Source organism: Vigna unguiculata, chromosome 6 (assembly GCF_004118075.2).
Source record: "Vigna unguiculata cultivar IT97K-499-35 chromosome 6, ASM411807v1, whole genome shotgun sequence".
In the NCBI taxonomy this organism is placed as follows: domain Eukaryota; kingdom Viridiplantae; phylum Streptophyta; class Magnoliopsida; order Fabales; family Fabaceae; genus Vigna; species Vigna unguiculata.
The window spans coordinates 21,761,176-21,832,772 of record NC_040284.1 but is presented as its reverse complement, the minus strand read 5'-3'; the positions used below and the strand labels follow the sequence as shown (position 1 = coordinate 21,832,772).

Below are 71,597 nucleotides of genomic sequence, written 5' to 3'. Positions count from 1 at the left end.
GTAATTCCTTCGTGGGTAATTATTTCCTACAAAATTATAAAATTCGCAAGTATTTCTTACAAAATTTGTTGCGAAAAATGTTTTATACAAAATATTTTGCAAAAAAGTTGACAGCAATTTCTTATCTCATATATTGGGGTTCTTTCTGTTGTTTATTTAAAGTGCCCACTGAATTTGTGATCTACCTTGTTAGTGAGGAAAATAATGCTCTGTGTTGATTCTTGAAATCTCAAAGAAAACTTGTGTGTATTCATTAATTATAATTAAATTATTATTAATTAAACATGATTTTACTGCACTAGGTATGTGAATTTGTCCTCAATATTGAGGTCGGTCCACCTTAAAAGTTTTGGTTTCTACTGGTTATCTTTTTGTAATTTAATAGTAATAAAGAATCATAAATCTAAATACATAAATTAGAATATGATACTAATCTTGAATCATGAGATATATTGTGATAATATTTTATTCAATGTGTTTGTTCTCCCATCTCCATTCTACAATCCGTCTATTTACATTTTTTTCTACTCTCATATTTATTTCATATCTTATTGTGAAAAAAATCTTTAAGACCTGAGAGAGAATCCTAACTCATTTTATTACCCAATGCCTATTAGAATAATTTTTATTTTATTTTTAAAAAAATAAAAAAATATAAAAAAATAATATAGATGATGAAAAAATTAATATAAATAAATTAAATATAATTAAAATTAATATAAATAATATATAAATATAATTTATATATATTGAAAAACGTAGGTTTTATTTTATAAATATTAATAAAATTATTTATCATTATCCTTTCGATCATGTGTGTAAGAAGTAATTCAATATACAGTCTTCATTATTGGCTATGGTTAATGAGAAAAAAATATTAGTTAAAGTTGTAGATGGACAGATACAAAAGTAACAAAAATATTAATTATATTTTTTAATTTGTATGTTATCCTCTTAAATGTACAGCTAAAAAAAAGATGATATCAACTTGAACAATCAACCTATACAACTCATATCTTCCCTTTTTCTTCCCCAAGTGGTAAGTTATTTAAACAATATTTTATGGTAAACTCTCTCTAATTATTCAATGTTGATGAAATTAATTACCAAGTTTTATGCAAAGGAAACAACTCAGATGACCCAGATTTGGTATTCAGAAATACTTTCCCTATAATCAATCTGGTTACTTCTTCAATTTTTTTATATAAACAGCACACATCAAGAATGGGAAACCCACACAAACATAACATATTCAGAATCCCTCTTCTTCTTTTCTGCTCACTCTGATCATGGCCAGAAAGAAGGTCGACCTTACTTTCATAACCAAAACCTCAAAGAGGAAGGCAACCTTCAAGAAAAGGAAAAATGGTTCAAATCATTTCTTTCTCTTTCTTTCTTCCTTCTTAACCTTGCTTTTATAATTACCCTTCTATCATCCTTGTTTTTCCTTTTACTATCAAATCTACTTTTCTAACCATTCCTTTCTCTTATATATATATACGTTTAATTCTGAACACAGGTTTGATCAAAAAGATCGGTGAAATCAGCATCCTGTGTGGGATTCAAGCATGTGCTATAATCTACTCACCAGATGAACCTGATCAGCCAGAGGTTTGGCCCTCTGAGGAGGGAGTGGAAAGTGCTATCACCAGGTTCAGGAGTGTTTCTGAACTGGAGCAAAGCAAGAAAATGTTCTGTCAGGAAAGCTTCTTGAGGCAAAGAATCGTGAAGGTTCAAGAACAGTTGAAGAAGGTGAGGAACGAGAACAGGAAGAAGGAGATCAACCATCTCATTTCTCAGTACCTCACTGTTGGGAACAAACTTGAGAGTGCCAACATCATTGATCTCAACGATATCTCGTTCTTGGCTGATCAATGCTTGGAGGATATCACCAAGAAAATCGCTGCTCGCAAAGCCCAGATGGGGACACCAGTTACTGAAAACAATGGAGGACAAACTGTGATTCGTCATGGAGAACCAGCACGTGTGAATCATCATGTGCAAGTTCAAGGGCCTTACACTACTGATGTTGAGGCCATGCAGAATCTGAATTGGTCTGCTGAAATCATCAATGGTGGTGCTGCCAATGAGATGTTAGCATTGGACGATGTTAATGTCCCCAGTGGTTGGCTTAACCAATACATCCCTTGAAAAAAGTAGTATCTGTTGTTTCTGGCAGGGTTTCTAGGGTTTCTCTTGTTTCAACTGTTCCATGTTTGCTTTTCGTTTTATTCTAGGTTTTCATCTTTTTGTTGTCGTTTTCAGAACTCAATTATCTATCAAATTATGCAGTGATTCTCAGTGTTTTTTTTAATTAGAACTCAATTATCTATCAAATTATCAGTGATTCTCAGTGGTTTAATTTAATTATCAGGCTTTGAAGGATTAACGTTCACATCTATATGTTTACAAATGAGAGGCGGCTTTATTTATTTCATTAATACAGTTTTTTTTTCCTTGTTTAAACGCGTTTTTTTTTTTCAGTTAATTTGCTAATTGCTTTAAATTAATTAAAATCTGTTCAACATCCGTCAATAGGGTCACACTTGCTCAAGAGTCCAATGTAAATAATTAATAGAAATAATGTTACAATTGCGTGATCCATCTCACAGAACAGAAATGAATTATTTCAACTTTTACAATAACTTCTTAAATTAATGATAATCATGTCACTTGATGGTGTTCAATGACATGTGGCTAAGTAGAATGAGAGTTCACAAGGGCAATATAGACTATATACTATTGATATTTTAAGACTTACTCGTGGATTATAAAATCGTAGTACACGAGACTGTAGGGTAAAATAAGCTTTTTATACTAAGGGTTAAAATCATAATCTATTATCACTTATAAACTACACTTCTTTCATTAATGACAATTTATTACTACAGTTCTCACAATAACCATAGTTTATTATTACTTATGGTTAAATAACATGTCTTAAAAAGTCTTACATCGTCTAAGATAATCCAGAGGGTAGATGTTAGTAACTATATAATGGACTCGAAGTTTATGATATTTTTTGCTCCAAGTCTAAGACACTTTGAGTTAGTATTTGATTTTTCTTATCGTCTCTTGTAGTAGAGTGTTAGTGTTGCGAGATGTAGTTAAATTCTTGTTCTGGAGAGTGTAGGTGCACTTGAGATCAAAGGGTTGAAAGTGTTTTCTGTGTATTGTATAAATTTACATATAGTGATTATTCTCTGATGACTGTGATTTTTCTCTGATTTTTTAGGTTTTCACGTTATATGCTTATGTTCCTTGTTTATTTTATTTCTCTATTAATAGGATGATTTTCGAGGATTTTTTTCAACATTTATAGATTACTATTCTTCTAATAATCATAGTTTATTACCTTTTTTATTTTTTTATTATTTGATTTGTTTTAGTTTCTTTAGTCCTAATTAAGCAATCCGGACAAAAGCAAAACTATAACCAGCACCAGTAGATCTTGGAACCAGAAACATTGAACAATTACATATATCATTGGGTACGTTGAAGGATAATTACAATTGTCATGAATGTGTATGTAAATAACAAAAGGAAATTTACAAAGTCATCTAGTTCAACATGTTATACAATTCTAAAAAATAGGTTGTCCAAATATTCCTAATGTAGTTCATTGATTCATAATCCAATTGTTGAGCATCATTAAAATAGTGCCAAAACACAATAACTTCAATTAGTACACAAAATAGACCAAAATTCTTTTTTAAACACATTAAATTAGGTGAAGAGAGGAATGTAAACCTTAAAGCATGCTTGGACAAGATTGTGAGTAACACTAACGTGGGTAGCTACAATGTGGGTAGTCATTGAGATGAATAACCAAACATGAACAAAAGTTTAGGCTTAGATGAAAGAAAAAAATGGAGAGAAAGAAATTTAGAAGGAATTAGACGCAAACTTGAAACATTAGTAATTTCAAAAGTGTCACCACTTCAATATAAATTTTTTTTTGGATAATTCATATTTTATTTATGTAGTAATTTTACATATTTACACCAGTGATTGATTACTTATAATTACTCAATCATATCTATTTCCAACTTTGTTTAAATTTTATTTTTAGAAAGATCAAAAGAATACAATAAGCTTAATAAACTGATAAATATCATCTTTCTTTTATAAAATTCAATCAATATATAATACATTTGAAGTAAATAATATATAGACGAGATTCCTACTAAATTATGGTACTACAAGAGCCTATAGGAGTAAAGTGGTCATAATAACATTTTGTAAATTATATCTTTATTAAGTATCAATAAGTATGATTTTAATTATTATATATGCTCTATGAATTATATTTATTCAAAACTTGTTCTTTAAAAATAAAACTTAATGTCGACGAGTTCTAATTTGTAGTGTTATATGGACTATACTATTTATTATCACAACTAAAATTGGAATATTATACTCTATTTACGTTAAGTGAGAGCATGCATCATTTTATCTTTTTTAAGTATTGCATCACACATTTTTTGTTATTTTCCAATATTGCATCTAGGATTGCTCAAGTATGTAGCAAAATTCTTATGAAAGATGTTAGGACGAATATACATTTAAGTGTACAATTATTTGCATCTTAATTTGTTAAGATTATTATTAGAGCATTTTTTTTGAGCCTAAATTTGTACTACATTAGAGAAGTTTACAACAACAAAAATTATAAATGTGTACTAAATTTAGGAGTAATAGTCATAATATTGGGTATCTTATAATATTATCCTTCATGAATTTTTTCTGTCATTTTCTTTAAGAATTTTAATTGGCAGATAATTTTTTCGTGAGTAATCATTTCCTACAAAATTATAAAATTTGCAAGTATTTTTTACAAAATTTGTTGCGAAAAGTGTTTTATACAAAACATTTTGCAAGAAAATTGGTAGCAATTTCTTGCAATTTTTTTTCATAATAAAATTTGTAAGTATTTTCTACAAAAAAAAAAAGTTTCAAAACAAAATTGAGAGGAAATATGAACTTTTTTAATAATGAGAAAAGTTTAAAAAAAATAAAAAATTTATGTATACTTTTGAGTTTGATCACCTTGTTCAAGAATATTTAACATAATAGACGACATATCTAACAAGAAGTCGATTCATTCATAACAAGTAGCTGAATTATATGGTCTAACATTCTTTTACGTGAGTGTGTTTGCATTTCAAGCTAGAACAAACAATCTTCAAATTTTGATATAAAGACAAACTTTCCTAAAGGATGATATAACAAAACTTTTGAATAAAACCAAATAAATCATAGTCTTCAACTTCAACTCCAACATAAAAATTCCAGTTGCCTCTACTGCAACCCTTTAATCATCATCCATACTAATAAATCTTTCATAATCACTTGACAATCATTTTTAAGACAACCCTGAATGATATTTTTAAGTGAGTAATAGAATCTACTTATCAAGTATCAGATGCAAAAGATAAATTAACTTTAGAATAAACTAAAGAAAAATAAAGTGTGTTGAAAGTAAAATTAAAACTAAGTAACTTAAGTTTTGACACAAGATTAGAGATTTTCATAATGAAAACAATTTTTTCACTTCTTGGAAAAATACTACTTAATTTCCTTAAAATACTTTTTTGTAGTCTTCCCTTGAAAAATAGATTTTGAAATTCCATGGTTGAATCGATTTCACTTTTCAAAATTTTCCTCATTTGAGATTTCTAAAGTGGAAATGGATCATTCTAACCTTAGTGCCAAGTCCAAATATATTCCAAAACAATATTTACAGCTTCCTTCCAAACCTTGAAATTTGTCTCATTTAATACTATAATAGATTTCACTTAAACAACAATATTAACTAAATAGTAAGGAAGATTAATAACATGTTCAAATGGAACAAACAAGTACTACAAGACATTCTTTAAATATCAATGAAATTTTACCAACAGAAATAAATTCAGTAGTAAAATAGGATTTATTGATGAATTTTACTTATAGAAATAAAATAGTCTGTAAAATCTGTTAAAAAATTAGAATTTGAATTATCGATTAAAATATCCATTAATAAATATCTGTTATCGATAAAATCCATAAATAACCTATAATTAATATTATCGATGATTTTTTTCGTCGATAAAATGGTGTTACATTTTCCACTTTGAGCTTTACCATTTTCATGGTAAAAAATATCGGTAAAGTAGAATTTTGATTACCAACAAAAAAGTTTGTTGGTAAATTGAATACAAATTTCCTACTCAATACAATGGAATGTGTTTATAAATTAATTAGAGATGTGTGAGAGAGCAAAAAAAAAAAAGGAAAGAGTAGTAGAAGAAGATGGAGCACTACTACAAATTCTCATATTACATGAGAATTTTCTTGCAAATTTGTTAAAAAAATTGCAAGAAAAGACTTTTTTCTACTATTTTTTCTAAGAATTTTAATTGGCAAGTAATTCCTTCGTGGGTAATTATTTCCTACAAAATTATAAAATTCGCAAGTATTTCTTACAAAATTTGTTGCGAAAAATGTTTTATACAAAATATTTTGCAAAAAAGTTGACAGCAATTTCCTGCAATTTTTTTTTTCATAATAAAATTTATAAGTATTTCCTACAAAAAAATTTCAAAACAAAATTGGCAGGAAATATAAATTTTTTTAGTAGTGGAGAGGAGGAGAAGGAAAGGAGATGGAGGCGGTGCAACAATGCAATGATGGAAAGTAGAACAACGATAGTGGTGGAAGTGGTGGTGGTAGCGAAGGAGAAAAAGGATGAGTGGGAGAAGGAGTAGAAGGAGGAGTCAACGACGACAATGGAGTCGAAGGAGTTGATGACGACAATGGAATAGGAGGAGCCAATGGCGATGGCAATAACTTTGGTCGTGGAAGAAGAGTAGAAGAGGAGGAAGAAAAAGAAGAAGAAAAGGAAAAATAAAAGGAAGAAAAAGAAGGGAGGAGGATGAAGAACCAAATCGTGATATTTACCACACAAAAAAATCTATCGGTAATAAACGATGATTATTTATCGACAGATATTTATGGATTATTTTTTTTGTCAGTAATTATTGACATAAAATTACCGATGAGTTTTTGGTCATCAGTAATTATTGACAAATTTTCTGATTTATTGACAAATATTTTACTGACAAATTTTTAGTCATCTAGAATATCAATTTCTCTTGTAGTAAAGTCCCATGATACTTATATAAGAAATTTTTTTCTCGATGGACTTATTACAATATACATCATACAATATTAGTTCACACTTTCTTTTGACAAATGTAAGACCCGAGAAATTTAAATAACTAAATAAATAATTAATTAATAAATGCGAGCAATGGGAGCCTTTATGGCATTAAATATTGATTGATGTGATGTGGAAAAGTATTAGCTCAAATGGTTGAGAGTACTTTGATTGTGTGAGAAGACTTGGGTTCAAGTCCTGTGTATGTTAATTATGTGTTGTTTTATTTATTATTAATTTTTAATAATAATATGCATGATCATGTTGAGTGATAACATGATTATAGAATTAGGTGAATTATGACAAAATATAAATTGCTCGAGTAGTTAGGCATTGATTTAATGATGAGCATGGTATGGGTTCAAACCTTGATGAACTCATATTTAATTTTCTTTTTGTTAAAAAATTAGTTGTGGCTTGAATATGAAAGGGTAGAGAAAACCCTAACAGAAGGGGAAGCCAAGAGGGGCTGAAAATAATGGGCTTTGAATAGCAACTAACCTTACCCTAAAGCCAATTTCGTTTTTTTTTGCATTTACCAACATTAAGGCAACCTTTAAAAGGCAAATTCAGGTGAGAAGAGGGGTTTTTGGCATCTGTTATTGTGGCATAGGCATAGGGATACGAAAATTTAGAGTGAATTGTGAGGATTGAGAGCTGATTTGGGAAAGAATCAAAGAGAGGGCATTGGTGCTCAAGGGAAGACGCATAATTCAAATTCTAAGCAAAGGAAAGTCCCAGGTAAGGGGAGCTGACTAGTTTAATCTCTTCCTTTGAAAGAAGATTTTAAGTTTTGTTTGATTGAATTATTGTTTACAATAAAAAAAATGTGATGCATTTGTTTTATATTTTAGAAATTTTGATTGTAATGGTGATATAGTATCATCAAATTTTTGTTTGAATGTTAAGTATGTGATTGGTGAATTTTAGTGATACGAAATCTAATATAGCATGAATGAATTGAGGTTTTCTTGATTTGTGGGTGAATGATGCAAAGGAAAGGTTAGGGTTTATGTTTTTCTTCTACAGTGGCATGACTTGGGGTTGCACTTTAAAGCTTTCATTTTTTTTAGTTATATGAAAAAGTAGATAAATGTGGTGTTATGGTATGCTATAATATTTTAGGAGGATATTTTACGACATTCATCATATATAGTAATCTATATAATATTAAAGAAAAAAAAAAGGAAACAAATTATCTACTTTTGGTGTAGAGCATCGATTACACTAAATAGTTTTTTTTAATATAAATATATATTTAAAGAAGGTTAGAAGTGTGACTGACTTTCTTTCTTTTCTTTTTTTCTTGTTGTATTTGATATTATATATGACTTGCAACTTTTGGGTATTAAGTTTTGGTAGTGACTAAACTTTTGGTACGCTGCAGTTAAGGTTTTAGAATAATTAGTAATTTTCTTTGCTAGTGTTTTCTTATAGAAATTATGATATGGTATAATTAGTAATTTTTAATATATTATATAAGAGGGGAATGGAATAGTTATAGAAAATGGTTTATAAATGGGATTCCAGAGGTGATTTTATTAATTTAGGTTGGTATTTCTAGGGTGTGTGTTTAGAGTTATTCTTCTAAACACAACACATTTATTATTATTATTATTATTATTATTTATTTTTATTATTATTTATATTATTATTATTATTATTATTATTCTATTTTACTACTATTATTGTTATTATTATTCTTCTTCTTATTATTTCTATTATTATTATTACTTTTATTATTGTCCTTAATATTATTATTATTATTAATTTATTTTACTATTATTATTATTATTACTATTATCATTATAATTATTATTCTTATTATTATTATTATTTATTTTATTTTATTTTAATATTATTATTATTTTATTATTAATATTATTTTTATCATCATCATTATTATTATTATTTTATTATTTTATTATTATTATTATTATTATAATTATTGTTATTTATATTATAATTATTTTTATTTTTATTTTAGTTTTAGTTTTATTATTATTTTTATTTTATTTTACTAGTATTATTTTTTTTATTATTACTATTATTATTATTATTATTTTATTATTATTATTATGATTATTATTATATTATTTTATTATCATTATTAACTTTATCATTGTTTTATTTTATTTATGGTTTTATTATCATTATTATTGTTTCATTATTAATGCTTTATTTAATTATTATTATTATTATTTTATTTTATTTTATTTTATTTTATTTTATTAGTATTGTTGTTTTATTATTATTGTTTATTTTATTTTATTATTATTTTCATTATTTTATTTTTATTTTTATTGTTTCATTTTATTATTATTATCATTATCGTTATTATTGTTGTTGTTGTTATTTTTATTTTTATCCTTATTACTATTTTATTGTCCGTGCGATATTTTGGGACAATGATTATGTGTTCTTCTTGGTTTATATATTGTTTGGTTGTCCATGATTGTGTGTTGGGTATAACACTTTTGTTTTGATGTTTTATATGAATTTAGAAAGGGATAGATGTGTGTTTATAATTGAATGATGCATATGAATTGTGATGTTGTAAATTTAAGTATATGAAGTATATGAATGCGTATTTTGGGTTCTGGATGTTTGAGAATTGAATTGTTTGATACTAGGAACTTAATTAGAGTACCTAAAACCAGTAGTGTCACATTACTGGTGTAACCCCTGACGATGAAGAGTGAAGTGCTAAGCAATAACCAAAAATAGGGAAGCTTTGTGTGTCGTGATACCTGACGGTGTTGTGGAACCGTCAAGCAGTCTGCACTTCCATTTCGCCTGGTGGCGCTTTGGCAGCGCCACGCGATAGTGCAGGAGTAAGGGTCCATTGTAGATGAATTTGCATGGATGGGTTTGTGAGCTTGGTTAGGGATATGCTGGATTAGTTACGAGCGGGGAGGTTCGTAACGGAGATTTGAGATGCGTGATTGATGCGGGCGGGGAGGTCCGCATCTATTGTACTCTTGTGTGGGGATACGAGCGGGGAGGTTCGTATATTTCGTGCTCACACTTGAGGCTACTATGAGCGGGGAGGTTCATAGTAGGTGTTCACGCATGTTGGACTACGAGCGGGGAGGTTCGTAGAGTTGGACCACGAGCGGGCAGGCTCGTGGAAGCATTGGAATCCCTAAGACCAACTTGAGCATGTATCTTGTATAGGGCAGTGTGTTTTTCTTAATTTTGTTTTGATGTGTTGCGATATGGACTTGGACCAAGAGGTGCTTGACTGTGTCATGAGCGGGTAGGTTCATGACTAGTGGTGAACACGTGATAATATGAGCGGGGAGGTTCATATTATGATGCTCTTGTGTGAGGATACGAGCGGGGAGGTTCGTATGTTCTGTGCTCACACTTGAAGGCTGCTGCTACGAGCGGGGAGGTTCGTAACTGTTGGATCACGTGTGTTGGACTACAGGCGGGGAGGTCCGTAGAGTTGGACTACGAGCGGGGAGGTTCGTAGAGGTAGGACCACGAGCGGGCAAGTTCGTGGAAGCATATATATCCCGGGTCCATGGTCATGAAATTGTGGATTGGAAACCTTAGGGCAATAAGGTTTCTTGGTTAAGCATTGGCTGAAATAAATTAATTTGGGGGTGAAATTCTATGTATTAAATTATATGTTTATATTGTTACATGAGCTCACCCTTTCTGTGTGTGTTTGGCGATGATTGTGTAATTCGTTATACGGGAGCAGACATTGTTTCAGGTGGAGCTGGTGACACTTAAAGCTGGAGAGGGGTTAGCTTGGGAAGTTTTATAGACTACATTTGACTATTTTGTAAACATTTAGTTGATCATTTTTGAACTATGTAAACATGAAGTTTACTTTATGGTTTTAAATTTTGATACATTTTAGTAAGGTTTTAATTTTCCCACGTTTTGGGAAGAACTTTGAATAATAATGACATATTTGATATTATTTTACTTTATTTTATTTAAATTAGTAATATCCGGTCAGAATGTTACAACAAAAAATAACTTATAAAAGAAATTTTAACTCAATGATCAAAATTTATTATGATGACTATCATTACTATTTTTATATATATAGAAATATAAAGATTTAGAATATTAGATAATATTCCATTTTTAAAAACAAGAAATCAAGATTCACCCAATGTAATATTACATAAGGAAACACACTCAATTTCTTCTACCTAAAAAGGTTAAGGACAATAATATAATCATCAAGATTGATATAATCAAGACTTTTGATAGCATCAATTGACATTTTTTAATTCAAGTGTCGCATGACTTTGTTTTAATGGAGGTTTGCTTAGTTACTTCACTTATGGTAGATGTCTTTTGATAGACGTTTCAAGATTTTTCTCTCATGTAATCAAGATCTCTTACTTCTACTTATTTGTGTGTCAATTTTTATGGAGATTCCTAAGGTACAAATTTTTTAGTCTTTGGATGATAAGTTTCTTAATAATTTTGTTTTTTACAAAGGAAAGTTATTTAGTATGGAGAATTCAGTTAGTAAACTCAATGATTGTTGGTTTGTTGTCTTATAACTTACATGTTTATAAATGATTTACATTAAAAAATTATAAAAAATATAGTCAACCTTTTTTAACACCATCCACTAAATAACTAACAAAAATACATGTATGTATGTGTGTTAATTTTTTTTTATATAATAACAAATAATTTTATAGTTTTACTGTAAATATTTTTTATTTATTTTTTAGGTAATTTTATAATTAAAAATTATTAAGTTAAGAAAAAGTCAAATAAAAAAATATTAAACTTAAAAATGAAACAGTTACTTAAAAAATAAAATTAATAAAATAATTATTTTAGTTTAATTTTTTTTGTTTAAATAATAAATTTGGAAAGATGAAAAAAGAGGAACTATATATAAGTATTAATACACAAGTATAAATTATAATAATGAAAAATGATTTTTATAATTTTATTGTAAATACAAATATTTTTTATAATTTTATTACAAATAATTTTTATTTATTTTGTATAAAATTTTAAAAAAATAGCTAAATAAAAAACTTTGTTAAATTAAAAAAATAATAACTTTTTAAAAAATAAAATTAATAAAATAATTATTTTATTTTAAAAAAATATTTTAAAGATAAAATAAAAAATAAATGTGGATATAGAGGAATCCTTTGTATACATATAAATAATAACATATTTTAAAAAAAATAGTTGATTTTAAGATACTTAAATGAAATATTAAAAATTTCCATTGAATTTTTTTTCTTTTTCAGTTTCGAAGATTGATAACATGAGACTTGACACACAATTTTAGAGACTAAAATTTCCATTTATTCTTGTATGTGTTGGTTTTTACACAATAACACAAAATAGGTTTTTTCAAGGTTCGTAAATGAAAATCCAAACATAGTCTAAGGAGATTTTTGTATGTTCAAACAAATGTTCATGAAATCAAGTGGATATTTTTGTTTTCCGTGAAGAGGTGGCCCAATTGATTTAGAAGCAGTTTGTGTGAATGGGGGTGTGAAGATGAGATGAGCAAAGACTCAAGGTTGCTCCTTTATCTTCACCAACCTACAACAACACTGGGCTTACTACCTCCACACCCCTTCTTCCTTCCACCTCCAATCAAGACTACGCTTTCCCTCTCGCATCTCACACTTACAAATCACGCTCACACTACATTCTTTGCTGCTACACCACGCTCACTCACACTTCATTCCCACTTTCTCTACAATCAGAAGAGGAAGAAGCAACCTTTGATAATGGGAATGAAGGGTGCTTCAGACCACGACGACAACGTCGTTCTCAAGTCCCCAAATGACCGTCGTTTGTACCGCCTCCTCCATCTCCCCAATGGCCTCCGCGCTCTGCTCGTTCATGATCCCGAGATTTACCCAGAGGGGCCTCCCAAGCATGCTCCAGAGGAGGATGAGGTTGAGGAAGAAGAGGAAGATGAGGATGATGAAGAAGAAGAATATGATGATGATGAAGAGGAGGAGGAAGATGATGATGATGATGATGATGATGAGGGTGATGGGGAAACGGATGGGGTCAAGGGTGGTGGTGGGGCTGCTGCCCAGAGCAAAAAGGTTGGTTTTTTATTTGTTTTCTTTTGTGTTCTGCTTATTTTGGGAATGCCCATTTCGATTTTAGCTTCGGTTTACAGTGTGCTGCTATTGTGGCTTTGTGGGTTGGTTGTTCTGGTGTAGATGGGATCTGGGTTCTCTGTGGAAATGTGAGGATGTGAGCGGGGATTGGGGAACGGTTGTGCTGTATGTGATTTGGTTTGCTGCTTTGGTGTTTTTGAATGTGAATGAATGAATGAATTGATGTATTTTTGGTTTTTGCAGGCTGCAGCAGCTATGTGTGTAGGAATGGGGAGCTTCTCCGACCCGAATGAAGCTCAGGGACTGGCACACTTTTTAGGTTTGGATATTTTCCTCATTTAGGTACTGTTTGGATAAACTTGTTCCTAAGTGCTTATATGAGAAGGAACTGGGAAGGTACAATGAATTAAAATGTTCTCATAAGTTAGAAACAACTAATGTATCGAGGCTTTTTATAAAAACTCTCTCATCCATCAGCTATGCAAGCTAAAGTGTATAAGTTGGCTTTTACTTAAGTTTAATTCATTTTACTTGTCTTCTTTTGTAAGTGTTTATTGGGAAGTTTATTCAATAGGACCTTAATTTGTTTTCCTATCTTGATTTATACTTGTGTGGCCCTTTTTAGATATCCTGGATTAAAATTGAGAATTTGATGTATTTGATTTGCAGAACACATGCTCTTCATGGGGAGTGAAGAATTTCCAGATGAAAATGAGGTCTGTTTGGCTATGTGATGTCCATATTATTCATGTCTGTTTGAAAATGATTGAATTCTTATGTATTATTGAGAAAACAATTTATCTATAACATGTTTGTTTTGGTTTAGAAGCATGGTGTAAACAAGTGAAAACCTGAACCTGAAGATGTGCTGTTATGACATGATAGTAGTTAGCATGCCTCTTATTGCTTTTTCCTGTCATATGTGTGCCTGAATTCAACTTCAGGAATATTACCTGTCTTCAGTAAAGAAAATTTTCGCTATGTGAAGCCTTTGATGGAAATGTATTACATGTTTCCCAACTTCATGTTATCTTGGATTTTGTAGTTATGTAAGCATTCTTGCATTCTTTCATTGAATGCCACATTGCCACCGGAATGTCTTTCTTAAATTTTCAACTTTTGGTATAGCCACTGATAGGTTAAATGATAAATTTCTGTATCCTTTTACTATTATTAACTATCATAGTTGTAATCTAAGTGGCTCTTCATTTCTTCTGTCGGATTCCACATTGTGGCTTTATTCGCAGTTTAGCTAAGTCGTAATCCCAACTGATTCCCCATCCTATTCTCTGATGAAACTTCAAATTAATTAAGATGGATTAGATTAATTTCTTTGTATCCATGGTATGAATTCTCACTTTTCTGAGGTTGATTGTACTCCTACTAGAAGCGTAACATAAATTAATTGGCATAGGGTTTGACACTCTTTTTATTGTTAGTATGATAGCTATTTGTCCAAGCATGGTGGCTCATCAAATGCATACACAGAAACGGAATACACCTGCTACCATTTTGAAGTGAAGCGAGAGTTTCTGAAGGGTGCCTTGAAAAGGTAAACTCTTCTGTTAGGTGGTTTTACACATTACTTATTACAGATAGGTTCTGCTTTCTACTTTTGCATCTACATTGCATTTAACTTCAGACTTGTCTTTTTTCACTGGTTACCAATATCAATCTGTATAGTGTGTGATGATCATGCATATGTTGGAGCATTTTAGCTTCTGCAGTTGAGTAGAAGTAATTTTTTCCTTTTAAATATTTGGCTGTTCATTAGATTACTGGTCAGTAGCCATGTGTTGTATTGTAAAACGTAAAACATAATTAGTATATGTTGTACAGCATACAACACTTAAAATCAGGAGTTCTAGATCGTTAATCCAGCAAAATTAGTTCCATCCTATGTCTTTGTTATTTTAGTTATCTTAGTGTTTGTTGAAATACAAGACCAATAGATCATTAATTCAGTGTATTTGATGTAAGTATTAATTATTTAATAATCTCAGTATCCGTTGGGGAATCACGTATCATAAATTATCTGTTGGTAATATTTTAATTATCAGAGTTTGTTGTTGGCTATATTTCATTATTGTGCTATATTTGAGCCTTTTTATTGGTTTCTTTCATCATCAGATTTTCTCAGTTCTTTATTTCACCTCTTGTAAAGATGGAGGCAATGGAGCGAGAAGTACTTGCAGTAGATTCAGGTAGATTTTTTTTTTTTTTATTTAAAAAAACAACTTTAGAAAGTGCTCCAACTTTCTTATCTTCTAGTTTGCTGATGAAATGTGCTTTTGGCTTACAATCATATACCATAATGGTGTGTTCATAGAATTCAACCAGGTTTTACAAAGTGATGCATGTCGTCTTCAACAACTTCAGTGCCATACTTCTGCTCATAACCATCCTTTAAATAGATTCTTTTGGGGTAAGTTGGATTATGTCAATCCATTTGTTGGTTAGCTATTTGACAATAATAAACAATATTTATTTCCTTTTCACATGCATGAAGGGAATAAAAAGAGCTTGGTTGATGCAATGGAGAAGGGTATTAATTTGAGGGAGCAAATATTGAAATTATATGGGGATTATTACCACGGTGGATTGATGAAGCTTGTAGTTATTGGTGGAGGTGAGGTTCTATTTCACTATTTTTGTGTATTATTATTCTATTTAGAACCAAGAAATTTTACAAAGTTTATGATAGTAATATTTAGGTCCAAGCAATAGTGTGTCTACTGTTTCCTAAGGTAGCTTAACATGGGATATCGATCTCTATCTTTTGTCACACATGTGGCTAATTGGAAAATTGAGCAAATTAACCAAAGGTTGTATTTAGGGCAGGGAGAAAAAGGCACCCAGGACTTGTTCTAGTGTTGCAAATACTAATATGTGGGAAAAACATTCGGAGAATAGCTAGTCAAGTTGCATACTGTTAATGTTGATAATATTTTCTTTTATTTTCTGCTTTTTGATATTGAATAGTTCCACCTGTAACCATTGTCAAATTAGTATTTAGAATGTAAATAATTTTTTTTATGCACTATTTGTAACAGATTATTGATTATAATGACTCTAGTCAAGGCTCAAGAGTAGGTCCAAAATTAATATAAGGCTGTATGATTTGACTAATATTTTATAAATAACACAGAGTCTCTTGATGTGCTTGAAAGTTGGGTTGTGGAACTGTTTGGTGCTGTCAAAAAAGGTCAAGCAAATCCCATGTTCTCAGTGGAAGGTCCTATCTGGAAATCTGGTAAAGTTTATCGCCTAGAAGCTGTCAAAGATGTCCATATCCTTGACTTATCATGGACGCTGCCCTGTCTACATCAAGAGTACTTAAAGAAGCCAGAGGATTATTTAGCTCATCTCCTTGGGCATGGTAAGATTTCTCATTACGGATAAATCCTAAAGAGTTGAGTGATAATTTTCATGTATCTATTATCATGCATTTTTATGCATCTTATTGTATTATCTTTTGCATATTAAAGCGATACACTTTCATGTCAATTGACATTGGAGAGTTTATCTTCTCTAGCATTGCTCTCCATTGTTTTCTTGTGGTATTTCAAAATTTGTCTATAGGTTCCTGCACAGTAACTGCCTGTTATCATGTTTTTGTTGATAAAAATAGCAAGATAGATTTTATTTCTGAAACAGGCACATGTTTCTTCCCTACCTGCCTGCTGATTTTTTATTTTATTTTTTGTTTTAAATACTTTTGTCCCAGCTTAAAATGCTTGATAAACTTCTGAAACATCATTTTGTATAGTTGAATACTCTCTTTCATGGTTAACAATAATATACATTGTAGATTCGTATGCACTAACTATATCTCATTTAAATCTAAAATTGCAAGATTGAAAGTTTTATGTGGGATTTTCATTAACAATAGCTTAATTAACCTTTCAGAAGGCAAAGGAAGTTTGCTCTCCTTCCTCAAGACCAGAGGATGGGCTACTTCTCTATCTGCAGGTGTTGGGGATGATGGAATTTATCGTTCATCTATAGCTTATGTCTTTGTCATGTCCATACACCTCACTGACTCTGGTATAGAAAAGGTAATCTCATTTTGTTAACTTCTAGAGGCACATCAGATGGAAAGTGTGTAACTTTGTGTTTGTAGTGAGCCATCACTTGTCAAGTTGTAAAGTTAACTTTTATTCCACTTCCCCAGATCTTTGACATCATTGGCTTTGTCTATCAATACCTTAAGTTATTGCGTCAAGATTCACCCCAAGAATGGATATTTAAGGAACTTCAAAGTATTGGCAACATGGATTTCAGATTTGTGGAAGAGCAGCCTCAGGATGATTATGCTGCTGAGCTTGCAGGTTTCTAAATTATTTTCTTGGTAGTATAGTCAAACTTTTTTTTCTAGTATGAATTTTTCTTAATGTTCGTGCCTTTTGAAAATCTTGGTGCTTGAAATTATGCAGTTTTGGTACAAGAACATACTTGAAAGAGTATATGCGAGGAAAAGAGATTGAGAGATAATAACTTAGATATCCCTATTGATTCAGATTCAAACACACACATAAGGATCAATGTCTTACAACATAAGCTTAAGGAAAGAGAAAGAAATTTGCCCCAGGATTCTAGGTTACAAATAGATACAAAACAAACAGTTTTTTTCCAGAAGATAATATCAACTATTCTAAGTTTTTCTCTCAAGCTGGAACATACATTTATATGTAACACATAAATTGAATCCGAGCTCCTCTTAGAGATTTCGTCAAAATGTCTACAAGTTGATCATTGGAGCCAACAAACTTGGTCAATTTCCTTGGACAACAACTTTTCTCTTGTAAAATGCATTCAATTTCTATATATTTTGTCCACACATGAAACACATGGTTGGAAGCAATGTGAAGAGTTGCTTGATTATCACAAATATATCCATATTTGTTGAATTTCACATGACCTCATGTGGTCTAAGCCTTCTTTCAAAAAGATTTACATGTTTTGAATGTTTTGAGGGTCCCTAATATATTAGGGACCATGGATTGCCATAGCAAAGCACAAAGTTGGATGTCCAACTTATTCCCTTGTTCAACACTTGATGATATTTCACTACTATCTTTTTCCAAGGGATTATGAAAACCTTGGCCAAGAAACCAAAGTTCAACAGAAGCAGACCAAGATAAATAATTTTTACCATTAAGTTTTTCCTTAGTGCCAACATAAACCAAAAACCCACAAGAGAAGAAAAGCCCTCTAGGGTTTAGGTTGTGAATAGTGACGAAAATGTAAAGTGAGGGTTGGAATAGGAATAGAAGAATTCGACGAAAGTGCTAGAGATGGCATGATGGTGTTCTGGTGACAGGAAGGCAGCAAGTGGGCTAAGTGTGCCGAACCGAGCAACTCAGAGAAGCAATGTGTGATAGAGCATGAGAGAACTAGCCTTTGTAACGAAACAGGTTGGGTCCCGTAGAGAGATGCTTCAAATTCAGTAGTTGTCAGAGAAAAAGGTGAAGTCCTGTTAGAGCTATCAAAACGGGTCACCCGGTCTGGCCCACCAGGGGTTGACTTTTGAGTGACCCAACCTAATCTAACTCACTTATTAGCGAACCAAAAAAATTTGAACCCAACCTGACCCACTGCGGGTTGGTAGGTTAAAAGGGTTAGCTCACTGACTCACTTAATTAAAAGAAATACAAATTTTTTCTTCAGGTCACAAAAATACTAAATTATAATTGTGGTTAAAATTTAAATAAACTTCAATACAATCCAAAATGATGTTAAACTCCAAATACAAACTAAAATCACAAAAATACAAATTACTATCTAACAACAAGTTATGAACAACCCAATGTGACTCAAATGCAAAGCCCAACATAATAAAAAACACTTGTGTGACCCTTTATTTGTGGGTTGGCTCACCAACCCGTCTCACCACAGGTTCAACTCAGGTGAGCCAAGTTCTTGGTGGATTGGGTAAAAAATTAACCCGTACTAAAATTTGTAAAATACTTTGAACCTAGCCTGACCTGAACACGTGGTGGGCCAAGTTGGCTCACGAGTTCTAACCCATTTTGGCAGAAGATGTTTTCTTGTCAAACAATACAGGTAGGGTGGGATCAACCCTCTCTAATACCAACTTGAAAGAGTATAAATTTGTAAAAGAGCTTGAGAGATCTTAACTTAGATCTATGGATTCAAGGGTATATATGTATATGTGTGTATATGTGTCTCTGTATACACACAAGGATGAGCGACATACAACTGTAGCTTAATGAACGATAAATAAATTTTCCCTATGATTCTAAGTTATAGATAGATACAACACAAAACAACTTTTTCTCAAAAGATAATATAAAATATTATGACAAACATATCCAAATCATTTTTTATTTGAGTGGAATATGATGTTAATTTATGTATGATGATTGTTGTGAAAGGATAGAAACAATGTTTTTATATTGCATAGGAGTTAATTGAAGAACTCAACTGGTCTGTAGTATTTGATAATCAAGTACATGAAAAAAGGGCCAAGATACATAAAAATGAAAGGAATAGAAGAGCTGTTAAAATAGGTCATCTGGCCTGGCCCACCACGGGTTGGACACTTAGTTGGCCACTTAGTGAGCCAACCCAACCCAACTCACTTATTAGTGAGCTTAAGAAATTTGAGCCTGGTCCGACCCACCACGGGTTGATGAGTTAAACGAGTTGACTCACTTAATTAAAAAAAATTACATTTTTTGTTTTCTTCAATCTAACAATATTTTTTTAATTTGTAACCAAAATCAAAAAGTCCAACCTATTTTAAAATTTTGTTTTTTCTCATTTTAGACAATAAATAAATCATTCATCCCAAAAACCAAATCATAATTCTACATAATTTCAAAAGTCAATCCAACATATTCATCTTAACAATCCGAATACAAATGTTTGCTTGTGTTTTGGGCTGGAGGTGGGTTAATTTTCTTTTTTATGTCCAGGTTGGTGAGCCAACCCAGCTTACTAAGGGTTCAACCTAGGTGAGCCAGGTCCATTTTTGGCCTGTATTGAAATTTATAATTATTTCTTAACTCAACCCAGCTCGAACCTGTGGTGGGCCGAGTTGGCTCACGGGTTTTAGCCCATTATGACTAGTCATTTAGAATATGTAGCAAAAGCTGAAGATCTATTTGTTATGCTCTCAACCCAATTATATGAAAGAGTCGGCTGATCCTTTCATTTTTTGGCTGTTTCCCTTATGTAGGTATTATTGCTATTTAGCAATATGATATAGTGCTTTTACAAATTTATTGCCCTTATTGATTTATTCATTTTAATTCTGCAGAAAATATGCACTTTTATCCACCTGAGCATGTCATTTATGGTGACTATGTGTACAAGACTTGGGATGAACAATTGTTAAAAAAAGTTCTTGGTTTCTTCATTCCTGAAAACATGAGGGTGGATGTGGTTTCAAAGTCATTCCTTAAGTCAGAAGGTGAGTTCTTTTTTCTCCCGTATCTAATTGGCAATTGCTTGTTGTCCTTTTCCCTTTGTCTGTATCCTTGATAACATTGACTGGCATAGGTCTAGGCCATTGACTGTTGCCTATCATTATGCTTTTAAATAATCCTTATTCAATAATGGTGATTGAGGGTGGGGTTCTCTTCCATGATGATTATTTTGTTTCTACTATATGTGCCTGTTGCTTTGAAATATTAGAAAATAATGACCATTATCTCACTGCTCAAAGATTAGTTCTGGAAGTTATATCTTCACCATGACAATTGAAAGTTTTGAATTTTTTTTCCAGATTTCCAAAATGAACCTTGGTTTGGTTCACGTTACGTGGAAGAAGATATTTCTCAAAAGATGATGGAGTTGTGGAGAAATCCTCCAGAAATTGATGCCTCACTGCATCTTCCTTCCAAAAATGAGTTTATTCCAAGTGACTTTTCTATTCGTGCTAGTGACACATGTGCTGACGATTTTGCAAATTCAACTTCTCCTAGATGTATAGTTGATGAAGCATTGATAAAATTCTGGTACAAGCCTGATAGCACTTTCAAAGTTCCTCGCGCCAATACGTATTTTCGAATTAGCATGAAGGGTGGATATGCTGACGTGAAGAGTTGTGTATTATCTGAATTGTTCATTCACCTTCTGAAAGACGAGTTGAATGAAATCACATACCAGGTTAATTCACCTACAACATGATAGAAGTACAAAACTTAGAAACAAAAGACAACTTGGGCTTAGATACTGTTTTTTTTCTATCAAGTATATACATATACACATACACTCATATATATATATATATATATATATATATATATATATATATATATATACATAAATATTACAGAAAATTAAGTACATCTTAAAAAATGCTCTCATTTTTCACTAGATTCTTCACCATAAATAAATTATCCATTTCAAATGTTTCTAGAGGTCTAAAACTAATCATCAAACCAGATAATCATTAGTTACCTATTATCAATCATAAAATGCTCCCATTAATATATTTGTGAAAACAAATGACTATTCAAGAGTACCTATATATAACATTCTAGAGCTCACTTTTTATTCTTTTCCTATTGATTGAAATTTGATTTTTAGTTTTCATTTTATTAAAGTATATTGCCCCCACCTCCCGAGAAACTGGCCTCTGATATTAGGTATAGGAAATATATGACAAAGTGACCTTGCTAAATATCTTGAATGTGAATACATGACATTGGAAGGTGCTTAAAACCGTGTGTAGTATCACCAACGTTGTGTTTCTCTTTCATTGTAATAATGTTAATAAATAAAGTACAGAGTATAAAGCTTTAGTATTGAACCCTTCTTTAGTATTCCTTAAATAAAGTATGCATATACCACAAGTCATTCAATAGAGAACAGTACTTTAGGGTTGGGGCTATTGCCACTCATTAATGTCTATTCACGCCCCAACAACCTTCTTCAAATTTTAGTTTCCTCAATTGAATATTTGGTTGCAATTTAAGAAATTGCACTTATAAGTGGTGCAGGTTGTGCCAATTGTCCCATCCTATTTTTAGATATTTTTTGTAATCCAATCTTTGTCTGTGTATGCAGGCTAGTGTTGCCAAGTTAGAAACTTATGTCAATTATGTTGGTGACATGCTTGAGCTGAAGGTCTATGGTTTCAACGAGAAGCTTCCTGTTCTGTTATCTAAATTCTTTTCAGTAGCTAAATCTTTCGTGCCAACTGATGATCGGTTTAAGGTATGTGATATGTTTCTTTCTATTTTTTTTTCAGTGTTAACCATATTTTATTTTTTCTATCTTCAATTTTACTACATTCTGTCATTGCTGTCATGAACCAATGATTATCTGGACAGGTCATAAAAGAAGATATGAAGAGAACTTTAAAGAACTCCAACATGAAGCCACTAAGCCATTCAACATATGTGAGATTGCAAGTTTTGTGTGAGAGCTTCTATGATGTCGACGAGAAGCTGCATTATCTAAATGATTTGTGTCTTGATGATCTGAAGGCATTTGTCCCTGGACTTCTCTCCCAGGTTGATATAAAATATTTAGTATTAGTATTAGTATTTTCTATTATACTTTTTTCAGATTTTGTTGTCTTTCAAATTCCAATTGTGATGGGTGACGAGTGAGCAACATGCACCATTGTGTCGTGCCAACTACTGAGGGGTACATGAATGAGTTTTTGTTATTGTGCTTGTAACTTTATTGTTTGTGCTACCAAAATTGCTCCCTATTTTGACCTTAATGTGCATGTAGAAGTCCCATGCCCTAGGTTGTAACACTAACAACTGCAAGAAAGCAACTACTACTCCTTTATGATCTGTCATATATTGTTGGTTTTTAGTTGATTTTTAAATGAGTTATATTCTGAATATGATAAGTCAACATAGGTTAATTGTTGGATTTTATGGTTTGAGTTTTGTCTTTTGTAGTTGTGACATTGTTGGAGGTTTATTCTTTTATATCTTAATCTTGTACAGTTATATGTGGAGGGCCTATGTCATGGAAATCTTTCGAAAGAAGAAGCAATTGGCATATCAAATATATTTAAGATGAATTTTCCCGTAAATCCACTCCCCACTGAGTTGAGGCATGCCGAGCGGGTTATTTGCCTGCCATCTGGTGCCAATTTAGTTAGGGATATCAGTGTGAAGAATAAGTCAGAAAAGAACTCTGTGGCTGAGGTAATTTTAGTAAGATTGGTTGGTTTTTTCACCAATGTGTTTCATAGATATTTATTTTCTGTCCCTGACAATTTGTTGTTATTCTTACTTCGGTTTTGGTTTTTATGCAGCTTTATTTTCAATTTGATCAAGATTTTGGTTTGGGGTCAATCAAATTGAAAGCTTTGATTGATCTTTTTGAGGAAATCGTGGAGGAGCCATTTTTTAATCAGCTGAGGTGACAATCTGTTTTTCTTAGTTTCGTGAATTTGACTTCTGGTATTTGTTAATGACCATAGGTCCTCTCTTCTCTCTATTCTCTCGTGATTGACATTCCATGCCAAATAATACCTCAGAATGATAATCTGTTACCCATCTTTTCAGTGCAAAATGAACTTGTACTTGCATTTACGTGAGCAAGCTATTCTAATTGTTGATATCTCTTAAATTCAAATTGTTGTAAACTAGCTCAGAGCATAGGTTACTTATTATGCTTGTGTTGAGATTGCTGTTTCTTTATCTTTCTTTTGTCCATCCTGCGTTGTTTGTCTCTTTGAGGACTAAAATTCATGTATCTGGCTACAGGACAAAAGAGCAGCTTGGTTATGTTGTTGAGTGCAGCCCTCGAGTAACATACCGCGTCTTTGGGTTTTGTTTCTGCATTCAGTCATCTGAGTACAACCCAGTTTACTTGCAAGGTAGAATTGACAACTTCTTAAATGGCCTGGAAGAATTGTTGGTAAGAGTTCCTCATTCCTTCAACCTACATTTTCTTAGGTTATCTGCTTCCTTGTGAGCTGCAACAAGGCTAACATGACTTGGGTTCTTAAGAAGTTATAATAGGCCCACCCTACTATTATTGAGAAAGATGGAAAATGGATGCAAATAGTAAAATGCTTTGAATTTGTCATCTGCAGAGTCTGAAATTTTTTTCTCCCTCTCAGATGATGGCATTATTAATGTTGATAAATAAGCATTATACCACTGTCATAAGACAATAACGTTGTCATATGACAAAAATGTTTCTGACTTGATTTTGTGGAGGAGTCTTGTCTAAAAGATTTATCGAAGTGTTTATTTTCTGAATGAAGACTCATGTTTGGAGAAATGTATTGGGATTGCAGGATGGACTTGAGGGTGATTCCTTTGAGAATTACAAGAGCGGGTTAATGGCAAAGCTGCTAGAGAAAGATCCTTCACTCTCATGTGAAAGCAATAGATTATGGAACCAGATTGTTGATAAAAGGTACTTACATATTTTTGTGGTATAGATGATAGTGTTAGGCTTTAGTTATTAAAGTTGTCAATTATTGTTGAAGTTGTACAACCAGCACCCTCTTATTATTCCATATGGTTCAGCTGTTTGGTATCTTTTATATGCATATTTATGCTATTTTTTTACTACTGAATCCATTTTGGTAAAGCATGGAGTAATTTCTGCAATGTCATTATAGAAGTTTAAGGAGGACTAAAAGGGCTTATAGGAAATGTCATTATTAGCTGCATTTTGTTGCTACAATGATGGCTTATGTGACTAAACATTATGGTTTTCAGGTATATCTTCGATTTCTCAATGAAGGAAGCAGAGGAATTGAAGAACATAACCAAACATGATGTTGTTGAATGGTACAAGACTTACTTTAAACCGTCATCTCCGAAGTGTCGGCGTCTACTCATTCGGGTATGGGGTTGCAACACAGACTTGAAAGTAGCTGAAGCACCACCTGAATCTGTGCAGGTCATTACAGATGCAGCAGCTTTTAAGAAGCAATCCAAGTTTTATCCAAGTTTTTGTTAACTTTAGAGATATAGTGTTCAACTGTTGGTAGTTAAAGCTTTACTAGAACAATAGAGTCTTCGTTTCTCATTTAGTGGTTGTGGCTCGAGGGGTGCCATTGATATACTTAAAATGAGACTAAGTTTATGCAGAAGTTTAAGGAGGAGGGGAATACAAAATGTGTTACTGGAATTAGATTTGTTTATGTAAATTACATTTATTTGAGAAAATATTAATTTTATCAACAAGATATTATAGTCCATTGACTATACATTTGTCCTTTGTATATTTGTTTACTTCTACTCTATAAATGAGTTTCTCTTTTAGGCTATATCGGTGTGTTTTCTCTTAAAAGTCATTTTAAGGTTTAAACCAAAAGCTTTAGAAGTAGCAATTATTTGGTCACTTTTATTTCTTTTACCTTGAGAGACCAAGGGGAGTGGAAAGGGTGGGAGAGAACAGAGAACAGGAAAAGAGAGAATGGAGAGACAGAAAATGATTTTGTTTTTTTCTCAACGTTTTTCATTTTAATAAGATGTTGTTTTCATTTTTTTTTAAATAATAAAAGTTATATATCCATTCAACAAAAGGGATGGATCAATGGTATAATGACAAAAAGTAATCATAGAAAATCTTACTCTGGATGGGACACGATGTTGAGTAGAAGTTCCATGATTTTATGTTCGTTCCTACATTTTAACCATAATGTGTATGTCTTCTTCAAAAATTTTACTTATTGTGAAACTATAAACACAATATGAGTCATGGTTTGAAAATCTTACTGTCTTTCTTTGAAACTATCCATACCTCAGTTTGCAAAATGAATAGTCAAAACTTACTTATAACCATGCAAAATTTCTTGTTTTACAATAGACAAATCGAAAATAGTTTTGGTTTACAAATGTAATTCAAACATGTGTTAAAGTGATTTTGTTTTCGGAAATAATAAAATCAACCGTCAAAGATAATATGCATGTATTACTCAATTGAAAAATAACACATTAAAGAAACCAAAATAAAAATATAGTTTGAAGAGAGACATTAAACTAAGAATTGCTAGTTCAAATGAGAAAAACCCTACAAACTCTCTTTAAAGGAGACATGATTTTAGCCAAAGACTTTTTGGACATTAACATCTGTAAAGGATTCCATGAATCAATGTTGGTTCTGAATGGTGTCTATGGTGTTCTCTAGCCCGTGAACATGATGCATGTATCCATGTTCTCCATTTTTAGTCACTGGTGCCCGTTCTTGGATTTGGATCATAGTCATATTCTTTTTTATTTCATTCAGGTTCTGATCAATCAACCATGAGAGATCATTTAAATTTATCAAACTAGGATTGTCAAAAACCTTCCCGACACTCAAGTACTGAAACATAAGATGAGTGATTTCTTTCTTTCTGTTCTCATTCCTTTGTCTTATTAACTGTTGTTGGCCTTTGATGATTATTTGTTTCAACAAGCTCTCCTGATTCAACATCTTTCTGCATTGTTTCTGCTCAGACATTTCCATGAACTTGGAAAGTACCCTTTGAACTTTTGGCTCAGATGGCCAAACCTCTGGCTGAGGATCATTTGGAGAATAGATTATGGCACATGCTTCAATCCCACAGAGGGTGCTAATTTCATTCATTTTCTTGATCAAACCTGTTAATAAAACATAATGAAGAAATGAAAAGTGATGTGAAGTTTGAAATTTTACTAAAAGTGTAGATGTCTATGTGCATGATTGTTTAAATGTATTTGTGTCTACATGTCTCTGTGTATGTGTGTATGAAGCTCAGATACGGACACGAATATGATAGGTCCACAAACACACACAATTTAACTAAATTGAAAAAATATAGGACACAGGACAGAACGTGTATATACATATTAATTCCAAACTGTCAACAAACACATTGTAAACTAACACAAAAATGAATATGATCTATCTATCTAATACCCAAAAAGTGAAAAATTGTGATCATATGGTTTGCTCCTTATTTTTATAATCATAATAGAAACTTATGTAACAAGTTTGAGTTTTTTAAAAAAAACCATTGGATTTGTGATTATTAACATTATGTTGGAGCCATGTCAAAATCAGGTAAAAGACAAAAAAAAAATCTTTTAAAATGGACACTTTATCAATAAGTGTGTGATACAAATATTTTACTCGATGTCCGATACATGTCAAATAAGAGACACAATATTTGTGAGGCTTGTCTGAGCTTCATGTGCCTCTAAATAATATACATTTGCACAAAAACAATATATGAAACAATAAAATAAAATAAAACTCTTTATAAACTAATTTATAGAATATTTCTCACATAGATTATATAAAGTTAATAATAATAGTTTATGTTTGAAGAGAAAGAGAAACCAACCACTAACCATGTTTTCTTTTCTTTAACGTTGTCTTCCTCTTTGAGTCATTGGTGATGTATGTCAGATCCAACTTCTTTCTGGCCATAACAATGATCAGACAAGAGTTCTAAAAATATTGTTAATGTGAAGTGTTTTTCCTCAGTTTCACTCTTTTGCTGTTTATATAAGTATATTTAAGATGCAAGTATATTCAAATTAGGAAAAGCTTACTAGGTGCATCAATAAAAAATCTCAATTTCCAAATACATTTATGTAAAAAAATCATAATTAAATTCATGTACGATGAACAATTAGAGAAATTTTACAAATTAAAAAAGTGACTACAAGTAATGATTATTTTTGAAAAGGTATAAACTAACTTATATTTATTTTTATAAAAATATACTTCTTAAAACAACTATTTTTTTATGATGAGTTATTAAAAGTTTTTTTTAATCAGATTTTTTTTAAAGCTGAAACATAATAATAATAAAAAAGTAATTTTCTATTTTTTTTTTGTATAAAAAAACTTCTAAATGGACCTAAAAGAGCTACCATTTTTGGATGATAAATAAAAATTGGGATTTTCATGTTTATATATTGAGGATAAGTGAAAAGAGTGGTGGTATGTTATACTTGTGGAGTGAAATTCTTGATATTTTAGAAATTATATTTAATAATGATTAATTGAAGTAGCCTTATTTAAAGGATAAAAATCTTTTAATGTGATTACATTTTCATTATATAACTAAAACGTAAACCCATTATGAAAAGAAAGAAATGATGAACCAAGTAAAACTGATTAAAACGTGTATATTAAAATAAGATGTTATACTATTTTCATCTTATTATTACAAAAACTTTCTATAGTTGAAAGATACTTCAATAAATCATTTACTTTTTAGGTGTGTATTAAAATATTCTAAAAAAATCCATTCATATTTATATATACAAAATTGTATAAATTATTATTTAAATATGAAGTAGCAATACTATAAATCTTAAATCATCATTAATTATTTAATACAAAATGAAAATGTATCAATTATCTATTAATCCAATACACTGAATATGTGTTATCCACTTTTAATTACATCTATATGGGAATTTTTCATACTATTGTTGGGTAGATCATCCACAGTATTAAGCACACAAAACTGGTTTTTAGTTAAACCATGTAGTTCTTTAATTATTATAATTAATTGTGCTTTTTATTAATTACTAAATTAATTATCGTTATATTTTTAAATGGTAAGAAATATTTTAATTTAAGAAAAACTAAACTAATTAATAAAACATACTTGATATGATGATGTTTATTTGTATTTATTTTGGTTTAAGTTTTTGAAATACTTAACAACCTATACGAAAAAAATTTGATATGGAGTTCAGGAGATAAGTAAAATACAATAAAAAAAATATACATTTGGTCCCTATTTTTGTTATATTTATTTAATTTGACTTTTATTTTCATTTTTTATTCAATTAAATCTTCATTTTCGTCAATTTTTGGTCAATTTGATCCTTTTGACTAATCGTGTTTAAGTTGTTAACGTTTTTAAATGTCATGCACCTGATTTTTTTTATTTTTTTAAAATTAATTTTGTTTTTTAATTTTTTAATTATCCACGTGCCAAGTCACAATTGTGCCACGTGTTAAGTCACAATTGTGCCACATGTCAATGCTAGTGTCACATGTCAGTTTGTGTTGTATTATTTATTTTTGTTCAATTTAGTCCTTATATTCGTTATTTTTGTTCAATTCAGTCCCTGTATTCGTTATTTTTATTTAATTTAATCTCATTTTTTGTTAAAATGGAACAATTTAACTTTTAAAATTGACATTATTATTAATTATTTTTGAAATTCAATTATAAATTGAATATAATTTTTAGATTCATTTGTTAAATAGAATATAATTATTTAAATATTATTGAAATATGATTATTAAAATTTTAAAAATATATATTAACATTTGAAAAATAGACATTTAAATATAAAATATTTAATATTTTTATTGCATTTTAGATATTAAAATCTAAAATATTTTATATTTAAATGTTAATTTTACAAATATTAGTTTACTTTTCTAAAATATTTTGAATATTTAAAATATTTTTAAATATCAATTTTAAAAGTATTTTAAAATATAAATATTAAAAAAACATTTAATAATTATATTCTTATAATATTTTAAATAATTATATTCTATTTAGCAATTAAATATAAGAATTTTATTTAAATTATAATTAAATTTAATAATTTATAATTAAATTTAAAAAATAATTAATGAAAACTTCAATGTTAGAAAAAATATTAATATAATTTATATAAAAGATATTAAATTTGGTATAAATTTGAAAGGGACAAAATTGATTTATTTTAACAAAAAATTGGACTAAATTGAACAAAAATAACCAATATAGGAACTAAATTGAACAAAAAAAACACAACCACAAACTGATACGTGACACTAGTATTGACATCTGGATAATTTTTTTGAAATTAAAAAAGTTTAATAAAATTTAAAAATAAAAAAGTCAGGAGCTAACACGTATGTTAACTATTTAAACACCGTTAGTAAAAAAGATTAAATTAAACAAAAATTGACGAAAATAAAAACTTAATTGAATACGAAACGAAAAAATAAAACAAAATTTAATAAAAATAACAAAAATACGAACAAATATATATTTAAACCGATAAATAATAAGAACTATTTAAACCAAAACTTTTAATGTATTAAATATTTAATTTTAAAAAAAATCATTAAATACTTAAAATTAAAAATAACGATGTTACGCGGGTCGGGCATTGCAGCCCGACTAGGCTTTTCGAATAACTCGTAACCCGTGACACCTCACTCTCTCTGAAACTGAAAACAAGAAGGCAGAGCAGCAAACACAACTCAACCACCGCAACGAATCGCCTCTTCCCTTAAGCTCACGGCGCGGCAGCGACCGGCGACCGGCAACCTTCGCACCCACGAGAAACGAATCTCATATCCAGTCTCTCTTCCCGCCGCCGCAAGCTCATCTGATCTCCTCCCTCGAGTTCACGACGGCGACGGCGAGGCAAGGGCAAGGCGCCTCATGCAGACGACGTTGGAACTTCTGTCCTACCCTTTGTTACGTTTTCAGTTTTTCTTCCTTTAGGTATGATTTTTTTTCTTCTCTCCTCAAGGATTTCAGATGATGAGATGTTTCTGGATCTGGTTCTGTGTTGTGCTGAAATTATGTTCTGGATTTGACTGCAATGTAAATGTCGATATATGAATTTAGGTATAGTACTAGATTTTGTTCTGGTCGCCACGTCCCGTCCTCATCGCATTCATTCTTCGTTTGTCTAATGAAATGTTTTTCTTTCGAAAGAAGTAAAAAGTTGGGGTTTTGAATTTTGGTCGTGGTACTTGTAAATCTAATGGTGTTGTTTGTTTTATAGCATTTGGATGTTGATACGTGTTTCAATTATTTATTATCAATTATTTTCATTCAGTGTTCACGATAATGTTCGTTTGTTACTGGTGCTGTAAATCGCAGACTATGTTATTGTGGTAAGTACAAGAGTTTAATTTTGAGAAGTTCGCTGTTAAATTCTGTCATCATCTTCGTTTCAGATTCTGGAAAAGTTTTCGAAATGGCAGCAATTTACAGTCTTTACATCATCAATAAGTCTGGTGGATTGATCTATTATAAGGTATGGTTCTCTTTACTTTCTGTTGCTCACTGATTCCAACATCAAATTCTTTATGTTGGGTTTCTAAGATTTATTTTATATTCCCTTGATATTGATGGCAGAAAGCATATTTATTGTTGTTACATTTTTTATTTTTAAATGTGACCGAAAGCTAAAATTTTGACCTTGTCATAGTTTCTTTTTGCATTGTTAATTAAGTCTCATATGTCTGATCAGCTTGTATATTGAGCTTCAGTTCTAAATTTTGTTTAAGAAGTGATCAAGATACCTTTTACATCTCATCCCATTGGTTCCTCAGTACATATGTCTGATATTTGGAGTTTTGGTTCTTTCTTAGAATCTAGAATTGTCAGTATGTTTAAGAAGTATGCTGAATCTTACTAATTTGGATATGGAATTGCTGGGGAGATGGTTAGCGATGATAGCTTAGTTTTCTTTCCGACCCTTTGTTTTAAAAAATCAATTTCAACATTTTAGTTAGTTTTAGTTGAGTTTTTCTTTTTACAACGGAATCTATTAGAATTACACGTTAATTCTTTTGCATTTAGGATTATGGGTCTGCCGGAAGAATGGATACCAATGACAGCTTGCGGGTGGCAAGTTTATGGCACTCAATGCATGCTATCTCTCAGCAGTTATCACCTGTATTAGGCTGTTTAGGAATTGAACTTCTCCAAGCAGATACGTTTGATCTTCATTGCTTTCAGTCACTGACAGGTAATTAGTCTTTAACCGTTGTTATTGCATTAGCTTTGCAATTTACTCAGTGAATAAAATTATTAGTTTGTCTGGTACCTAGCACCTTTTCTTGTTCATGCACGCCTTTAAGGCCTTTCAGGTAGTTGTGGTTTGTGTATATATGAAGCTCTAGATACTTATTGGTAAACCCCATTATAAATAAGGTGTACTTGATTGCTTTGGGATTTTAATCTTGATTCTGTCTAAAAGGTCTCGATAGACTAACAGATAAACCCCCTTATAAGGCAAAGTCCACTTAATACTTTGGCAATGCTATTTATGTTGCAAACAGAAATGAATTATTTTCTCGAGCACCTGATTTTAGAGTAAAAAAACATAATCGTTAAGTTGGAAGGCAGGTTGGGTTATTGTAGCAATAAATATAACTTTTTGGTGGTGACACGACCCAGTATATTGACTGTATTTGTTTTTTCTCAGCACTGTCATTTTTGTGATAATAAACACCCATTACTCCATTTTCCGATTCCTCTGGGTCACACCTGCATCTTCGGATTTGGATCAATGAACTTGAATTCTTGAGAGTTGACATTGTTCTAGATGTTTGGCTGTTTTTTGTCTGTTGTTTAGCTGCTTCCTTGCCCTACTTTGGCATTTATGTTTCGCACTTGTTTTTTTAATTGAACTATGTTTTTATTGCTTAGCAGTTCTATATTCGGTTAAATGTCACTGGAAAAAAATAAGCGTGCAAGATTCTCACTTTTATTTCTTCACCATATTGGTATTAACAAAAATGTTCCTTCTCTCTTGCAGGAACAAAGTTTTTTGTGGTGTGTGAGCCTGGAGCTCAACACATGGAAAATTTACTGAAATTTGTCTATGAATTGTACACGGACTACGTTTTGAAGAATCCATTCTATGAGATGGAGATGCCTATACGTTGTGAACTCTTTGATATCAACCTAACACAAGCAGTTCAAAAGGATCGTGTTGCATTTTTGGGCCAATAAATTTATATCTTACCGTTTTCACATTTTTATATTTTGGATGAGTACATAATCTAAATATTGTCATTCAATTGCTTGTAACGTATCGTATTACTGCTAGCCTTTGTTGCTTTTCAGGCACAAAGCAAGAATATAATGTCTGAGGTAAGATAAGTTTTCTGACATCCGAGATTCATCTTTTTCGAGCATTGCTTTACGTATGGGTAGTAGTTAGAAATTGCCTCTGCCTACACGTTATTACTTTGGCTGTGGTTTCATGTTCGTAATGTGTGTGGAATTTATTTTCCCTTGGCGTTGGGTTCTTACGTCGTTGGTTATTGCTGTAATGGGTCAATAGTCAGTTGCAATGTTGCACATTCCTCAACTGATAACAAGATTCCAATCAGTTTACTGTTCTCAATGATCCAAATCATGCATAATACTAAACAGACACACATAAAGATCACATAATAGCGGAGCATTATTCGTTGTTATCTGATCATAAACGGTTCCACTTCGTGGGAACACTAGTATTTTGATTTTGTTGCCTCATTTTAATGTGTAATTAAGTGAGATTATTAAGTGTTTGGTTCTGGTGAGTGAGCTCCTCCTTCTGTCGTTTCCTGTGTGAAGGGCAACGCAATTACAGTTATAATCCCGCTCTGCCCTGCTTGTCTCCTTTTGCAGTTTTTCTTAGCAGGTTCACACTTTTGAGTTCCTTTACATATGGAAAGAGCACAAGGACTCAAGTAGAATCAACCAAGATGTCTCTAAGGAAGATGTTGATAACTTATCTCATGTACATTTTACAACACAAGCCCAAGAAAAACCAAAATTATCCTGGAATAGAGACATCACTGGTAGTGTCCATAACAATGTCAGAAAGGTTGAGGTCAAACTTCAGATCCTATAGGATCAAATTGGTGTTGCCACTTTAAATGATCCTATCTCCTTGGAAAATCAAGAGCTTGAAGTTAGTTTTATGCTTGGTCATGCCTTCTGGGTTGAGAAGGCCCTTTTGGTTTGAGAAAGCTTTTCGGAAAAAGAAATCCAGGATTCAATGGTTTTCTAACTGAGGTAAAAAATCCAAGGTTTTTTTTTTTTTTTTTTTTGCAGTGTGGTGAAATTCGAAAATTCTTTTCCATCCAATTTTATGCTTAGGGATAGGGATAAGTTTCTAACTTCCCAATCAGACTTAGGTGCTCATATCTTAGGCTACTTTTATTCTCTCTATGATTAGGGAATGACTTCTCAGGACAATGACCTGGTCCAAAATGTTATTCCTCACTCCATGCTCCATGAAGATAATGTCGAATTCCCCGAGCCTCCCTCCTTCGAAGTGGTCCAACAGGTCGTGTTCTCCCTATATGGGCATAGTGTCCCTAACCTTGATGATTGTGGTGGCTACTTCTACCAAGTTTTTGTTCGACTTATATATATTGAAAGATTATATAAGACATTGGTCTTACATATATAAGACATTTGACACACTTCTAATCTAAAATCTTAAGATAATAGTGATATGAGTATTTACTCTTATATAGTGTTTAACGTTGTTTATTCTATCCAATGTAGGATTTTTATTCATACTTAGACTATTCTCAACAATTTTCTGAAATATTATTGGCTCAAATGTCTTTTGCTTTGTATCTCAATTCTTCCATTAGGGTTAGATCCTTCTAGACATAAATTTGAACATTGTTTAGGACTAGTGTTGTGTTAGCTTTAAAATCATTACCAAAGTTATAATTAATAGACATTTTTGATTGCCTCTAGGATCACTTCTCCTTAACAAAGGCAGTTCGTTAAAGGTAGAAACTTTGTATGGGGTCTAAAGACCTCACCATAATTACTGAAATCCAAAATTAGATTTAAATATTAACTTTAAGGATTTATTGTATAACTTTTGTCCATATTTATGTGTATATTTTGTTGCTTTGTATATTCTACATCTTTTGTTGATACTTTTATAAACAATTAGATATATTAGTGCTAAAAAATTAATATGCTTCTTTGTTAGAAGATGCTAACGTGACATCCAACTATAAAAATCAATTTTTATGATTAAAAGATATTGGGAGATATATATGAGATTGATTTTATGTTGTTTTAAAAGACAAAATAAATTTTATAAGCTGAAATTAAGTCATATATGAAAGCTCTATTCTATAGATAAGGTCATTATAATTTGAGAAAAATAGTATTTTGTTTTAGAGCATGTTATTTAAATAATTCACAATATAATTTATTTAAACTTGGTGAGTTTTGTTTCCAATTAAATTTTATTATAAGAGATTCTGATATTATTTTAAGATAAATATTAAAATCGACTTATATGAAATAATATAAGATTTTCGACACTAGTTAAGTTTCCTTCAGGAAAAATAATATATAATTTGGTTAATAATATTTTAATCTTGATTAAGTTATTCAATACATATTTTCTCTTGTTTACAGTGGCGAAGCTATGCAGCAGCGGACAGGGGCCACGGCACCCCAACATTTTCAACTTTTTCAAAATTATATGTATTTAAAAAAATTTAAATTATGTTTAGTTTTAAATTTTTTAAATTATTTGTATCGTTTTAAATTAGATAGTAGTATACCGAAAATTAATAAAATTTAAATTAAGTATTTTTTTTATTTTTTATAAAGTATAATATTTAATGTTAATAAATAGTACAATATAAAATTAAATTTTATAAAGATAAAAAATTGTTAAAATAATTTTTTTCTCATTGTTTTTTGAGTTTTTTAAATATTGTACTCATCTCTCATCTTTACCTTATCTCTTTTGTTATTGAAAAAATAAAATTAAATAGAAACCTATTATTAAAGGAAAAAAAAAAGTAATGTTCTCTTATACTCTTAAAGGAAAAAAAAAAGTAATGTTCTCTTGTCTCATTTGGTAATGAAATACTTGTTTAATATTTAGCTATGTTTTTTTTTATCTCATTATCTTTTTGTATATTCATTTTTTATGAATATAGAAGAGCAAGTAATGTATTATGTGATTTTTTATAGGGGTTTTTAATTGTGACTTGATTATCATAATATTTTTTAGTAATTGTGTATCTCAATTTCTTATTAGATTATGATAAATTATTTTTTTAGTCTTAAACTTGTTTGGTAGATAGGTATATTGATAAAAAAACAAAAGAATAAATTCATTTTTTGAAATTGATAAGATTGCTCATCATATAAGCATAACGATGATGAAATGAAAGTTTGTGATGACTTTTGAATCGATATGTGTACATTAGTAAAATAGAGAATGAATATTTTGGTTATTTACATTGGAAAAAAAATGTCTAAAAAATTGAATTGTGATTCAATTATTTAATAAGTTCAAGAATATGAAAAAACAAGTGACAATCATTTAGATATGTGTAATTTCTTTTATAGTTATAGTTATATTAAATTATGTATTAATTTTCACTAAATTAGTGACAAAAATGTTAAATATATTATTTTGGCTCCTCAAAAAATTTTGGCCAAGATTCGCCAATTGTAATCTCCATAAATATATCTTACAAGAAGTTAAATTTAATCATGGGTTTATTTAAGCCTTTCATAAATTTGTATACAGTCTCTAATAAATTAAATTTGTTTTGTTTATTTGGTACTTAAAATTTTTATATATTTTTTTAATTAGGTAAAGTGATTGATGTCTTACTTTATTATTTTGTTTATTTATCTTTACATGTCGAGAAATATGAAATTTTTATGATTAATTTAAAATAATATTGTGATTAATATAAAATAAGAAAAATAGTTTTTATTATTTTATATTAATCACAGAATTTCATGTTTAAAATAAAATACTAATAAAAAAATGTAATAAAACTTAATTAAAAATACACAAATATGAATAATTTGAAAGTTAATTAAGTCTACAATAAATACTAAATGACTAAAACTGATGTTTGATATTTTTAAGAAGATTGTACGTGAAGTTATTATACGTGTTTATTTTTTTCTTCTTAGAGCATTATGTATGTTTAATTTGAAATGATTTACTTTTTTTATCTGCGTAGTTACTTAATTTTTTGTATGATAGGTAATTTTGTTCATGTGTGACGTATTTTTATCATGTTTGGTATGGTTTCATATGTTTTTATGTTGGTTTTTTATTTTCTTTTTACTTTTTTAAATAAAATCTTATATTATGGTAATAATATCTTAGAGTATGTTAGAAGTGGAGTTTAAGTCTAACTCAATCCCACAAGATTGACTTGTTCTCACTTGGCTCTAGGTATATTCATTTCGTACACGAGACTAAAAATTAGTGGGTGGTCCGTTAGCAGTTTAACTGCGGGTAGAAACAAAATGTTCAAGAAATCTCATTAAGATAGACTCTAACATGATTTTGATACTATGGTAGAAGTGAACTTTAAGTTTAATTCAACCATACCAAATCGGCTTATAAAGTAAAAATTATACTCACTTATATATTGTGAATTGATGTTATCTCGAATTGATATGGAACTTCTAAGAAAGCTCTTATTTGGAATGCTTACTTGTACTTTGAAATAGTCTTTTATAGGGTTGGATGCATAGTGGTTTTGTTTTTTACATTTCTATGTAATTTATAACCAATTTATAGGTCACATTTTTCACATGGTATAATTCATTAATGACTTGATAAAAATGTTGGTGTACTATTTTGAAAATGACCATTTCAAATGAATAAATTTCGAATGTCAATATATTAAATTGAAGATATTTGTATATTTTTTTAATAATAATTACAAGATTGCATTACCTTAATGTTAATTTATTTATTTTTATTTGTATTGATTGATTCAAAAGGATAACAATATTAAGATATTATTCTCTCAAATTAAACACACTACATTGCTATATCTTAGAATTGATATATATTTTGGTCAGTAAAAGAAAATAATTCTTTGATTTGTTATCTTTATTTGCTAAATATGAACCAATGATAGAAAAAAAAAATTAATAAACATTTCCTTAAAGTTTGACAAGAATTAATACAAATCCAGATTTTTTATTGAAATTTTTTAATCATCGTCTGCAAAACATAAACAATACATTGATACTTTAAAAACTTTTTAATATATATTAGAATATTACGATCAGTATATTTTGAAGACGGTTAATGAAAGAGAAAAAAAAAACCTAAAACAAATAATTAAAATTCAATTAATACCCATTTTCCCTCCCAAACAGGAAAATGTCTTTTTTTTTTATTGCAAACATATATGTTATTAATTTGTGGACATAAACTGTGTAAACTTTTGGATTTCATTTTCCTCAACCTAGACAAAATTATATATACTTTTAATTTTTTTTTTGTTAAATTTCATCGATGACTCTATGGCTTGACTATGACCCATATATTATTGCTACAATTTTCGTAAGGTTTACCAAGGTTAAAATGTATACACATTTTGAGTTTCCTGAGACCCCTACCCTTCACAAGTGGCCATTTTGTTCCATATGTGTGCTCATAATTCAACTGTCCTTCACAAAAACACTACCACCAAGGTCATCCACAAGTTCCTTTGCCATAAAATTGGGACCAAATCAATTGGACAATCCCTTGTGAAGGGAACTTTCATTGGTCCCTAAACCAACAGCAGAAACCAAACAAATCTGGTATATCTTATACTCATCACTTTCTTTTTCAAAATAAATGAGAAAAACTTTCCTGTTTCATCACTTGTTTGGTTCCTGAATTAGCCTACTTTTTCCCCATGTTGGTTATCTTTTACATTCATTTTTTTGAACTTTCTCTTGTGGAAATTCCCCTTTATGTCTCAAAATTGTCCATTTCTATGCCTTACACCAGGACTTAGAATTAGCACTGAATCATCATAGAAGCTTCATTTCATATACTGATAGGGCATGTGATTTTATGGTAAGCTCCATGCTTTTTCAAGTACTTCTACGCGTATGTAATCCTTAGGGAAGGTGTCAAACAATATCCAAACCTATCAAAGAGGGTAGATTCCTTTGGGAGTGTGACAAAATTGGTTTTTTAAGAGGGAAAAAGTTAGTATTATTCTAACTCATAAATGTAGTTCAGTTCACAACACAGTTTATTACAAAAGACTTTGTTCAGTTTCTGCATAATACATCTTTATAAAGAGCCAAGAAACTTTAAGTATGAATAAGTTTCAGATAGAGGATTAATACAGTAATCTGTCTAAATGATTTGCAAAAGTCTCTCCAAGAAACCAGAGAATCTAATGGTGGTTAAGATAAAATATTACTTAGACTCCAAAGTTAAGTTAGGAAGGATTCTTTCTCAAGTTCATTTACAAATGTACTAGACATTAATTTATGATGGTATATGATTGATTGGTACATAAAATCTCAGAAGAAAAGAAAAAAAAAAGGGAAAATGATAAAGAAAGACAGGGATTAAGATTTAAGAGAAAGCTCAACCGAAGCTTGCATGTGCCCCTAACATGGTAGGGTCGAGTATAATTTCATCAGCTACTGTGGCATTTTCGTTCTCTACTTTATATGGTTAGCTAGGAATAAAGATCACAATTAGCATGGTTTCTTCCCAATCTATTCTAAGCTAGACTTATAATAACAACAAGACAAACTAATCTCTATCTGTTCTGTCACATAAAGTATTATTTAGAGGCTATTTTATGGCTATTAATGATTATATGCCAGAAAATGGTGACATCAAAATTTAATTGATAAAGGGTCTAAAAGGAATTTAGAAACCAAAGGTATAGAACAATAAAAGAACTAAAACACCAACATGGTTTTGATTGAAATTATGGGTTTTTATGAGATTTTAGGATTTGATCTTTATGTATGTAACAACAACAATACCAGAACTCTCATTGATAACAAGCAGGGATCACTCAACTATGATGGTAAGGATGCAAAAAAACTGAAGTTGAAGTTGACCTTTTTTGTTTCATCATTTACTGAATAAGTAGATCATCACCTAGTTATTATATATAATGTCGTAGTTATCCAAAATTCTGCAGAATCAGCTTGAAGGTTCACATGGATTGAGTTTGGTTTCTAATTATACTTTATTTACTGATTTCTGCAATTTAGAAGGTCATTAAAAGAAAAAGAAAAAAGAAGAAACACGAGATGAATAGACTTTTGCTACTTGCATTGTTGATGAGTGTAAGCATCCATGTGAGATTAATTCACTTATCTTATGTCCTTGTCAAGGGAAGTTGTTACCTAGAAAATGATATGAAAATGAATAGACAAATATGTGAAAGGGTTCTCACATAGTCGGTCATAAGCTATTTTCTCTTTTATTTGATTTGAAAGGAAATATGACAGTCTCCAAAGCATTTTGTGCAATAATAGCCATTGCACTGTCCTTGTCAATGTCATTTAGAGCAAGCAAGAAAGAATTATGCGATATACTTTTATTTTCAAATATATCATGTGATCCTGCTCCCATGTTTATAATAAATTTTGTAGCAGTTGAAAGTTTAAGACTTTGGTGATAATCAACATGGTTTACAAAATGGTTACCTCATTATTAGGTAAGTGATGCTAACTACTATTAGTAGCTTATTTTGGTTATGAACAGAATAGCACAGTTTAACCAATAAAATAACCGAATAAATGGATCAAACAAAAAGAAAAGAATAACCCTTTTGAGATAGACATGGATGCTATAGTTTTGTATTCTCAGAGGAAATTTCTAAACATAGTTTTTTTAAGAAAATTTACCCACTGGTACTTTGTCGGTCGTTTATCATATGTTATGAATTATTTTTTTATTTTGGGTGAATAGTTATATGGTGTGAATACATAGGAAGTAGCTTGGAATGATCCTATTATTAACTCAAAATGTCCTGTAGAATATAATTAACTGAACTACCTAACTAATAATTGAAGAAGATGCGTTTGAACGGGTAACAGTTCACTTATATAAGGTTATGAGGTTATGGATTTGGATGTTTATTAGTTTTTTAACACCAAGGCAACAAAAATTCATTTTTTGAATCATTTGTTTATCTTTTTTTTGTGTCATTTTTCTTTTGTCAGGTCTAAATAATGTTGTGATTTACAGGGTGAGAGAAAATTGCTAGAGGGAAAAAAAGGGATTGTGTTGAAAACTGATAAATAATGAAAAAAAGACAGCTTTTCTATTGATAAGCTTGTATTCTTTTGAAGCATGTTTCTAAGAAATTCTACAATACACCTTTAGGAGTGTGTCTATGCACCTTGAATGTGTTATGATTGAATATGAACAAAATAAGCACACATGCACCAATGATAGCATTCAAAGTTCATGGATGAACATACTTTCCCATATAGAATCTTTTATTTTTCTAAACTCAAACACTTCTACTCACAGACATTGAATGTGAATCTTCCACAGAAGAGAAGAAACATTTGTTAAGCTATATTTAAAAAGAATATAAAAAAAAAAAGAAAAATAGATGATGGGACTGATATTAAAAATACCATGTTATCTTGGTTTGGTTTGAATCAATTTAGCATTGGTAATGTGATCAAAGCACCCACAAAAGTCAGCAGAACATATCCACAATGTCTGTCTCATCCCATGTGTCAAATTATACATTTGATTCATCATCACTTTAATAAGAACCCTCTAAGAAAATAACAAAAACATTTGAGAACGAATAACAAGAATGAAGATCCTTAAATATTCTTCATCTCCTGATTCCTATGTTAATTTAGTTTTCTTTCATTAAGAAATCACTGATACCAGATACGATGGTTGCACACTTGTGAAACAAGATCAAGAATACATGGTCACAATATAATGATAAAATTCAAAAAGAGTCTAAATTCAATTTTCTTCATCTGAAAGCATATATTAATGTTAATTTTGTTAATTATTAAACTTTTGTCCCCATGAAGGGAGAAAAGGAAACAGCAACATTAACTTTCAGAACATACTGTGGTTGCTAGTGTCATTTATCACTTTTAACTACCCTTCTTCTTTTTCCTCTTAATGTCATTGATTCCTATTTAGTAAATTCTTGTAACATATTTACACATGAATATGACAACTTTTTTCAAGAAATAGTTGTAAGACTCCACATAATGGTTTTGTCCACACATGTTTTTGTGTGTCAAACACCAGATCAATTAGTGAGTGTAATATATGCAGCACCTAATTTGGACATGATCTTCCACCAAATAGAAGCTCCTTCTTCAATGTAATTAAAAAACTCTCAGAGGGAAGGGTCAAGTAGTTAACTTGCATTTGTGTGAGTGAAAGCACACCAGTTACCATGCACAGTTTGTCCAACTGTAAGCAAGGCTGTTTCTATTAAAGTATCAACCAACTCTTTATCATATTCAAGAACTGAAAATACTAAAAACATCAATAAAATAAAATGACCAAGCCCTTGAAGTCCTTCTTATGTGGCACATTCTGAAGCACAGAGAAGATACTATACTATTGGAAAAGGGGAGCTGCACCATACAAATGTCCTAAGTAGCTTCTTCTTTTGATTTTGCCCAGTTATACAGATACTTCTCCATGTGCTAAGATACTGTTCATCATTTCTTAAGACCCTACACATCTCAATTCAAAGTGAAAGTATTGTATCATTGGGACTCTTCACACCATGCAAGAGCTAATCATACCTCAGCTCTTATCCATTTATCCATTACATAAAAGGCACAAAAAAATTTCTCAGCAGCAACATCCTCTGTCAAATACATAATTTGTTATCAGTTAAAATTTATTAAAGCTGCAATTTTGTTCTGTATTTAATAAATTTGAACAACTAATAAAAATGTTAGAAATACTATACTATTGGCCACAGAAAAATATTAATATTGGTCTATAAAGTTGGGAAGAAAAGATAGTTGGAGTTGCATGTGCAGGGGTGTGGCCCACAATATTAGCGGTTGGGAACCCCAACCAGAACCAGCGCATGTGCACTTCATTTGTCACTTGTTCAGTGGCTTTCGGGAAAAATAACACTTTTGTGGAAGTTAGTAATAAGAGAAAAGAGAAAAGAAAAAAGTAAAAAAGATGTTACTTATAAATAGAGGCCCCCCTTGAAGCACTTGACCTCACAGCATTGCAAAAGAAAGTGCACATTCCTCTGTTTTGCTCCCCTGTTTAAGCCTTTATCATAAGCTCACAATGGCACACAAGCAACTTTTTTCCATGGCTCTTCTCACTCTCATTGCTCTTCTCTTTGTTGACATCAATATCCAAGGTGTCACTGCTGACTATGGTGGTTGGCAGGGTGGTCATGCCACTTTCTATGGTGGGGGTGATGCTTCTGGCACAATGGGTGAGTTTAGCCTTTCATTTCCTTACTTTTTCTTGTCCTTTATGGATTAGTTTTGAGAGTGCAAACACTTCTTCATATTTCTATTTATCTTTATTCTCTTTTTGTGACATCATTGTACCATATGTTATGTCTACAATTTTCACTTTTTATTATCTGCTAGTATGGATGTTCATGCATATTTGCTGTTTTGATGTCAAATGCTAAAGAGAATGGAATGGAATGCAATGAAAGAAAGGAAATCAAGTAGAAGATGAAATGAAGTTCTGATATTGCTATGATAAAATAAAAAATAAACAAAAAAGTGGTTTGTCTTACACTTTTAAATCAAGAAAAAGAATATTGCATGAAAATATTGCCTCAAATTCTATTCCATGCATCTTACTACAGAAAAAGCCAAAAACACTGTCATTTTATTACATGAACCTGAATATTGGCTAGAAGTGTAGTTTTAGCAGGAGAGAGAATGGAGGAATAGTGAAACTGTACAACACGTATTTTGAGCAAAGCCGGTTTTTTACTCAAGCTACTTTTGTTTAGCACTTTTTTCATATGCCATGTTATGTTACCATTTACTCTTGCCGACATTAGCAATAGCCACAACACATTCATGACTAATACTATAATGTGCAAGTGTTTATAGCATCATGTTTCAAAACATGAAAATATTGTCTCTTGTCAAAGATATCAGTTATGTGAAATTCATTGCAACACTACTCTTTTTAACATGGTCAAGAAACTCCTTTGAATTACTATTATTACTATTATATTGAAAGTTGAGATGATGGGGTTTATACTTTTGTTTTATACATGTAGGTGGAGCATGTGGGTATGGAAATCTGTATAGCCAGGGTTATGGAACAGACACTGTGGCTCTAAGCACGGCTTTGTTCAACAATGGCTTAAGCTGTGGATCTTGCTACGAAATGAGATGTGATGATGACCCAAGATGGTGCAAACCTGGCTCTATAATCGTCACTGCTACTAACTTCTGCCCCCCAAATCCATCTTTGCCAAACAACAATGGTGGTTGGTGCAACCCACCTTTGCAACACTTTGATATGGCTGAACCTGCCTTCCTTCAAATTGCAGAATATAGAGCTGGAATTGTCCCAGTGGCCTTCAGAAGGTAATTGAACCCATAAATTTTACAATGCTTTCAAGCTTAAAGGTCACATTTAATTCCTTAACAACTATACCACCTAATTTATCAAGTTATTAAATGTTGAAAATGAATTACTCTCTCATTAAAAGGTCATATAAAGGTACAACACTTATTCTCATTTCAGTAAATGGCCCTCATTCATGAACATGTGAAAATTGGTGTAGCTTTTACCAAACCTCAACTTCTAGCGTTCATGTCAAACTGATCTCAAATTGAAAAGACTTGAATAACATAATTAATTACCTTTATCTATACTAATCATATTTCTTAAGCTTATAAAGTGAGTAAAGACAAAACAAGTAATCTCAAAGAGAAATGTTATTGTAGAGAAAGGTTAACCCATTCGTACAAAGACACAAAATTCCTTAACAAACGTCTCACGTCTCTCTTTCAGAGACTGGCACTTGATAGCCTAGTGGTGAATTCAGTACTTCTCCTTTGTAGGAGCATATTCCTCCACGAGATTCAAACTCTGAGATATTGGGTTAACAAAGTTCCTTAACAAGAAACTCAAACACATTCATGATTTTTTTATTTACATGCAGTTAATTTTCTTATCTGTGACTGATATGTTTAACTAGTACTAAACTAAACAATGGTGCACTTTGGTGATGATGGCAGGGTTCCTTGTGTGAAGAAGGGAGGAATAAGGTTCACTATCAATGGTCACTCTTACTTCAACCTAGTTTTGATCACCAATGTGGGTGGTGCTGGGGATGTGCATTCAGTGTCCATCAAAGGGTCAAAAACTGGGTGGCAAGCCATGTCAAGAAATTGGGGCCAAAACTGGCAAAGCAACTCCTACCTCAATGGACAAGCCCTTTCTTTTCAAGTCACAACCAGTGATGGCAGAACTGTGGCAAGCTACAATGTGGCACCAGGCAATTGGCAATTTGGCCAAACCTTCCAAGGAGGCCAATTCTAGAGACCTTATTGCAATGAAGGTAGAAAACAGTACAAAAAAAAAAGTTTGTATACCTACTATTGTTCTCCTCACTGGAAGAACCATAAAATGTCATAATAGGGTATTGATCAATTCTTGTAACTGATTCTGAAAGGCCAGTGTTTTATTTTATTGGTCTAGAAAGTAGCTGAGGTGTTTATATGGCACCCGCTGGTCACTTCACATATAACATACATATATGGAGAGAGTTATGTATTATCTTGTGTGTTGTGCTGCTTTTCTTCAATCAAAGTTAATAATTATATTCATCAGAGAACTTTTATTTGCATGAAATATTTGTTTCACATAATGATGAGTTGTTAGATGATTAAATCAGTTTAGTTAGCATTACACTGTTGTTTATTGTTAGATTCAAGACTCACTCATTACTCTTGTTTAAGTATCATATGACAGAACAATGCCTTTATTTTATTGAAAAATGTATCGGTAACTAACACCTTTTATAACATTATTTTCTCTGTACTTCTCGCTTATCAGATATCGATTCAAATTCATGTGTTTCGTTAGTTTGAAAATGAAGTCCACCCACATTAAAGTGTCAGAAAAAAAGTGTTATTAACTTATTAGCATTCAATGTAATTTGTAGAAAACAAAAATTTGAAATTTGGTGTTCATGATTTGATGAATGATATTTTGTATGAGAAAATTGAGTTTTCATGCAACAGGTGAAACTTTATGACGTGTACATTTCAAGCCAAACAACTCTTTCAGTGATCAATTTGGCTTATTTCTTATCTGTGTTAATCAATTAATATGCAGAACATATACCTCAGCAACAGTTTCACATTTACTTATTTTCAGATGACAGCTTGAACTTTTGGAATTTGCATGAAAAATTGAAATCAGAGATGAGTAATATCCTAAACAAATATGAGGAATGTTGAAGCAGAAGTTGGTTTTAAGATGTTAAACCTTCAACAGAAGAGTGTTTGGTCAAATGATATCTCGAAGAAAAGGAAGGAAAGAAACATTATTTTCAAGAAATATCTTGCTATTGTGAAGTCTACATTGTTGATTGAAATTATAGGCAGAAGCCAAGGACCTGCTCCTTGTGTTAAGGTTGTTTGTCTGTGATTTCATGGTTTGTAGTATGCAGACACTATCCTCATTTATGGAGGAAACTATGTGGGAAAGCTACTTATGGTGTTTGGATAGATTATTTTAATGAAGCAATTTATTTTTTTAAAGAATTTAAATTTTTTTATGATGAAATATTTTGTTTGGATAGAAAAATTAAAAATCATTTAAAATACAAGCATTTTGTTTTAAATATTTCAATTAGTTAAATTAGTAGAAATTCAAATACCATCAAAATAAGTGGGATTTGAAATTATTCTCAGTCAACCTCACACTTTAGACTTTCAGATAGAGTTGTCAATTTAGTTCAGTATATAGGCGAACTCGACGAACGGGACCGACGACTCAACGAGCCAAACAGACCGGGTGAACTCGACAACCTAGATGGACCGAACTAGCCGATGACACAAATGGGTCGGGTGGTGAAAAATGTTCTAAAGAGAATCAATAAATATTTAGTTCAAAGTGATATAAAGTTATTTAAAATATATATATATATATATATATATATATATATATATATATATAATCCTTTATATATTTTACAAATCTAATAAATTTAACTTTTGTTTTTTATGTATATGATTATAAGTATATAAAAAATTTTACTGCAATGGATAGAGAATTTAGGAATCAAATAATTAATAAACTATTTTGGTTTATCTATATAATTTTTCATCTTTGGTGACGTTGGCTCAATTTCATATTCTTATTTATTTTTAACATTGTCATATCTTAAATATTTATTTAAATTTAAATAGGTTAGCATTTTCAGATTAAAGGAGCAGTTCCAGTAAAATGCAATTAAGTATTTGTTTGTATAAAATAGATTTAAAAGACGTTTTGTTTCAAATTTTTCGATTTGGTGGGTACATAATATTTTTATTGAAATTTTGAAATCAAATTTCAAATTTTTTTATTAAAATATTTCTTCAAAACCATTGTATATATTTTCAATTTCAATTTTGCTTGTTTCATTAAAAATAATAAAGAATGTTGGCAGTTGTATAATACAATTAATTCGTTTAATAATAATTAATAAAAATAATTAATTAATTAATTATTTTCTTGGTATGTATAATCTTATCCGAAATGTTTGGTAGACTATCATATAAGAAAAAACACAGATAGAAGGAGAAATTATTAACAAACTGAATATTTTGTATCAATAAATGAGCTTCAATAAACTATTTTCTAAGAAATTGGACTTCCATTGAGTAATTTAGAAAATTTTGTTGATCGAATTCCTTCGTGATTAGAGATGGAAAAAATGGATTCATTCATGATTAATGGAAAAAAATTGCAACTAAATATAATATTTAACAAAATCGACACGTGATTCCGAATACAACTATATCTGTTTTCCCTTTACCTTTTTTTAATACCTAAAAAACAAGATATACCAAATTAAAGAATACAAGTTTTTGTTGCAAAACATACCAAAGTTGGGTCTCTTTACACCAAACGTTTTGTTGTTCCACTTTGATGTTTATAAAACATTTTACTTTCCAAAAGGATGCCTTTATTTTGCAATAAAATGCATATTTGGTCTCATGTATATCGGTAAGATAAACTATTTAAGAGGAAAGATGCCTTATTCTGGTTTTGAATAAAAAATTTTAAAAATGTCAAGAAATTAAAATTTATGGTTTTTGAATTATTTATAATTATTTTTTTAAACGGGTTGTTTGATGAATTAATTGAAATATCTTGTATTTCAATTTTTTTTGTTTTGATGAATTAAATTAATTTTTCTTTCAAGGCAAAATTCTATTTTAAAAATATTGGCTCGACCTTTGGATTGGTTGATTCGACTTGACCTTTGATTTGAGTTGGTTTGTCTCAATCTTCGACTAAACCAACTCGTTTAGACCCTTGGTCATGGTTGACTCCACTTATCTTTTGTCTCCAGGTTGAATTGGCTTGACTTTCAAAATTGAAGGTTGAGCTAATTTAGTTCGAGTTAAGAGGTCGAGTCAAGACGATTAAGGCGAAAGGTCGAGCCAAGCTAGTTTTGGTAAAAAGTCGAGACTAGTCGGCCCTAACAAAGGTCGATACTAGTCGACCCTAGATAGAGATTAAGACTAATCAAAGGTCAAGAAAAGTCAATCATGATCGAAGGTCGAGACAAGTTGACTTTGGCTGAAGATCAAGATGAGTTGACCATCAAGATAAGTCAGATTAAGAGGAAGGTTGAAAAGAGTCGGTGCGGACTAAAGGTCAAGCCGAGTAGGCCTGGGTTAAAGGTTGAGCCTCAAGCTTAGCAAAGTCAACTCGGACAGAAGGTCTAGCCAAGTTGACCCATCCAAAGGTTAATATGAATCAATCCTAATCGAAGTTCAAAACGAGTTAGTTATAATCGAAGGTCGAGATGAGTTGGCCCTGACCAAAGCTCGAGATGAGTTAGTCAGGGTCAAAGGTTGAGATTAGTCAATTCTAGTTGAAGTTTAGAACAACTAGATGTTAAGCCGATTTGACCCAGACTAGTTGTTAAGATGACTCAACTCGAGCTAAAAATCGGTATGAGTCAGCTTGTTGGACCTGTGAACTTTTTTCATCTTGTCCAATAAAAAATTTACAACTTATAAAATTTCAATTTTTTTTTGTAGTGAATATGAAATTCTATTATTTTAGTTATCTATGATTATTTTTTATATGTTCAATTCTTTAGTAAAGTCATTATACTATAATTTCCACTTTTTCTTCATGCACTTTTATAATTATTAATTGCACTCCCACATAGTAGAAGTGAAAGGAGTAAAATATTTTCTTCTGCTACACCGCGTCACCATTATTATAATTATCGTTATCACTGCATTATTATTGTCATAGCATAGCACTCTTTTGGAGAAATAAGGAGAGAGAGTAAAACGCTAACTTTAGTTACAAACTTATTCTTAAAATCTAGTTGTAGAAAGTATATATGTTTTGAAATAACTTGTTCCAGAAATTTTGTTTAAGAAATCTCGTTCTGTAAATTTTGTTTCATAATCTGTTTCATATATTTTGAAAATTTTGTTCTAATAAGTTTGGTTCTAAATGTTAATTTTGAAAAGCATTTCATATGATTAAAAAATTCTGTGTTAGAAATTAAGTTTAGGAAATCCTATTATTAAAATCATGTTTTGAAAATTTCAGAAATATTTTTCATAAATATTTTCATAACAAGTAATTAGAAAGTCACGTCGACGAAGAAAAAGTTAAGTATGTTTTTAGTTCTTCAATTTTGACACGAAATTGAAATTCGTCATAATCTGAAACTTTAATACATTTTAGTCCATAAACTTTAAAAATAATAAATATAGTTCCTTTTAACATAATCATATTAATTTATTTTACGTGTAAAACATATTTTTCTAACAGATATTGAAGTGAGAATGTGTCAAACAGTGTAAACAACTTTAAGTACTGATATGAAAAAAATATCATTTTAAAAGCTATGGGGTGCTGTTAGAACCTATGGAGGATTAGGAAGAAAACGTCTCAGTTGTCTATTGCATAGATTGGGCCAGAGGCCTAGCCCACATCCAAGAAATATTAATTCTTCATATTGGATCAAAAAATCAAATTTTTAATCTGAAAAAAAAAAATTAGATTGTGCAGTTAAAAAACATTGCCAATTTACACAATTTGGAAACTGTTTTTTTATGAAAAAATATTTTCGAATTGTGCAAGTTATATTTTATACAAAAAAATATTTTTGAATTATAAAAAAAAGAAAAAAATTGAAAATAAATGTCAATTTTAATTATAAAGTGAGAATCTTTACATTTAAAAGGTGCAGAAAAAAAAATATGGAAGTGTGAAATTTCCGTACACATGTCCTTCGTCGTCATTTCAAACATAATTATAATGCAATAGTAGAGGCCTAATTTCAATAATATTTCATATTATTTCTTAAGATAGAGTCTTTATTGAATTAAAAAATTTATTAATTTATGATTTATTAATAATTGATTAAAATGTAATTTTTGTTTGCATAAGTACGATTACATTTAAATTTATTCTTATTTTCTTATGTACGCCATTTTAAACTATTATTTTTATTCGTTGTTAGTATTTAGGGATTATAAAAATATATTAGATTAGTTGGATTCATTAAAAAAATAGAGATATATAGATTAATGATTTCACCTACCAATTCATTTTTTATTTATTGAGCCTTATTGTGTCAACATATCACTGCAGATTTTTGTATTTTTAGACAATAGAATGGCTAAAGTGGATTTGTTCATGAATTAATATTATGTGTGTATGTATTGATAACTTATTAAAGTATTTAATTTATTAAAAACTATTATTACCTTTTGTTTGTGCACTAAAAATTGTAATTTTATCATCAAGTATCATTTGTTTATTGAAATTGTTAAGATGAGATAGTCTAACTCAATAAGATAAGTATTTAATGCAACTATTTTTTAGTGAAATTATTTTCTAAGAATTAATGATCATTAAATAATTCATTTTGCTTGTTTTGACAAGTGCCATAAACCCATCAACACTTGCAACAAGAATGGTGGTTGGAAAATGTTTAAAAGTCTGTTTGAATAGAAGATTCAAAAAAATTGGTACATTGACATTTAAGAAAATACAAGCACCCATTGATTAATTCAGGGTTGTTCAATTAAAAATAGTCCAAGTCTTATGATCAAGCATTTGTTGTCAAAATTTCATTAAGTATAATTAATTTGGATTAGTATTAATCGATCATTTATACAATATTTAGTTACTTTTTTATTGCTATGTTTTGTTTTAAGGTTATAAAATATTACGAGAAAGGATGTCGAGTCGGGTAGGATACAGATAGTAGATCTCCTACCCTACCCGTTAGATAAATATCCTTTTTGTACTCGTATTTATATCCGTGCGGGTATCCGTTATGTGGGTATCCGCACATTTTTTTAATATTCACGGATATTTACGAGTACTTGCAGGTATTTATAAAAGAAAATTTTAATATTTAATAACAAATTTTAACCATAAATTCAAATAAAAATAAAATGTATAACATTTCGACATTTTAAACAAAGTGAAAATAACTCATTTAAGTGGTGTTGAATGACAATTTACAAATAAATGAAGATTTTTGAAAATCAATTGATAAAAAGTAACACATTTAATTCAAAATCAATGTGTTAATGTTTTAATAATTTTTTTTAATTTAAATGAGAGTATAGCGAATACGGGTATTCACGGGTATGAATACTATGATATCCGTACCCACCCTGTTAATAAGCGGGTATAAAAAAATACTCGTACCTATTACCCGTGGGTATCCATTTTCTACCTATTGCGGATTTTATCCGCAGATACCTACATGTACGTAATTTTTTTTATGAGACAAATCTTATGTCTAAATACATGAGTAGTGAGTTTGGTCATTCAACAAAATGTTCTTGTTAAGAGTTCCTACCAGATTTTGAGAGATTTATGATAGTATTTCTATAAAGTAAATGAAAGGTTTTACATCAAAATTATTATTATTATTATTATTATTATTATTATTATTATTATTATTATTATTATAATTATGTGTACCATATTTACTTTATTGATTGACATTTATAATAACATATGTCAAAATGGGTTGGAACCTGCGAGTCAACCCGACCATGGATTCGGGTCAGGTTGGGTTAAAATTTTTTTACAAATTTTAGTAAAGGTTAATTTTTGACCCGTCCACTAAGAACTCGGCTCACTCGGATTGAATTCATGGTGAGTCGGATTGGCTTGCCAAAAGGTTACACAAGTATTATTTTTAGTGTATTGGGCTTTGTACTTAGGTCGGGTTAGGTTGATTTTTTAGATAATACATTGGTAATTTGTATTTTTGTGATTTTTGTTTGTATTTGAAGTTTAACATCCTTTTGGATTGCATTTGGATTCTATTGAAGTTTATTTAGATTTTAATTATAATTATAATTTAGTTCTTTTGAAACCAAAGAAAAAAAATTGTATTATTTTTAATTAAATGAGTCAGTGAGTCAACTCGTTTAACCGATCAACCCGTGGTAGGCCAAGCTTTTGTTTGCTAATAAGTAAGTCGGGTTGGATTGGCTCACTAAGTGACCAACCCGTGGTGGATCACGCCGATCCAAACCAAATTACTTATTTTGACAGCTTTAGATATATTAATTTAATTTATATTAATTGAAATTCATCCTTATCGTGGAGTTCATATAAAATTCATCTATATATTTTGGTAATACGTTTTCCAGAATCAAAGTAAAGAAAATGTTTTAAATTACATATGTTAGTCATGTATTTTGACCATTTACCTTTTAATCCCGTCAACATGACAATTAGACGTCACCTAAAATTTAATATCATTGGTTCTAGATAACGTACTTCATTCATAAATAAAGTATGAAATGAATTTTATATGAACTTTAAGCGATTGAAAAATTCCAATTTCACGCAATAACTAAAAACGTACTTAATCATAGAATAATTTACTCACTACGATAGTAAAAACTTTTATTTTTTTTAAAGACAAAATCTACTTTATATTTTTAACCTTAAATATTATTGGACATTCATCAAAAACAATTTTAACTCCAAACATCTAGCAACAATTTACAATAATAATATTTTACACAAGACATACCTAAACCACTTATATATAAACATTCATATTCCTGAGTGAACTCCCCCAAAAGCAACCTGTTGAAAATTGTAACTAAGTTTATTCAAAGCCATTAATAATTTACTATGATAGCCATTTTCCCCATCATCTTTGAGAATGTTCAAAAAAAATCCCACCACCCCACTGCACTAATACTATATTTTAAAGGATAATTCCAAATGTTCATTTTTATTTATTTATTTCTAAAACTTTGTTTGGTCTTCTAAAATGATAAATATGTTATTATTTATTAACTAGTATTTAACCGATTATCCGCTTAAATATAAAAGACCTAACAAAATTTATAAATGATTGTTTAACACATTTGTTACTGTGGAGAATATAAGAAATACTAAAACTTTTAGAAAATGGAAATTTATATTTGTCTTTATATGAAAATCAAAAAAAAAAAAATTGTGTTAGATTTCTTGTTTACTGAAATAGATCGGTATGATGGACTATCTCTGAAGTTACTTATATTAAAGATTTCGTACGACTTTCAACATAAAATCTTAAAAATTAATATTTATAAGTTTTATCTTTATATGTTATTCAACTTTTCATGAGTGTAAACTTATATTTGCATTTTTAATAATTTGATTACAGGTATCACCATTTTGTGAATTTTATAATTAAAGTTTGTTTCCTGCATATTTTTTCATGTTTTTCAAATTTCACGTATTTCACCAATATATTTAGTGTGATAGTATTCACGTATTCTTATAAAATAGAATCATTTTATCACAAGTACTTTTAAACAACCCCGTTTTATTACCAAAATAATGAAAATATATAAAAATCAAAGAACATGTGCAAAAATATTTAAGTGTGTAAATAATGTGTAGAAATGAAAAACTTATAAATAAATCCGCGAAGAAAAAGTTGGTGATAAATTAAAAAATTGGTAAAATGTGTAATTAAATTTAACCAATACTTAAATAAATAACAAAATGTTTATTTTACTTTAAAACATTGATAGAAAGAAATAAAAACTCATAAATTCTTCACACACACAAAAAAAAAAAAATGCTCTTGTTGAAGCATTTGCAGCTTAATTAATTTCTTTATTTTAAAGATCATGCATCCCCAACAAAATTTTAGAGCATTTTACACACAAAAAGAAACCCGAGAGAATTGTAAAAATCCTTTTGAAACAATTATCTTTTCATGACGAAATCATTGAACCCTTTATATATTTATATATAAATCAAATACTTGTGAAAGTAGAAGAGTGTTGTTTATAGGTATAAATAATGAAATGAATTTTGTTTAAATTTAAACATTCATATACGACATGTGTGTCTGAAAAGTCAGAATAGATATTTGAAAACGATAGAGTAGTATTTCATTTGACCAACGATTAAATAATCCCTTGTGAAAGCATATCTAGATATCCAGGCTATATAGACTCTTATTAAGATAATAGTTGAAAACTATTTTTGTCTACTAAACTATTCCATTAATCATTATCATCTTTTTCTTTGTCTTTCACTTAGAAAACAACTGGCCGGCTCTTACACGTCTTAGATTGTGGTTTCCTTTATGCTATAAAAAATACTACAACTCCACCATCCAATAGATCCTCAAAATATATAATTTGGACGCCGTCGAAAATTTATGTATCAGTATAAATTTTATATTAAATAAAAAAAATTAAATACAGTATCGAAATGAAGATTTATAAATTTATCGTCTTACATGTTTAGAGGTGTATTGAAAAATTGATTTCGATCGAATTGATTTCATGGACGGAGAAGCTTATATTTGTAGCTTCTCTTTAAAGTGAATTTTTTAATTTTAAATTAATTTTAAATCAAATATACATAGATTTTGTGTTGAAAATTCATTATCACGTTGATATGATGCTAAACCAAACACATTAAGTGTTGAGAATAGTCCAAGTGTGAGTTAAAGTCTTATATTAGAGAATAGACAAAATTAAACATTATATAAAAATAAAGATCCATAACACTATTGTCTTAAAGTTCTGAAGTTACAATGGTGTTATATATCTTATATGTATAAGACTAATATCTTTTATATATATATATATATATATATATATATATATATATATATAGAATCATAATCTCTCGATCACTATAACTATATATGAGAAAAAAATAAATATAAACCCATCGTTAAGGTATTAAGGTTCTTAGTTAAGATCGATGTTAATTTCTTATATTTAAATTGAATTTATATCTCATTTTGTATTTTTGGGTGATTTGTTTTAAAAAATTCCACAAATACACATCTTTTAGATATTTGCATGACAATATAATACATTATTGATTTTTCTCTCTTTTGATTATTGATTTATTACTTTTCCTTAGATGAAAATCTGTGTCTAGTTGAAATGGGCACCAAATATGACCTATACATCTGAAACCAAAATTTCCAAAGACAAGGTAAATAAAGGTAGAAGATGAGGATAAGCATAGAAAAATATCAAAGATTATCCACACCAAAACAAGACAAAACGAAAAGCAGAATCACGAAACAAGACAACCCAAAGTCAACCTCGTCATCCTTCAAATTCCAAAACACATGACACAATCACCAAGCCTCAAACGTTGCCACCTCATCTCAAACTGGGGTCTCCACCTGGCCCACACTATCACCACCCTCACCACCACCACCTGATATACACTCTGTTCTCAATTCTCTTTCTCATATCATAACTTAATCTTCTCCGCTGTTCCCAAGTTCAAGTCTTTCTATCTCTCCCAACTTTCTTCCTCTGTTTCCCTTTCTGGGTTTAGTTCTATTTGCTTTCTTTACCTCCACAAATGGTTACACAAAAGTGTTGCCATAGATTCTTCAAGTTCCGTGTACTGTTTCTCATAACCACTTTCACTTCTGAATGGTCCCTGTGAATGGCCTAAACTGACCCTTACCAAAAGCCACAACTACCGTGTGCGCCTTCAATTTTTTTTGACACACGAAGGGCAGTGACAGGAATATGTCAGTTTCATAGGAAAATTATTATCCGTTTATTCCCTTCTTCTCACCTGTCTTATCTTGTCAAATCTTGCAGCTCCACTCCCTCTCTCTATCTCTCTCTGCACTTTTCTGTTTCCAAAAAGAACGAGAAAAACTTAATCAAATGGTTGCTAAGGACTATGATCCATTGACATGCGCGGTTGGTGTAAAAATGGGTAGGATAATGCAGTGTGTTGATCACTCAAGGCTTTTCTGGCTGTTTTTTGGGGTCTTCTCCCACGTTTACCACGAGGGGAAACCTCGGATTTAGGATTCTGCAACTACCTTGGAGAATAGAACAAACTACTTTTTTGTTTGTTTTTGTTCTTTGCTTTTCAACTTTCTCTGCACTCAAGTTGTTGTCCACAGACAAAAGCTTTCAAAGTTTTGGTGATTGCTAGCTTAGTTACTTAGTTGGAGTGTATAGTTAAGAATTCAACATGTATTCCAATAAAGGGTATAGAGATGATCGCAAAGCTGAGCCTCGTTACATTGAAACCGACCCAAATGGTAGATATGCTCGGGTAAGTTCTGAATCATATAATTTTGTGGCTTTTCATTTTCAAATTTGTTAATCTTGTTCGAAATTGGATTAACTTTTTGTTATTTGAATGTGTAAAAGGTAGTTTTTTGTGTGTATAAAAGGAGAAATCTTAGTTCTTTGTGTCTGGTGAGCTCACTAAGCTGTGATACTGTGTTACTAGATTTTAGAGAAATCTTAGACAGCTGATGGAAAGAACTGATTCAAAAATAACGTGGGTAATCAAATGCCAAATGATTAGACATCTCAGGACAAAACTTAGATGCTCTACTTTAGATGTTTTTGTTATTGTTTATCTAAATAGAATTTAAGTTTCACCTATCTGTATGAAAAGTTTTGCATTAAAATTTAAATAACTCATATAGACAAAACTCTATAAATTCTGATTAGAAAGTAGTATCAAAAGAAACTAAGGTCCTGCGCATAAATTTGTCAAACTTATTACTTCTTATGACATTATTTTGTCTCAATTTTCAAAGCAGAATCCTCTGGAGTTGAACTTCTATAATTCTATTACTTTTTGGGCAATCTGTTTGCTTACCCATTTGCTGCAGATTTGTCGCATTTAAGAAAGGATTTTTGTGAGAATTCAATATGCAAATGATTGTTTTTGAATGTGTGTTAGTGAAAGCAGTCTCATCCTAACAAATTTCATTTCTGCAGCAAATATTCCCGGCTTAAATTACTGGGCTTGTTTTGCACCAATCCTTTACTTGAGGCAGAAAAATTAACAATTGAAAATGAATCTAGAATTAACCATCCGTTTGTAGATTTCTTAAAAAAGGGATAGGCTTGTGGAATGCTATGTCTTCTTAAAAAAAATTGATCACTCACTTCCTTTAATATCATCTGAATTTATCATAATAGTGAAAACATATTGCAAATGTAGTGAGTGATATAGGAGATATTGAATTACCAAAAAGTATGGATATATGGAACTATGTAGGATTGGAATTTTAAAAGTGGGACTGGTATATGCATTAATTCCTGTAAAAGGAAGTATTTCAATTTTCTTTTGCTATTTGCAAGATTTATAAACAGTGATGTGATGGACGTTATGCTCTAAAACTGTGTGGTGTTGGCTGAGATCATCATGTCAACAGTGTAAACAATTTCTAGTTTCTATTTCAAGGAGCTATGCATAGAATTTCTGTTAATTATTTACCTCAAGTATAATGGAAATTTGGATACCATCACAGAGATGATTTGATGTAAAAAAAGGTGTTTGTATGTGATTAGGTTGGAGATATCTTAGGAAAGGGGGCAATGAAGACAGTGTATAAAGCAATTGATGAGGTTCTTGGAACAGAGGTTGCATGGAGTCAGGTCAAACTCAATGATGCATTTCGCAAACCAGAGGACTTGGAGAGGCTTTATTTAGAGGTTCATCTCCTCAGCACCCTCAAACACCAATCCATCATGAGATTCTACACCTCTTGGATTGATGTCAACAATAAGACCTTCAACTTCATTACAGAAATGTTTACTTCAGGGACTCTAAGAGAGTAATGTCCATGCATGATTGCAGAACTAACCTTTAAATCACTATAAAAAAGTACTTTAACTGATTAGTTTGTGACTTATGCAGATACAGGAAGAAATATAAGCACATAGGTCTGAGAGCAATAAAGAATTGGGCTCGGCAAATCTTACAGGGTCTTGTTTATCTGCATGAACATGATCCTCCAGTAATTCATAGGGACCTCAAATGTGATAATATATTTGTCAATGGCCATCTTGGACAAGTGAAAATTGGTGACCTGGGTCTAGCAGCAATTCTCCATGGTTCCCAACCAGCTCACAGTGTTATAGGTATTTATCTTTTTCCTACCAATAAATGTTGAAAATATTGACTGTTGAAACTCTTCAATTGTTGTGTTGAATTTTTTCCACTGTCCTAGGCACTCCCGAGTTCATGGCACCAGAATTGTATGAGGAAGAATACAATGAACTTGTTGATGTGTACTCATTTGGCATGTGTGTTTTGGAAATGCTTACATCTGATTATCCATACAGTGAATGTACTAACCCTGCACAGATATACAAAAAAGTGACATCAGTAAGTTCTGATCGTGGTTTAAGGTTTGAAAATGCCAGTAGAGATATGAAGGATTTTTATATATACGCAAATTTTCTGTCTTATGCTCAGGGGAAGCTACCAGCAGCATTTTTCAGGATTGAAGACACAGAAGCACAAAAGTTTATTGGCAAATGTCTAATAGCTGCAGCAGAAAGACCATCGGCAAAAGAATTGTTGCATGATCCATTTCTTTTGTCTAATGATGAATCATCCATGGCAAAGATTGGAATTCCGAAGCCGTTTCTAAATTACAGCGAAATGGAAAAACTTCAACTGAGTGATGATTTACCTATGACTAAAATGTCAATAACTGGGAAGTTGAATCCAGAAGATGGCACTATCTTTCTCAAAGTGAAAATTTCTGAGAAGGATGGTATCAATATTTACTTACTTGACTCTTTATGTCCTCTTTCATTTGTTATAGGGAAAATTTTATTCTGAACTTGTCTAAATACATGTCTGCAAGCACTTTCGCACTTTCACTTTAACAGTTACTTTTGTTTGGTAACTGAACTTGATCGTTTGATTAAAGTAATGATAAAATTTTGTACTATCTTCACAGGTTCTTGTAGGAATGTGTACTTTCCCTTTGACATTTACACAGACACCCCTGTTGATGTTGCAATAGAGATGGTGAAAGAGTTGGAAATCACAGATTTGAAGCCTTCTGATATTGCACGTATGATTGAAGGAGAGATATCTGTGCTGCTTCCGAATTGGAGGAATAGTAACTGTCCAGATACCTGCCATACATTCAGTTATAATGATGACAAGGACAATGAAGATCCTCATCGTCTTTTCCGCTCTATTTCTTCTTGTTCATCATCCCTAGAATCAACACTAGGCTCAGCCAGCAGAGTTGATGACTTATTGAATGGATATCATTGGCTCCATGGTATGTCTCCATTGTCCCTAATAGCTACTTGTGAAGTGTGCAAGTGTGAATAGGAAGTCACTCATTGAATACAAATAATCAATTTGAGCATCATATAATTAAAAAGGACCTACAAATCTAACATGATTTGGAGTTCAATGTAGTGCAAAATTCATTTGTGATTCAATATTGATCGAGTGTACTTGAATGATATTGTAAGAAAGAATGAAAACCAGAGTTTTCTTTTTTTTTCTTTACTTGTAGTTATAAGTTGTTTATATAAGAGATCTAACACCACTTCTAACATAAAACCTTGAAGCTCATTGTTAATGGGTCTTGTGTTTTCTTATATACCACTCAACTATTTAATATGAAACTTCCAACTCATACTTGAATTTTTAACCCTAAACCGGAGAGATTGACCATGTTTGAGATATGAGTTACCCATATAAGAAACCTGACAACTTAATGTTTAGAAGTCCTATATTGACCATAGATGAGGCCAATTTACAGTATATAAGTGAAAGCAAACCTGATCTTATAAGCCGGTTATAAGGTTAAGTTAGACTTAAAGTTCACTTCTTAACGTTAACATTTATGGATCTTGTTTTTCTTATATACTACTTCAATTCCTAACATTACTACCTTTGTGGACTTAAGTAGCAATGACTTGTTAGTAACTTCACATTTGGAAGGAGCATAGGCAAGATTGTGTAGGCTTGGTGTTATGAGATCTTTCAAATAATTGAAAAGGGAACCTTGATGTAGTATTTTTTGCAGGTGATGTAGTTGATGATGGAAGTTCAATATGCTCTTTGCATGGAACATGTTCCAACTCAAACTTGTGTTCAATGGATGAGGATGAGGAACATTATAAGAGTTCTACAAGAAAAGAGAAAGAGCTCATGATAAAGAGTCACATGTGTACTAGATTTTCCCCTAATGAAGACCACAAAATTGTGGCAGGACCACAAACAGCTTGTAGTGGCAAAAGTAACAGGATGATAGACAATCGCAGACTAACTAGGAACAAGTCATTAATTGATACCAGAAGCCAGCTACTGCATATATCATTGGTTGAAGAGATAAACAAAAGAAGATTCAAGACAGTTGGAGCTGTGGAAAATATTGGATTTGTGACTCCTTATCAGGTTACAAACAAATTTTCAAATCCAGCATCTGCTGCTTTCGATGTCAACTCTTCAAGTACAAAGGGAAAAAACTTGAGAGACAAAAAAATTTGAAAGTGACTTTGTCTTCAGCTTTCAAATCAAATAGCAAAAAATGGATAAATTCTGTCATGGATAAGAGTAAATGATATGGATTGTGTTGGAATATATGTTCCATGGGTACAAACATCTACAAAATATGGTAATTTGAAAAAGTTAAATTAAGAATTTGTTAATATAACTTACTTGTAAATAATATATATACATGAATATAAAATATTTGTTAATTGTTTTGTATTATAAAAATCACTCACTTTATGAATGAGTTGTGTAATAATTTCTTAATATACCTTCGTATAAGAAATTATATTTGGTTGACATACCTAAGATAAGGACAATCACATTTCTTAATAAAATCACTCACTTTATGGAGGATTGTCAAGAATAATTCAAGAAAGAAAAAACAAAAAAAAAATCACATTTCTTAAAATAATTTAATTTTCATTTATTTTTTTTTTGAAAAATATATGGAAATCGATCTTTTATTTAGAGGTGAAAAAAAATGGTTCTAGAAGAATGACACCTTTGTATTTTTTTTTTCAACATCGTATAAAAGAATTTTCACTTTCAAAATTCGAAAATAAATATTTAACCACTGGCAAAAATTCTAAGGTACTAATTTAAGGTTTACTCGCCATATACACTTTATCAAATTTAATAAAGGATTTAGAAAGTTCAAATCATATTTTACCATGAAAAAAAAAACGGGATTATAAAATTATGGAAAAATTCAGGGACATCATATACGACTAACATAACATTTATATGGTTCTTATAATTTAAAAAATAATAATAATAAATATTCATTTAAAAATAGTTTGAAAGAAACAACAAAAATAATAGATTTCAAACGCATCGTAAACCGTAAAAAGATGTCTCTAATTATAAACAAACAATCAAGAAAATTTCCCAAGGCAAAACAAATAACAAATTAGCCATCATGATTCATGTGCAAACATAAGACATAATTACTCTCAAATAAGGTGCTAATTACATGACATGATTGTGTAATTAACTTATTTGCCTAATTACTAATTTCACATGTAAACTTTACTCAGAGTATGATTGAATCTTAAACAGTATACAATTAGTTATTTATTGACTTTAGTGTATGATTGAATCTTAACCAATATACGAATAGCTATTTATAGACTTTAGATTACAATGCAACTCATTTTCACCTATCAAAACACCAGGAAACAATTTGCCACTACTATTTCATAGGAAGGAAACTTAGTCTTTTTTTTTTTTTTAATTTTCATTTAAACATGTTTAATAAACATTTGATAACATTTATTATTATAAATTTTTTATTAATAGGCATTAAAATTATATTTTATTCTTACTGTACTCTCTGTTTTAAAAAGAGAGTATAAATGAAGTAATAAAAGAAAGGAAAAAAATATTAATAATAAAGATATGTCAATTGAAAATTGAAAAAAAAGGTATCCTAATAATGTTCTGTCAACAAAATGTAATAGGGATTATGTGTTTAATACTTATCAAAACAGATAAAAGACAATTTTTTAATGGAAAACATTATAAAAAATGAAGATAAATGAAAAAAATACAAATTTAAAGTTAGTTTTAAAAAAAGAATATCAATTTTCTGAAATTAACTTTATCTTCAATATAAATTAATTTTAACAACTAAATTGTTTTTGTTTTTTATTATTTTTTTTCTACTTAATCATTTGTAAATAGCTTTATTATGTAGAATACTGTTTGGTTAAAGAAGAAGCAAGTATTAAGCTATTTTCAAAGACAACAACACCATAAAGCATATCAATTCATCATTTGGTAACTCAATCCAAGAAATAGCATAAAACTTTGATCCTTTTGATCTACTCCAAGAATTCACTAATAGTAAAATGAGATTTATAACAAGGGACCCATTTTCACTAGTGAATCCTTATAATGAAAGGTGTGGAATGCCTCATTTGCTACATGCAACAACATACTATTTAGGCTATAATTGATATTCATGTTAAACTAAAATTATGACACACAAATCCCTTGTTGATGAAGTTTAATAATTTGAGTTGAATGTGTGTTGAAGACATGTTGGAGTAGGCTAGGAAGTGAACAAAATTTGTATTTGAGGTTGGGGTTGAATGCAACTTTTTCTATGTTGACTAGTCATGAACTTGTCCCACAACATTAAAATTCGAGGCCATCTAAAATCCAAACTTTCTGTCTCTACTGGATTTTTGAAAGAAACATGACCTCAAACATTAGGGTGTGTGTAAAGAGACTGATCAACTTTTAGCAAAGAAAAGTAAATTAAAGACAGTGATGAAATGTGCAATTATGGCACATTTTTCACCTTATAACATACTGTCTAGTTGGCTAAGTGGACTTTTTTGCTCACTCTAATGTGGTCCTCCCACACCTTTGATTATTATTTCTACTACAGCCTGTGTTCTCATCATTTTTGTGGTCCTCATCATCTTCTGCATTAACTTTTCTTCCTTTTTTTTTACAGTTTTTACATGTTTGATTCTTCTCCATTGGCTCTGATTTTCATGACAAACATTATCAGTAGTACTAATGCAAAACGTAATTCATAATATGATTATGCTTCTGTCATTGAAACAGTTGAAAAAGTTTTATCTAAACTACACTTTTTCTTATCCTAAGTGTCGGCATGTGTGTATATAAGAACAACATCCTTCATGTGTCAATGTTACATATGGATATCAAAGGAGTGTCGGTGTTGGAAACGAATACTTCAGCGGTTCATAAGACAGTGTTTCACCGCTGTAAATATTGGTTCTGAAGTTCTTTAAGATTGTTTGTGATTCATTTAGTTAGTGAATGAGACTTCTATCGTGTATAAAGTAACTAATAATTGTTATTGTTTTCATGTATAAAGTCATTATCCATCAATACGTGACAGATGAATAGTAGATTCATAGATAAATGTAAATGCAGCAGATTCATCTTTATTCTCTGTTCCCCACCACAAACAATGTCATCAACATGTTATCTTCTTGCCCACATATTTATTCCAACTATTTCACAATATAGTTAAGCCTATGCAGTCCAAAAATTGAACCACGAGATGAAGAAATTTACAATATAGTGTTCTGTCAGACCAAACAGAAAGAGGAGCTAAAGAATTTGTAATGAATTAATGGGACCGATTCAGTTCTCCCAATATGGTAAAAGTTTTGATCAGTTACTTTTTTTTAGGAACTACCTATACTTGCACATGTATTTGTGGTAAATATTTGAGTCTACTAGGGTGGACTAGAAGAGAGTTATGGCTACTGGTACCAAACTACCAATCTAGCATAGTGTTTTTAGTTGGCCAAGGGCTAGTAATGATGTACTATTCAAAGTTTCATACCTTTGAGGATGGCTAGTAAGTTACTATAAAAGAAGCAATATGTTTGATGTTTTTTTTCTGGTGTTGCGTTCTTACAGCAACACTGGTAATAAATCTCATCATTTGATACCAAACATTCACAAATCTCTAGTTAAGTATATTGATTTATTTATTTTTGTTAGCAGATTGTTGCTCGGTAGAGAATGGATCACATCACATACTGGTGCTTTTATGATGCTATCAATCACAATTCATCCATAAACTAGTTCTGAATTGAGCTGATATAGCTCACTCTTGAACTCAGATTCCTTTGGCAACTACTTTATTTTTTTTAATTTGTGAAAGATTGTTACAGCATTATATGAGAGTTGAGAACAAAAGTTGGTCCAGAGAAGTGTTACTTACAAGACTATACACATGCATTGGATAATTCTAAAATCTTTACATTCCAAGTAGAGCCATGTCATACCAAATTTGCTCAAATGCTTTGACAATGAGATCATGGTATTCCCTTGAATTCAGTGAAAGATAGCATGCAAGCAAGTTCTCCAAATCTTTTGATGCTCGGATATTGTTCTCCACTATCATCTCCACCATCGATTCCCTGAAGTCTCTTTGTGGATCAAGTGAGGACTTAACAACTGCAAATCCCTCTGGAAATCCTGTATCCACTGAGGTCTTACCTGCTTTGGATGAAACACTCCTTCTTGCATAGGCTTGAACTTTCTTGCTTGCCAGTTTTGGAGAATTGACTCTAAGTCTTATACCAGTAGAACTAGCAGAGGAAATTCTAGATACTGGACTGGTTTTTCTGTCTCTCTTACTTCTACTGCTTTCCTCTTTGCTAACTTTAACAGCTTGAGATTGATGAGAATTTACCTCATCAAATTTAGCTGATCTTCTCAGCTCAATGGCTTCAATGACCTTATCATCAAACTTCACTGGCTTTGTCAATATCGGAGGAAGGCCTAATTGTGAAATTGTGTCAAACCCATCAAGGTTTTCAGAATTTGCAGTGAATGGTTCATTTTTCATGTCAATGATGATGTCATTGGTGGAAGAGCTGACTCTGCAACTGCATTCAGAGGCTACTCCATTAAGCAGGTCAGGAATAGTGAACTTGTCACACTCAGACTCAGATGAAACATATTCATGGAAGTTTGATTCATAAGAAGTATCAGAGGAGGAGAGATAGTAGTCAGAAGAAGACTGAGGTGGATTTGGCTTAATCCAATTTGTGGAACGAGAACTAAAACTAAAACTTTCTATGACTGGTGAAGAGACAACTGTGGGAGAAGGCTTGTAAATGGTTTTTCTCTTGGTTCTTCTTTTAGATGATCTTCTTGGTGAATCAATGAATATGTTGTCTGAGTGCTTAGTGTAAATAGGAGAGTTGTATAACTTACCAGCTATGTTTGGTTCAATGGAGAAACAATGAGAGTATCTTGGTTGTTGTGACCTTTGGGAGGTTGTTGGTGAGGTAACTTTGTTCTTCATAACATGAGTGCCATTTTTCTTCCTTGATTTGCTCATATCTTTGAGCTTATAGAACCATGCATTTGGCATCATATCAGACAATCTGAACCTGTTATTACCCATCAAGGATATGCAACAACAACCCTTCTCTCTTCTCTCTTACTCTCTCAGTGTTTCTTTAAACCTCAGAATTGTTTAACTTGATGAGAAATGAAAGAGTAGAGAAGCAGAAAACATGGTTTATAATAGGAAAAAAAATAAAGTTGGTGGTACAGTGTGCATAAGAAAAGTTCCAAAATAAAAGCAAGGGGACCAGGTATGTCCACCGAGTTACTTTTTCTCATCATTTCTTCCAGCAAACATGCACAGTCTGTAGATTACAACACCATTTAGCTTTTGCTTTTTTTTTTTTCTTTCTTCGTATCTACTAAACGTTCATCTCAGTTACAAAATCCATGGTAAAACAAGTAGATTCTGCCCACAACAAACCTTTCCTAAACTTTATTCGTTTTATGCAAAGGTGATGCCAAAAGATATTTGGAATCTTAAATTCTGCATAGAAATTTACAAAAGGATAAAAAAGAAAACAGCTCATTGTTTAAGAATTAATCATCAATCTAACAGCTCATTTCTGAATGGATTTCACTTATCATGAAGAAATCAATGCAGCTTAAGTTGGAAATCCAAGTGTAAATATAAGTCTCATATTAAGTAAAATTCAAAAAGTTAAACATTATTTAAACATGATACTTATATTCATGTTATTTTCAAATTTTGGATTAAGAGTGTTGTCAATCTTTTAAACGTGAGTTCAAATCATGTTTCAATAACGATATATTTTTCAAAAATATTCGCATATTCAAAATCAAATAATTACATTTAAGATATTTTTCATTTTAGAGTATGATACACTATCAAAATTATTCTTAATCTCGATTTATAATAATCTAGGACTATTGTCTGTCACCTATACATATAAATATACTGAGTTTAGATGATTTTTTATCTATTTATATATTTGAGGACTAAAAGTTTAGAATTTAAGTTTAAACATGAAAATAGTTATTTATTCATAAAACTGAAATTTTGTAACAATATCTAACTAAGTTTTTACTGTGATCCACTAAGGTGTAATTTATTGTAGATTTTACTAAGTTAAATGACATCAATGTGTTAATAATATAATGTTAAAAAGTTGCATGCTAAAAGCTTATGGAGCATAGGCCTCTACTTTGTGGGGGTAGCATGTAGGTTGAAGTCACTTTAAATATCCTAAAAGCAACATGATTACCGTCCATCACTACTTTTGAATTTTTTTTTGTTTTGAATTTTTTTACTTTCATTAATTAATTATCATTTTAAATCCCTACTATCACCATTTCATAACATTCGATTTCTCTTTTTCGTTTCATCAATTTCACATCTAATTATTTTAAAAGTGATTAACACTTTTTAACATGAATTTATTTACATTATATTCTAATTTTGGAAACCTTACATAATTTTCCAGTTTATTTTTTAATCGGTAAGAGTTAAATACATGTTTATGTTGAGATAATATTGTACTATCTTTGGGTCTAATAATTTAATATTAAAATTAAAATTAAAGAAGAGTAAATAGTGTTGTGATTACGAACATTTTGTTGGTAGTTGAAGGATTGAAAGTCATAATCAGGTTCTCCACGCTTTGTTTGGACTATGCATGCATTCAACATTAAACATGTAATCATGAATTTAGCAAACACTGGCCAATGCTGATTTCATTTATTCCCTAATTCCTGGCTTTAGGAATCATTACATAATTTGCCTTTTTATCCATAAACAACTGTTGAACAATTGTTTTTTTTTTTTTAATTCATGTTTTATATTATTATGTATTTTGATATTTATCCAACGACTTCTCCAAACAACATTCATCATTTGTCATCATGAAAATTTTATTAAATTAAATAAAATATTAGACCCAATCAAATTCATGTAGAACAGTTGGAAAATTTTCGCAAAATCTTATACAACTCTGAAAATGGGAAGAAAAATCAAATAAAAAACTGTCATGAAAACTTATACAAATATAAAAAAATTCTATTATGAAAAAAAAAAATCTAAGCTAAAGTAAAACTGAGTATCATTTAAAACATTCTCTGTGTTTTAGAATTAAAGTTGCCAACTTTTATTTGCTATTTCCTTATTTTTATTTTTATTTTTATTTTTATTATTGTATGTTAATGTCTATGTTTTTTTAGGAAAATGTTTACACATCAATCAAAAACAACACTGTTAATGTCAAAAAAATAAATGAAAGTCATTTTGATCTTAAATAGACACTTTAAGAGAGTAAGTTAAATTTTTAAAATTCAGAACATAAATTAAAACCCAAATTTCAGATTAAGAAAACTAAATTTATATTTTAACCTAGAATAAAATTTAAATTAATGTGTAAACCTCTTAACTATTTGAAAATTATTAAATAGATACTTTAAAAAGTTGTAACTGTGTCCCTAAATTTATAAACTCTGTTTAACTATGCCCTTCCGATTATAAACTGTAAAATAATTTAGGACCATATATTATTATCTGAGAATGTTAAATTAGGTCTTTTGTATCTAACAAGTTTTAAGGATTTAGTAACAAAGTTTTGAAGCATAGGAATCTAATTTTTTTCTCTTAAAAAAAATAATGAAATTTTGACTATTAAATTTTGATAATTTTCTCTTATAACATAATGTGTTATCTTCTAAGTGATTTTTAAATATTGAGGATAAGAAAAAAAATAAAAAATAAAAAACCATTTAGAAAATAACAACTAAAATTGTAAGAGAAAGTTATCAAAATTTAGTAATCAGAAGGATTTTTAAAAAAAAAAAAAAAAAAGTAAGGAGTACATTAAAAATGTTCAAAAGGTTTGAGTTACACCAACACTCTGGTTTCAAGTTTCACCAACCACTCTTAAGGCCCAACACCTCTTTCGCTTTCCACCTAATGCCTGAGAACATGGTATTCCTTGTATGCATGCTTGAACTTGAAAAGCTTCTCAAGTTCTGCATCTACTCCTTCGCTTGCTGAAGCTGAAGATAAGAAAATTTCAGAGCCGAAACAGTGTCAAATATCTTCTTGATCTCCACACCAGCACAAGAACCCTCTCCTGTAACCTTATTTGCAACATTTCTGTTTTCACTCGGAGAAGCATCGATGCAAATTGGCTTGTGAAAGTGATGGAGATGGTGAACTTCAGAGGGTAACACCACAATGGATTTCAAAGCACAGAACTTCTGTTTTGGATGTCCGAAAAAATATTTATAATTTTTTTTATATTTGCAAGAATGTTTTTAGATTTTTTTTAGATTTTATTTTATTAAAAAATTAAAATAAAATCATTTATTTTTGTAAATATAAATTTAGATAAAAATAATAATTTTAAAATACAACTCAAATCAAATTATTCGTTAAAATATTAATACAAATAAAATTAATTATTCTAGACAGCTAATTTAAATGAATTACACTAAAATATAATTTTTTTTAAAAAAAATTTAAAAATAATTTCAATTTCACAAATCTAAATAAAAATATATAACTATATAAAGTTAAATTTTAAAAAAATATTATTTTCCCAAATGGTTTTATTTATTAATTAATTTTAAAATAAAATACTTAAACGTATTGATCTTATTAACAAACGAATAATTAAATATATTTATTTAATATTTACCACATATTTTATATCCCAAATACAATTTTCTTTTTCATTCCTAAAAATCTAATCACCTTATTATTTAGTTTAAGGATATTTCTTCTTGCATGAAAATGTCTAAAAGACAAAAATATACTTTTAATCTTTGATATATCATGTTATTAAACCTTTTTTTTTACCTTCCGTATATTCTTTTGGTCCTATCTCTCGTAATTTCTCCGCTTAAAAGAGAAATATATTTTAATGTATTTTCATGGAAGTTCTTCCAGTTTTCAACCAATAACAGATGAATTATGAAATTTATAAGTAATTTTTAAATTTCATGATTAATTTTTTTTTACGTAGAAAATAAATTATAAATTGTGTAACTCCAAAAAAAAAAATCTTCTGAATAATAATATCTGAAAGTTATTTTAATGAAAAAGTGACTTTCTTAATTGTAAGTTAAAAACCTTTTTCGTGAAAAATAAAATCATTTCTCAAGTGCACAAAACTATTTCTTTTCATAAACAGGAAAGTCAAAGTAGAGACTTGTGTACAAAAGAAAACTATTGGGATGGAGAAAAAAATTATATGAGATGTAAAAAGATATTTCCTTAGTTCAATTTATTGCCAAAAGTAGATATTGGGCCGTATATAGGGGCATTTTCGTAGGCCTGAAACACCCGAGATATGACAAACTAAGTTTTTTCTATTTGAACGCCCCTGAATTTCTAATATATGCAACCTTTTCCTCATTTTAACTTTTATTACCATATATATCCATTTATCTATAAACTACAAACCCTATTCCTCACAACTTATTCTGGTAGAACTATCAATCCTATCTAATAGTTTTCTATATTTTTTTCAATATGTAAATTTTGCCTTAATTTTGTCTCAATCTATTATTTTTTTTTTCAAATAAAATACGTCACCAAATTCTTGATTCCGTGTTCTCATTCCAAAATTTATCTTCCAAAAACATTTTGAAAGTACTCTTCGGTAGAATTTTGAAAAATAATTTTTAAATAATTCTTGCGGAGTAATTTCAGAAAGTACTTTTCGGAATTATTTTAAAAAAATATTTTTCAAAAATTTTCTTATGATTATATCTTGTTAATTTTTTTGGAAAAGATAAAAAAGTTTAGGAGATGCGTTGATTGGTTAATACAAGTTTAATGTTGATAAGGTTGGAATCGTGGTCATTCATCTCTATTTGAAAGGGAACAGTGAAAATGAGAAAAAAAAATGTGAACATTTTAAAAAGAGGGACGAATTAAGAATTATGAGGCAATTCCACATACAGAGGAAGAAAAAGGAAGGAATTTTGCAAATAGCAAAAGCCCAGAACATTTATTGGGAAACCTTCTATTGGGTAGAAGAGTTTCTTTAGAGGCTATTGCTTTCTCCACCCCATAATTATTAATTGCACTTTCATTGTAATTGTTGTTGTTGTTGCACCAATGTTGTAGACAAAGAAGAAGAGAGGAAGAACGTTGCAAGGAGAAAAAGAAAGAAAATGCAGAGAAGAACTCATCCCAGAAACTCTTTCTGAAATGCATTTCATGTATTTCAGACAGCTTCTTTCAGAGGTGTTTCAGAAAACTCATTACAGAAGGCATTATCTTCTCTGGAAAATTTATTTCAGAAATTCTATTGGAGAAAGCTTGTTCCCAAATACATTTCACACATTTTGAAAATTTTATTCCTAAAACTAAATTTTATTCTAGAAAATTTTTTCTGAAATGTTTCCGGAACATATATTTCAACAGTCACTTTTATGAAGTGTAAAATGGTCATTTTGATAATTTGAGACTGTACGAAGAAAGTGTGGGATGTAGGAAATAACAGAGTTTTTTTTTTTTTTTTAACTAAATTCATGTATAATGAATGATTAGGACAGCAAATTTACATCTCATTACTAAAAAACTTCATATCTTGTTGCTAATTTTATTTTAAAGAATGTTTTTTGGAAATATCTACAAATTTTATTATGAAAAATATGTATAAGAAATTATTTTAAAATATTTTTCACAAAAATTATAAAAAATACTTTACAAATTTTTTTGTAAAAAAAAATTATTCATAAATTAATTAAAATTTTTAGAAAAATTACAAAAAATATATTTTTTAATCTTTTGTAAGCAAAATTTAATGTAATATAAAAAATTTTAGTAGTTACAATTAATTTCCATTGACAGTGTGTCCTTTGCAACCATGCAAAAGTTATTGTATGAAAAATGCTTTGCAAAGTACAAATTTTTGCTTAAACTTGTTTTTTCACTATTTCTCCTTTTGTTGTATAGTTTGATTAAGGAAAATGCAGAGGGAAGTTATTCGCCATGTTATGTAACAACAAAAACAGAGTTTAGTTACAATGGCTGCAAAAGATAATAGAGGAATGCAAATT

At 30.2% G+C, this 71,597-nt stretch overlaps 7 protein-coding genes across 10 annotated transcripts; 5 read left to right on the top strand and 2 right to left on the bottom strand.

The window, feature by feature from the left end:
- The first annotated feature begins 1,253 nt into the window (after nt 1–1,253).
- Nucleotides 1,254–2,296, top strand: LOC114186656 (agamous-like MADS-box protein AGL80). The gene is made up of 2 exons (XM_028074627.1): nt 1,254–1,368; nt 1,520–2,296. The coding sequence occupies exons 1-2, from the start codon at nt 1,290–1,292 to the stop codon at nt 2,149–2,151; spliced, it is 711 nt and encodes a 236-aa protein (XP_027930428.1). The 5' UTR covers nt 1,254–1,289; the 3' UTR covers nt 2,152–2,296.
- A 10,396-nt stretch (nt 2,297–12,692) lies between these two features.
- Nucleotides 12,693–25,456, top strand: LOC114188153 (nardilysin-like). Of its 2 annotated transcripts, XM_028076701.1 has the most exons (19): nt 12,693–13,269; nt 13,531–13,606; nt 13,957–14,003; nt 14,727–14,839; nt 15,418–15,491; nt 15,617–15,712; nt 15,797–15,916; nt 16,436–16,666; nt 17,197–17,345; nt 17,462–17,618; nt 20,573–20,725; nt 21,041–21,423; nt 22,327–22,476; nt 22,593–22,775; nt 23,226–23,429; nt 23,540–23,646; nt 23,994–24,147; nt 24,533–24,654; nt 24,963–25,456. In XM_028076701.1, exons 1-19 carry the CDS (start codon nt 12,712–12,714, stop codon nt 25,204–25,206), a joined length of 3,321 nt encoding a protein of 1,106 aa, XP_027932502.1. In that variant the 5' UTR covers nt 12,693–12,711; the 3' UTR covers nt 25,207–25,456. The 2 variants fall into 2 exon arrangements, with proteins under 2 accessions (XP_027932502.1, XP_027932503.1); XM_028076702.1 differs by lacking the exon at nt 12,693–13,269 and having other exon boundaries at nt 13,560–13,629.
- Nucleotides 25,457–26,340: 884 nt separating this feature from the next.
- Nucleotides 26,341–27,645, bottom strand: LOC114188524 (agamous-like MADS-box protein AGL80). The gene is made up of 2 exons (XM_028077097.1): nt 27,567–27,645; nt 26,341–26,834 (listed from the first exon to the last, which is right to left on the bottom strand). The coding sequence occupies exons 1-2, from the start codon at nt 27,643–27,645 to the stop codon at nt 26,341–26,343; spliced, it is 573 nt and encodes a 190-aa protein (XP_027932898.1).
- Nucleotides 27,646–30,390: 2,745 nt separating this feature from the next.
- LOC114187302 (trafficking protein particle complex subunit 4-like) lies at nt 30,391–33,107 on the top strand. The gene is made up of 4 exons (XM_028075519.1): nt 30,391–30,694; nt 31,156–31,235; nt 31,784–31,952; nt 32,745–33,107. The coding sequence occupies exons 2-4, from the start codon at nt 31,176–31,178 to the stop codon at nt 32,939–32,941; spliced, it is 426 nt and encodes a 141-aa protein (XP_027931320.1). The 5' UTR covers nt 30,391–30,694; nt 31,156–31,175; the 3' UTR covers nt 32,942–33,107.
- Nucleotides 33,108–42,930: 9,823 nt separating this feature from the next.
- On the top strand, nt 42,931–45,552 carry LOC114187014 (expansin-A8-like). Its single transcript, XM_028075115.1, has 3 exons — nt 42,931–43,170; nt 43,984–44,296; nt 44,954–45,552. The coding sequence occupies exons 1-3, from the start codon at nt 43,017–43,019 to the stop codon at nt 45,255–45,257; spliced, it is 771 nt and encodes a 256-aa protein (XP_027930916.1). The 5' UTR covers nt 42,931–43,016; the 3' UTR covers nt 45,258–45,552.
- Nucleotides 45,553–55,564: 10,012 nt separating this feature from the next.
- Nucleotides 55,565–60,904, top strand: LOC114188656 (probable serine/threonine-protein kinase WNK4). Of its 3 annotated transcripts, none has more exons than XM_028077230.1 (7): nt 55,566–56,507; nt 57,764–58,029; nt 58,113–58,336; nt 58,426–58,583; nt 58,674–58,977; nt 59,167–59,499; nt 60,247–60,903. In XM_028077230.1, the coding sequence occupies exons 1-7, from the start codon at nt 56,424–56,426 to the stop codon at nt 60,720–60,722; spliced, it is 1,845 nt and encodes a 614-aa protein (XP_027933031.1). In that variant the 5' UTR covers nt 55,566–56,423; the 3' UTR covers nt 60,723–60,903. The 3 variants fall into 3 exon arrangements, with proteins under 3 accessions (XP_027933030.1, XP_027933031.1, XP_027933032.1); XM_028077231.1 differs by having other exon boundaries at nt 55,568–56,507; nt 60,259–60,901; XM_028077229.1 differs by having other exon boundaries at nt 55,565–56,507; nt 58,426–58,977; nt 60,259–60,904.
- Nucleotides 60,905–64,205: 3,301 nt separating this feature from the next.
- LOC114187585 (transcription repressor OFP2-like) lies at nt 64,206–65,719 on the bottom strand. Its single transcript, XM_028075865.1, has one exon. The coding sequence runs from the start codon at nt 65,635–65,637 to the stop codon at nt 64,480–64,482; it is 1,158 nt and encodes a 385-aa protein (XP_027931666.1). The 5' UTR covers nt 65,638–65,719; the 3' UTR covers nt 64,206–64,479.
- Between the last annotated feature and the right edge of the window lie 5,878 nt (nt 65,720–71,597).

What these genes read in the sequence shown, in the direction of transcription:
- LOC114186656 (XM_028074627.1), top strand. Translation starts at nt 1,290, where the DNA reads ATGGCCAGAAAGAAGGTCGACCTTACTTTCATAACCAAAACCTCAAAG. An exon ending in CTTCAAGAAAAGGAAAAATG is followed by an intron (nt 1,369 to 1,519) that starts GTTCAAATCATT and finishes TTCTGAACACAG; the next exon opens with GTTTGATCAAAAAGATCGGT.
- LOC114188153 (XM_028076701.1), top strand. Translation starts at nt 12,712, where the DNA reads ATGAGCAAAGACTCAAGGTTGCTCCTTTATCTTCACCAACCTACAACA. An exon ending in GGGACTGGCACACTTTTTAG is followed by an intron (nt 13,607 to 13,956) that starts GTTTGGATATTT and finishes TTTGATTTGCAG; the next exon opens with AACACATGCTCTTCATGGGG. An exon ending in TTATGCTGCTGAGCTTGCAG is followed by an intron (nt 17,619 to 20,572) that starts GTTTCTAAATTA and finishes TTAATTCTGCAG; the next exon opens with AAAATATGCACTTTTATCCA.
- LOC114188524 (XM_028077097.1), bottom strand. Translation starts at nt 27,645, where the DNA reads ATGGCCAGAAAGAAGTTGGATCTGACATACATCACCAATGACTCAAAG. An exon ending in GTTAAAGAAAAGAAAACATG is followed by an intron (nt 26,835 to 27,566) that starts GTTAGTGGTTGG and finishes TTTTATTAACAG; the next exon opens with GTTTGATCAAGAAAATGAAT.
- LOC114187302 (XM_028075519.1), top strand. Translation starts at nt 31,176, where the DNA reads ATGGCAGCAATTTACAGTCTTTACATCATCAATAAGTCTGGTGGATTG. An exon ending in GTGGATTGATCTATTATAAG is followed by an intron (nt 31,236 to 31,783) that starts GTATGGTTCTCT and finishes TTTTGCATTTAG; the next exon opens with GATTATGGGTCTGCCGGAAG. An exon ending in TTGCTTTCAGTCACTGACAG is followed by an intron (nt 31,953 to 32,744) that starts GTAATTAGTCTT and finishes TCTCTCTTGCAG; the next exon opens with GAACAAAGTTTTTTGTGGTG.
- LOC114187014 (XM_028075115.1), top strand. Translation starts at nt 43,017, where the DNA reads ATGGCACACAAGCAACTTTTTTCCATGGCTCTTCTCACTCTCATTGCT. An exon ending in TGATGCTTCTGGCACAATGG is followed by an intron (nt 43,171 to 43,983) that starts GTGAGTTTAGCC and finishes TTATACATGTAG; the next exon opens with GTGGAGCATGTGGGTATGGA. An exon ending in GTCCCAGTGGCCTTCAGAAG is followed by an intron (nt 44,297 to 44,953) that starts GTAATTGAACCC and finishes TGATGATGGCAG; the next exon opens with GGTTCCTTGTGTGAAGAAGG.
- LOC114188656 (XM_028077229.1), top strand. Translation starts at nt 56,424, where the DNA reads ATGTATTCCAATAAAGGGTATAGAGATGATCGCAAAGCTGAGCCTCGT. An exon ending in ACCAGCTCACAGTGTTATAG is followed by an intron (nt 58,337 to 58,425) that starts GTATTTATCTTT and finishes CCACTGTCCTAG; the next exon opens with GCACTCCCGAGTTCATGGCA. An exon ending in TGGATATCATTGGCTCCATG is followed by an intron (nt 59,500 to 60,258) that starts GTATGTCTCCAT and finishes TATTTTTTGCAG; the next exon opens with GTGATGTAGTTGATGATGGA.
- LOC114187585 (XM_028075865.1), bottom strand. Translation starts at nt 65,637, where the DNA reads ATGGGTAATAACAGGTTCAGATTGTCTGATATGATGCCAAATGCATGG.